Here is a 72,089-nt window from a genome sequence, read left to right as displayed (position 1 = left end):
CTTTGAAAATTGTTAATTCCCTATCATGCACGATAATCTAGCAGATTACATTACCACTATCTATATCTTACTTATTTTGAGCTCCAATATCTAGTGATATGAAGTTATTTAAGCAGAGGATACAGAATTTGTTTGGCCATATTGCACAGAAGTATTTACATCCACAAGTATGCTTCAATGCAAACAGCAGCAAAATAAGCTAAAAGGTATTGCAACAGATTGTTCTGCTGGAAAACAAAATGATCCAAAGTGCCCCAAAATGAACCCTTCACCAACCTTTCAGAAAACAACTATCAGTATCTACCAGAGACAATTGCTAGGTGTGTTGACTCTAACACCAATTTACTTGATTTTACACTAAAGACGAGAGCAGAAGAACGTTGTTGTGAGTATCTGTACATCCTTCTCCAAGGTTGGCTAATTACTCCTACTAGACTGATTAATATTTTTACATTTGTCCTGGACAATACTTTTTTTTTCCCCCCACAGTGGATGGTAAAATACTGCAACAGGTTGTCCATAGAGGTTGAGGAGTCCTTGGATATGCTCGATGCTCCAATGGAAGAGTCCCCGAGCAACCTAACCTCAGTGGATGTGCTTGGAGGCTGGAGTAGATGACCTCTAGGTACCCTCCAACCCACATTATTCTATGATTTTAACAGCAAAATAAACATAAAAACTCCCCAAGTGTCAGAGGCTGGAAGTGGGAATGAACAGGAGAAAAAGTGGATGCACACAGGCACGCTTCTGTATTAAAAAAACCCCACAGAACGCTGAGACTTATTGTGAGCAGTTCATTCTAACAACTCGAGTTATTTATTAAATCTATTATTTTGATATAAAATAATTTGATTTGTTACTAAGACTAAGAGATATATTTCAAAAGAAAATTGTTTGTTAACACTAACAGGAGTCAATGATGTTCAGCGCATGGAAATATTCAGCACCCTGGGGCACTTCCCCAAACTTGAACCAAGCTTTTAAATTAAATCCTGACACTGTATTTGGCCAATAAGCGACTGATCCGATCATGCTGGAGGGCAACTACAGAGAGGTGGTGGTTAGTGTTAATTTACCACAATTCAGTTTTTAAATCAGTTCCGTTTACGTTAATTCCTGAGGAATCTGAAACCTTGTTTTTGTCTCCTGGAAAGGCTCAAAGTGCAATATAATTGGAGAGCCATCACAGCTAATAGAGAAAAATGGCAGGAGATACCTCCGAGAGGTATTACATCGTTTTGTAAAGCAGAATCATCACAGAAAAACCTCTTATGAGAAATAGTGACCTTATCCTCAAAGAATCTAATTCAAGGTGAAATTAGATGCAGAATTTTATCAAAGACTACTTCTTTTCACTAACAATTTTGTTTATGTCTTGCTGGTTTTCTTCCCTACAGATTTAATAACATCCACTCCTCAATGTGAGCTGTATCTAGCATGTGCAGAGGGCAGCCTCGCTTCTCAGTTAACACGTACCAATAATTAGAAGCTTTACAATTGTACTTAGCTCCACTTACTGTGATGAAAGATGCAGATGTCTGTTTTAAGAGCCTCTGATAAGCATTCAATTTGATCAGCCTGTACAAACACCCTGCAACTTGTACTGCACACAATTTCTTAACCCGCTATTCACGCAGAAGTACACGCTCCGAGCGTTTAGACTACTAAAGATGAGATTTCTGGGCCAGACAGAAGATTTGGGCGTACACCGTAAATATTTCAATAGCTAAGACCACATTTTCCAAAGCCGTTTAGGGCCCCAGCGAGCTTCCAAGAAGCACTCGAGCAGCCCCACAATCACTGACAGTACCCTACGCTGTGCTGAAGAACCTCTGAATATCTCTGCTATTATCTATCTATTTATTTAAATTTATCCCGAAGTCCTAAAAGCCAGCACTAGAAATGAGTTGGGCTCTCAGCATGAAAAAGTACATCCTAAATATACATATACCATGTATGTGAGCTAGTCACCTAAAATAAGGTAGTTAGCTTAAAGGTATTGCCACCAATTACACCACCATTACCACTGCAGCTTAAAATGCTATTAGAAACTTCTGGAAATTAAACTTTGTAGTTTCTGGAAGCGTTATGACAAATTTCTGATTATTTTAATAAGAATGACTATTTAAGCTTCCTTACGTTATTGAAAATCCTACACTAACAATAGAATTGTCTTTTGCATTGGCTAAATAGATCAGCACAGTGAACAAGGGCAATAATACTTATTTTCAGTTAGAAGGTGAAAGCAAAGTCAAAATGGAGAACATAGAAAATAATCACAGACTTACATTTTAAAACACAGCTAGCGTTCCCAAAATCAATTCAAGATGTTTTTTGTCTTTTCCCTCAGTTTTAAACTGCTGCCATAGCTTTTTAGCTATGAACCCATCATTGCGCAGGAAGCACTGGGTGAAGACAGAAGGAAACCCACGCGGCCCATTAACCTCGACACACACCGAGTTTATACAAGTGCACAACAGGAATAAGTTACCACCATCTCTAGTATCCGTGTACTCATAACGCTGGGAAACTCATAACGTACTCATAACACTGGGAAACTCATAACATGTGTACTCAGAACACTGGGAAAATCGCTTTCCACCACAAAGGGGAAGGACTGAGTCCATATGGGACCAGGCGAGCGCACACGGGGTGCAGGAAATCAAGCATGCTGTCTTCTAATACATCTTAATTTAGCCTAACACGTTCATTGTGTGGAAATGCTGAAGGATGCTCAGAGTATGTAAGTGTTCATTCATAACTTTCCACTGATGCGTAAGTAAAATTTGACAGTAAAAGAATAAATGAAGAAAATCTCAAGCTCAAGTAAAATTTACTTATTTTAGGTGAAGGATGTGCAAGGGGTACGTCCACTAAAGCTTTAGGGCAGGTCAGAGGTACAGCTGTACTGTTTTACCTTTTCTTCCTAAACTCAGATTTTTGCATGGGTAAAAATTGTTTAAAATTGCTGCTGACTTCCAATCTTTTTCTTGATACAAGTCTAAAAAGTAGACTATGGTAACATCTCCAGTATTAACTCTAAAAATCTAGGCAGAGCTGTCCGTCAGCTGACCCTAATATTGCTAAGAGAGCATTAGGCAGACTGGCAAAAAGCCACATCCCGTTTGAAACCTGTACTGAAAATTTCCCCTGTCAGATGAATCTTTAATCTATTTATAATCTACAATGTTTCCTCTAAACAGCACTCCGTATCTTACCTTGTATCATTTTTCCACATAAATGCCATGCCACAGAGCTAAAACATATGTCCAAATAGAAAAGTGGATTTTTATTTATTTATTTTTAAAAGTGAAATGTTCAAGAGATTGACCTTGTTATAATTCAATCTACAGTCATTATTACCAGAACAACTCAAAGGCAATTCCTGTCATCTTCCCCGCTGCAGTGTTTTGGAAACCAGGGCCCCTGCTGCAAAAAGCTATTCTTTCCTTATTGCCCATCTTTTAGTTAGAAAACCAACATACTGACAAAAATTATTATGTATCTTCTGACACTTCTTTCCAGGGGTGAGTGTCTTCCACCCACATTGTTGTGAAATTTATTTAGGTAATTAACATACTCTTTTGTAAATTCTTCATACCTGAAGAATTTCCCTGAACCTAGATAAGCCAGCCTCCCCTTCCTTCCCCGAGCCTTTACAGAGCGCTCTAGTTCTGCCCCCAGATTTCCCCCTTCGCTGCAAGAGACAGGAGACCTGGAGTGTCGGGTAGAGAGATTTCAGGTGATATGGCAAGAACCCATCTGAAATGAGGTAAAGCTTTGTAACAGCAGGTAGAAGAAAAAAAGATGCTGCTGTGGATGCCGATGCAAACGTTAGGGCCATTCCCCCTCACATACCTTGCTAACAATTCACTAGGAGAGCAGACACACAGAAATTGGGTTTCCTCGCACATACCTTCATCGTGTCTGTCTGTATAGAACAGAAGTAAATTAGCAACAAACAAGTCAGCAACTACAAAGTGCCTTTCAACAGCTATTTTACTCTTGCACTACAGTCTACACAGTACTTACTTTCTTTCAGAAGGTACAGAAACTAACAAAGAAGATACATGCTGAGGTTTCATTATGATTATTTATGACATGGTTGGACTTGATGATCTTACAGGTCTTTTCGAACCTTAGTGATTCTGTGACCTATTTTACATATCTGATTATGCACCATTCACAGTAGCCAGCTTTAAGTCAAGCTTCTTACGCCGCATGCTCATTGAGCAAAGAGGTATGGTCTCAGCTCTCATCTCTCTAAGCTGCACGTGATGGTAGCTGGCTTCTGGAGTTGAGTTTGAGCTGTTGGCAGTGCTGACAAGCCTCACCAGAGACCACAGACCGCCCGTCCACAGCGCTGCATGAACCACGGCAGACGGTCCTTGACCAAGAGCTTAGGACATAAGTGAAGAGGAATGAGAAACGAAGTCCAGCTGTGGCAGAGTCCTCACAAGATGTGCATTATAAGTTAAAAAGGTGGGCCTTGTCAACAGCTATCAACGTACTATTTGCTCATTGGATAAAGTTTTAATCTCACCCCCTCCCCCCCCAAAAAAAAAAATCTATTTTCCCACATGAAAATATGTTTTTATTTGATGCAATTCACATGCACACTAAACTAACCCAACCCTAATCCTGCTTTCTCTTATAAAACCATCAGACGAGGGGTGAACATGAGCAGCAAGGGCACCAGCCTGACCTTTCCCAGACTCACACCACCCATCTGAGGAGGAAAACCACGTGAGGAAGGCCACCGCAACGCATGGGTGAAACGGAGACAGAGCGCAGCCGAGACGAGCAGGCACTGCTCAGCATCCCATTAGCGTCCTCTGCATTACAGCACAACCTGGTATTTACGTCCGCGATGCTCAGATAGCGAGGTACCCAATCCATTTGGTGCCTATCAGATAGCAGGGCTATCGGGGGAAATCTTTATCTGCTTCATCTAACACCGCTGGATAGAGTGTATCTGGAATTTAAGCGTGACGGTGGTACTTCTGCTATTTCGGTTCCTTCAGTGATGCGCCGGCCCTCTATCTACATCTCACACGGATGAAACGCAGAACGAAGGCAACAGCAATGTAGGACAACAGCAGAGCGAGACATCTCGCCATGCTGAGAACAGCCTGGAAATCAGCAGTCCTGGCAACAACCCTGTATGCAGCCTCACTGCAACAGGGAAAAGCCTTGAGAGGGTTGGGGTTTTTTCATTGTAAATACTTGAAAATACTTATGTCTGAGACAACATGATGCTGTGTATTTCCATTCACACCTGTGATAATTACGTCTGACTTTGATATAGTAATTATTTTTTATGATGCTGCTAAAACGTTACATTTTACCATGCGTATTTAAGCAAGAACATCTTCACTTCTTTTCTTATGATTGACAAGATTACACTCTCCTAGGAAAAGAAACCTCTCTCTCTATAGTGCTCTGGTTCAACCAGGTTCCAAAACAGTCCTTTGAGTTCTTCCAATCTTCTGGAGTCAGATGTCAGTAAGGGCTGTATCCTTTCCTCTGTTCCTTAGTTTCTGTTTTATTCCAAACTTCAAGACTACCTTTTTTCTTGATATTCATAATTTGTTTTCTTCTCTGCTACTGATAGGCGGATATTTTTTTAATATCTTCCTTTTTGTAGGCCATATTCTCATTACATTAGAGATGTTCTCTAAAAGATACCGAATGAGAGCTCATTACCATGCAGTTATTCAGATGTTTTGGGATCAGTGTTCCATGACCCACGAACTGGCTGGTGGAGAAAACCGGCAACGTATTGCGAGAGGAAAATTCTGGCTACGTAGGATGAACTTCAACAGAACTACAAGCTAGACGAACATCTGATGCAAACCCAAAGTATTTAGTATGTCCAAGGAACTCGGTTACCCAAAAGAGTTTTTTCTTCTGTTTTACAACGTGTCATCTTATTTTATGACTTTACAGAATTCAGGTAACAACATAGAATTTCTACAGTTTCACATTAGGAAAACAGCATTAAAGACTACTAGAAAGAAAAATCAAGACAAGAGAAAGCCCTGCTGCCAGCAGTGGTAAGTTTTGGTTCAGAGAGAAGTCCCTCTGCTTGGAAGGGCCAGACACTGTTCCTGGAGCTTCTGGTTCACTCCTCAACAGGAATGCTTTGGACTTGGCTCTAGGCTTTCTGGTAACAAGACAGCCATTAAAAAGGAAGCAGGCAGTGGAACAATACTAATTACACCTTCTCTGTCTCCTCCCCTCAATTTAGTATCTTTTGAAGGTGATAAAGCTTAGGACAGTAAGGACTGTAAGGTCTAAACTTCCCTCAGTTGTGCCAAGTTTGGGGCAGCAGGCTTCTCTGAAGGAGACACAAGGGCAGCAGGCAGAACTACTCAAACATGAAAAGAAACTAAAAGAAAGACTGATTTACTTCTCACTTTGATATTCTTATGGAGACGCACAAATAGATCTCAATTTTTATGGCCTTTAAGGGCAAGTCATGAAATTTAGTCTTTCCAACTGAATTTAAATGCACCCTTAAATTATAGAAAAAAGGCTTTTGTTCCCAATAAGATGGCAATCAAAACCAGATGCACTAAATAACGTGGCTGTTATGAGTCTCGGCATTTTTATTTCCAATACAAAAGAATCCTTCTTATGCAAAAACGTTGATTAATTATTTTGCATCAAGAAGAATGAATCTTTTTTTAATTGTAGTGAAAAAATTCATTATTGATTAAAATGTCATTTTAAGTAAGACATTATGGAACCAAAAGATCATTTCTGCTCTTTCCAAATTAAGCATACAAAACTAAAATTTAAACTGTAAGTAAAATGCCATAAATTGCACTGGAATGATTTTCCAATAATAGTAACTACTTTATAGTGGTACAAACAAACTTTGTCTTAATTAGATTGACCTTTAAAAAGCTTCTCAGGCATTTGAGAAATGTAAATACTTAAAGTATGATTCATTCACATTCCTGTTTTCTCAGACAGCTCTGAAAGCTTTGGAACGCGGCGCTGGGGCCAGTTCCATCCGTCCTGCAACTCTGCTGGGGTCGGTCCAGCCCGGCTTGGGGTGAGTTTGGTCCCTTCTGACTGCACGGTGGCCTGGGGGTGATTTGGACCATGCGTACACGTCGGCACGGCTGTGAAATACAGTAGGAGCTACAGCAAACAGTTACTTGTGGGATGAGCAAATGGTTGATGGGGTTGAAGATGGAGTGGCATCGCTGTGTCAGAAGAGGTACAGTTCACGTTGTTTGCCACAGACCATGAAATTAAGAAGTCTTAAATTAAATAGAAATCTCAAGAAGATTTCTAGTATTTAGCGTGAGCATACAGACTCTGGTGTGTCTCTTCCCATACAGACAGTCCATATAGATTATTCCTCATAGCTTGTGCGTGTTGACTTGTGAAACGTCCCATATGGAAGACTTGCACATCCACACAAGTAACTTGCAGGTTCTGTCTCAGAGCAATTTTCTTTTATTGATGCTGAGCTTATCCTTGCAAGAATGAGGAAGTGAATTTGCTATAAGGGAATTTATTTCGCCAGTTTATGATGCTGTTTCACAGTGTGTGGACCTCACACATCAGAGGATAACAGAGCTCATGTTCAAGTGCTCAGACTTATCTCTCTCTCCACCTCTTCTTCCACATGACCACTGCACAAACCTTGCGACCAGCATAATAAGTAAGAGATGATCTTATTCAGCAAGTGACTGTGTACAGAAGGGCTGTAGAATTTGGAATAAACCCAACAAATATACTAACAAACCCAAACTTTGCCCGAAACTGAGAACAACAACAGAGATGGATGTATATTTTACCAAGGTCTAGGGAAACTGGAGTCAGATCCTTAAAAATATTACTTGCATACACAACTTCACCATTATGAAACCAACACGAACCTGCCCAGGCTGCTTACTACGTGTAGGTACGCGCAACCTTCCCTTCACGGGTAATCCGTGTCCTCGGGATTAGCCGTGCCAGCAGAGCTCACCAGCAGCGCAAGCATCGCTGCGTCAGCCGCTACCTGCCTCCACGGAAAGCCTATTCCGCCTCATCACTGCGTGCGCTCCCGATTGCTCGTTTCAAACCGTCAATTTAAAACATCTCTCTTATGAACTGTAGCTCTAACTAGACTACAGAGACTGTGAGTGTTCCTGGCAATAAAGGAAGATTAAGGCTGGAAGGACAAGCAAGTATCATAAAAATAACAGTGTGTAATTGGGTAGCCTACCATAGCTGGTGAAGAGGAATGAGCAGGTCAAGCAATCGAGAACCAGGAGAAATGACCTTAAAAAGTTCTGCCTAGGGACAGACTGCTGATGGTCTCATCAGCATTCAGCTCCACCGCCACAGTCTGGAGGAGGAAACGTAATGCAGAAAATGGAAAGGAAGGAGATAGAGGGGCAGTGGGGAGAAAAACATCTTTCTTAATTCAGCCAGGGAGGAGAGGGAAACCAGCCGCCTACAGCCTTTTGTTTTCTTTTTTAAATGAGTCCTCTGGTCTGTGACCCACCCACTAATGTATTTTCAGTATCACATATAACCTTTAAGAAGCAAGATTAGTGGCTTACAAAGAAAACAGTTGGTAGAAAGGTGCTGTCGAACCTTTTACTGCCTATTCCTATTGTTTCACGTGCACTGAGAGGGGCTTTGGGTGGGATTTTCAACAATGCTCAGCAGATTGAGGTGCTCAGTGATTTTCAGCAAGAGGCAGACACCAATTTGCCTTTTACGTCTTTGAAAATCTCCTGTTACTTGTAAGCTTTTCAAGACAGATTGTGGTTTCCTAGGTGTTTATATAGCTCCTTCGGCATTTGGGTGTTACGGCAACATAAAGTGATATTGAGAATTGGTTATTTTCTGTCATCTACCTTTTCCATGAGGTTTTTTTGTAAGGAAAAAAGATTTTTGGGGGAAAAAGAACAATTTTGTTAATGCATACATATACACAATTTTTACATGTGTTTACAGGTTATCGGTGAGAAACTGAAAACCTCCAGAATATTTTCGTTATGTTTTCTTCAGGTTTCCATTTTTCAACCATGATACTTGTGCCTGAATATTTGCAACAAAAAGTGATCTTTCTAAATTTTACTTCTAAGCTTTTCCAGCAGGAGAGAAAATAAATTGTTGGTTTAATAAAACAAGAAAATCCCACTCAACTAACAGTCCCAGCGGATGGGGAGGGCAGACGCTCTGCATTCGTGGGCTATGCAGGAGCAGCTTTTTGGCCATGAGCTGAAGTCCTCGTAATTCCCATTCCAGCTCTCCCCAGAGCCGCTGAGGCAGGAGCATCCCAGTAGAAGAGCCTGGGAAACAGTCTGAAAAGGTTTCCTACCAAAACTTCTGGGACAACTTAAGCAAACCGAGCACACGTCTATGAGACGCGGCTATAGGAAAGGGGGGCACTTATAGCACGACCCACACACAGCAGCATACGTTACCCAGCAGAGACTCAGGTGTAATTACTCCTTCTAAGGTAGCACCTTGGAGATTCAGCACAGCAGCCACAGAGATTCCGTTCCTAATTTCCATTACCTCATTGCAATGAGTTCATAATTCGGCAATAATAATAATAATAATATGACTAAAGATACAAGATGAGAACATCCTCATAACTTCTGTCTCTTATTGTACAAGGCATGAATCGCAGTGGAAACACTGGCAGTGCTGCTTGCGTTCAAACCCATTTCATTTTTTCATGCTCTGGCATGAGTTTTGATTCAAACCTTCAGGTAAGGAATGGTGCAGAGTCCCTGCACACATGTAGAGTTATTCATACATTAAGGTTTTTTCCCCACACTGTTGCTTCAATGACAAAAAAAAATTATTAGGTTTCAGCAGGGAGAAGCACTCTCTTAAGAAAATGCCATCCCCAGATGAAATAAAGATGCAAAAACCCAGAATCAAATATTCTCACCGTGCAGGTTCCCTTCTACTCCGCTCAGGTCAAACCTGAAGACAAGCTGTGGAAGGTAAACCCATATCAGCTTTGCCATATGTCACCCTATTGTGCTTATCCTCAGACCAGTTAGCTCTTTGAAACGTCATTAAAACCAACTATATTGAAAAATGCCTTAAGATCACAGCATCTGTGGTGCTCCTAACCCATGGTATTTAGACCTAAAAAAAAAGATTTTCACTAATATGCTATAAAAGAGCAGGCACACGCTCCACTCGTAGATACACAAGGCTTGGTCCTGCGAGGTGATGACAGCCCTCAGCTCTCATCAACCTTAAAGTGATGAAGATACTCAGCAACTCGTAAGATCTGCCTTGCACCAAATAAAATAAAAAAATTACACGTTTCAGCTCCAGATGCTGCACAAGTCTCTCCCACACAACTTATTTAACTTCTCAACAGAAATGTAAGAGTTATGTTATTACCCCTGTACTCTTTTCTTATTAATAAACAACAATTAAGTGAAGCATTCACTCACAGCACACCGTCTATTACTGCATTTATTTTTTTGTAAGGCTTTTAAACAAGTGTAAGGGCTGAAAACTGTGCAAAACGTCAAGAAACACTGCTGGGCTATCTCTCCTATGGAAAGCTGCATGAAATCGATGCTGGACTCGCTGCGTCCCAAGTCATCTGGAACCCCCCTGTCCCCGCTCTAGGTGACATACCTGTCACGGCGGGCACTCCAGCTCTCAGGTCCCACACTCCAGGAGCCCAGCATTTTCACTGCAAGTCCAAACCTCATTCTGACTCTTTTTTTTTTTTTCCCTTCCACCCACAGCACGCTGTTTTTCTGGAAATTTGGCTGAGATTTAAGAGGTATGAGATCTCAGGGGCTTTAGAAAATGCGAGGAAATCCATGTGATTATTCTTATATAGATTCATTGATTCTTCGGTGCTCATTTTCACATAGTCCTTTCTGAAATAAACCCTAACAACCACATTAACAGACTAGCTCTGGCACTTCTGAAATATGCACTAGCACCTCGAGTTTTCAGCAAGTCTTATTTTGCAAATGGGAACCCATAAATACCCAGAAATGCTGGGTTTGGTGAAAGAATTGCTATATATTTTATATACTTAATTCATTTTAGATACTATCGACTAATTAATATGCACGATGGTGAAGGAGAGTCTGCCAACTTGACTGCATTAGGCTGCTGCAAATCGCTCATCCTACAACTTCATGGTGCTCTAAGAGCAGAGTTTACAACGCAGACCTATTTCGGCTGAGGCAACTGAGGAAAACGCTGAACGCTGGCACAAGAGCCGCCGGCAACAGAGCAGCACCATTAAAAGCAGAGATGTTGGAAAGCTTACGGTTCATTTTAAGCACGCCGTCCCCTGCTCCACATCGCCAGCGGTGCCTCTTGTGGAAGAAACACCATTCAGAGCGAGGCGCAGATGTTAAGTTTATGGCAGAGATTTGTTCTCAGGATTTCCAGGGATACCCAGGGGCTCAGTCAGATGGCACGAGCCAGAGCCCATCTCCTTTGGCTACCACTCTCCCCCACTGCAATGCCATCCATACGCAGCGATAAGCTGCCATCTTGGTGTTATACTGACAGATTTTGGAAATGAGTGGCTAACAAAACAAGTAACAAGATGGAGAGTTAGATTCCCAGGGGATTTGGCCATCCACATCAGAATTTAGGTGAAACGAAGCCGTTCAAAATCCAGCACAATATTGAAAATAGCTACATGGCCATCCAGGGATTGCTTCCTGTAAACTATAAAAAGCATCATAGCGCAGGTGCAGAATTTGGGTCTAGTTCCCTAGTTTAAAGTGGCTACGGTTTCATTTCACCTATTATCCAAACACATTTAATACATCTTTATAAAGCGCTTGCACCTGCCATCTCCAACCAAGGACTAGGTTTTCATTATGTTACAGACTGCTGGATATGCTTGCACCAAATTATATGAGACTTTACCTCTGTTTAGTAATGTGCAAGAGGCTCACTGCTGACAGAAATCTCCTTGAGCTAACATGGAATCAAAAAGATTGCTCCTATGCCCAAGTTCATACAGCCAAATTTAACATAGGTCTAAGCGTACTTCTGCAACAGACCTATTACAAAGCACAAAGTTCATTAATTCTCAAGTGCTAGAAAACAAATTACAGTCTTGGTGCAAATTGTTACACATTCCTCCTTAAATCCTTCTTTAAAAAAAATTAATTCATTCTGTAATGTTATATTTAAGAGATCTGAACCAAATTACACAGAAGGCACGGCACACAGATGTCCTCAGCTCCCCATCCCCAGCAGGCTTGGTTCTCATCTACCCCACGGAAATTTGGCTAGAGCAGCTGTGATTTTCATCCACTGGAAAACAGAGTTGCACTAAAAGTCTTTTTGCTTCTCTTGCGACTTACATACACAGCATTGTGTTGGGTATCTGCTTTGTCCTATACATTAGTGATGTGTACATCTCCATTATTTGTTTGCTCAAGAGACTTTCCCAAATAGAGGGTAAAGGCTGGCTGAACATTACCTCTAAGGGCCGTGTAACTCGTTCAAATAACACACGTGGGCTTTGCAACATGAGATGCACAAGTCATCAGCTACGCAAGAAGCATGGAGCGATGTACTTCGTTAACCACGTATCCTGCTGGATTATTACCGCTCCAATAAACAATAATTCCTGCACCTATTACTCACTTTAAAAAATCCCAGCTACAGAGAATTGTCCAAGGAGAATAAAGAGCGACCTTTGTTCCCCTCTGCAGCGTGGCACCTCGCTGGCCCTAACGACAGTCCAGTGATCAGCTTCTCGTTCTCCAGCTCTTTAACTCTTCGCTCTTCCACCCTCCCATTGTCAGAAATAATTACACTGCTCTTTTTCCTCAAACAGGCTCTCCCCAAGGTTTCTACCAGCACAACCACAGGGACCCACTGCTGAACAAATCCAGCTGGAAACAATCCAGCTACTTCATTCACATCCATCTCCTGGCCCCTCCGTAGTCCCAGTCCAGCAAACACTTACACATGTGATTTTCTTCGAGCATGTAGAGAGTAGTCTTGAGTCACATGGGACTACTCAGATACTTACCTGTGTTTTACAATAAGATGTAGGAGGGCAAAATTGTTTTATTCCAAGTTATTTGCAACATGGCAGTTCCTTTCATTTGAGGAACATGACTACAACACTATGGAATTGGAGCCGTTTCTTATTTTCTATACCATAGCCACTAGAACATTTTTATAAGCCATGAATACAAGAAAAATACCTTGCTTTTAGTGTTCTGGGAAATGTTTTCTCCGTACAGGTGATGGGTTATGTAGGTATTTCCAGGACTTCCCCATTTGCTCCTGAAGACCTCAAAATGCCCCATCATTTTTTGGAAGAGCCCTAAGCTCAAATGGTCAGGGAAGCAAAACACCGTTTAAATTTAAAAAATTATCAGGTTGCCAAGTATGAAAAAATCAATTGCTGAAGATCAAATAAAAAAACCATTATGATCTGAAAGGAGGTTTCTTAGTAATAAGTTCTGCTTCAGTTGCACCAAAATACTAATTCAGGCTGGATTTTCAGCCAGTGCAAACAAGTAGAGGGAAAAAGAAAACCCAAAAAACCCCACAAACCACAAAAAAGGCCAGATTCAGTTCTTCGTTGCCACAAAGTGAAGTCCACAGCTAAGATTCATATACGCTAAAGTGACAAGCGATAGGACAAGAGGAAATGGCCTCAAGTTGTGCCGGGAGAGGTTTAGAGTGGCTATTAGGAAAAACTTCACCGAAACGGCTGTCAGACACTGGAACCGGCTGCCCAGGGAGGTGGTGGAGTCACCATCCCTGGAGGGATTTAAAAGACGTGTGGATGAGGCGCTCAGGGACATGGTTTAGTGGTGGACTTAGTAGGGTTAGGTTTACAGTTGGACTTGATGATCTTGAAGGTCTTTTCCAACCTAAATGATTCTATGATTATTCAAAACATTTCACATCTATGTAGTAACTTCCTAGAGAGCTTAACAAGTAAGACATGAAATATAAAACCTACATTAATGTTAACTTCAGACTAGACTAATAAAAAGTCCATACTAAGTTTATTAGCATCCTCATCCCCACCAACACAGAGTAGACACTCGACTCCACAGTAGCAACAGTAAAATTATCACCAGTGACCTTCCTAAATTCAGACAGAAGAGACTAGATTTCATTAGGATTCCTGTGAAGACAACAAAGCCTCACTGTAAATTACTGGGTATTACCAAATTAAATGGCACAGAACAGATTGCTTCTGTGTGCAGCATCAGGCTCTACTCTGCCGCTCAACCTCACTTTCCGTCAGGACAGGCTGCAATGGAGTGATCACACGGTGCTGGAAATAATTAATATATTGTGGTGTTACTGAACTTGAAATCTCAAACACAGAAGTAAGTGCAAGTAAATTTGCTGGCTTCCAGAAGACGATGATCATCAGGATGTTCTCACCATCAGCTCTGCTACCTCGCCCTGGCACGTTGAGCAAGCAGCACATGGCTGCCGTCATCTATTGTTGCTAATTGTTCTGGTCATCTTCCTATCGGAGGAGCTGGAACAGCTCTGGAAGAACAAAGCTATGAGGTCAGGGGCATTGCTGCTCACTGCTCAGGATGCTGATACTCATCTAGGACACGTGAAGTTACAAACTAGAAGGAGGACCGTCAGACCAGGAAGCCATGATGAGCCCTGGTCACCAAGCCAGAAAAATTAGAAGCAAGCCGGATTTTTTGGACCTAGAAAGAAAGGAAAAAGACCCCACCATGGATTGCAAAGGTAACCGGCAAACTGCCGAGGTGGCTTTGGTGAAAGTTGAGAGCTATGAGAGAGCACCAAGCCAGGGGAACAACATTGTTAGGTTCCTTATCTCACTCAATACTTTATTTGGGCTCTGGACCTTCCAGTTTCATTTATGGAAATCCCCCCAGAATACCTTCATCATTTAATACAATTCGCCTATGTGATACTCCCACATCACACTGCCCAGCTTTTCAGGTTTGTTAACTCTCTACAAGTGGGTCGTGGCCATGTACAAGGACAAAGGGGAAAACCATCACATCTTGTTAAGGATTCCCTGGATTTCCTATTCATAAAATAAAAAAAACCAATCCTGGTAAGTAAAACCTTACTTTTCTCAAAGCAAATTTCAGAAGGGACCATAGTTGTTCGAACATTTTTATACAATAGCATTATTACCGTGGTTGACTTTTCCTTTCAGATACAGCTTTTCTTTTATCTTGGCTTGGTCATTTATCATACAATAAAAATTAATTTTGAATTTCTGCTGATTATATGATCCTGGACTTCATGAACAAAACCCTCTTTTATGGGAGACATTAATACTCACAGTGACAGCCCTGAACTTCCACTTTCAGAAAGGTTTAATAATTTTCTAAAACCTCGTGATTTTGTCACAATGAGTTGTATTCAGGCTAACTTTTCTACTTGTCTTGGGCTATGTCATTTACCTTGAGCCTTGTCTGGGTAATAAGCACTAGTCAAGTCCCTTATTCATTATGTCACTAATTGCGATTTCTTTTCCTATTATTTATAACAGATAACTTTCTGTGCAGAGCAGAAACTTGGGAGAGAATTGGTATGAAAGTACATTTCCTCTTCTCTTCAGGCACTGTCCAGGCAATCCCATGCCTTTAATCCAAAAAAAATGAACTTTGAAAGGTGAATTAGGATCCTGTCATTCCAGGCTTTTCCCAACTTGGGATTACACACACTCCAGAGATGGCCAGGTACTCCTCTGGGGCATCGGCAAGGGGGAAGAAAACTCAGCTCTGAACATAAACCAAGTAGCTGCCAAAAAGTATGGCTCCTTTTGCCAGACCAGGCAGCACTTCAGACAGAAGCTTCTTTCCCCAGAAACCTGGGGGCAGATAACCCCACTTCCAGAGTTGGCTCCTCACAGCAGGAACCCAAGGTTAAAAAAAATTTCAGTACCGAGTTTCTTAGATTAAAATGTCTCATTTAAGCAGGTCATAAGCTTTTGAAGGGAGATAAAAAGCAGATGGGAATACATATCACTGAGATACCTCCTCCAATGAAGTCAGAAAAAGATTTTTTTCTTGAGCTGGAATACTTTATTAGCGAAGATTAGAAAAAAATAATTTGGGCTTGGAGGAAAGACACTGGCACATACCAGTAGTGTCCTATGTTTAGTAAAGTTAGCTTAAAAACACGTATTTACTTGGCTGGCCTGAGCCTGCGGTGCATGATACAGAACTGGCATGAGGATCTCCCGCCTTCAGAGAAAGCCAGTGGTGCATCCAGCCGGGACAAACAGCGTGAGCTGCAGCGGGATGAGAGCACAGATCACCAGGATGCTGTGCATCATCCAGCTGCTCTTCCCCAACGGGTCATTCTGATGATGATATAATACTTCACAAGAGACTAAATCCAGTTTCTTCCCAAGTCATCTTTTTTCTGGCTGTCTATCACATGGAGTAGCGATAGAATTAAGCTCAGCTGCTCTCTAGATGACACACCATGCTCTGAACATCAAGTCTTTGATGATTTCGTGCTGATAAAAATGCTTTCAACCACAGTCTAAATATTTTGTTCCTTAAAATAGTTAATATTCCACTCATTTATTATTCTGTACTGATCCAGAGATTTCAGAGAATCACACAGTAAACTTCTGTAACAAAGTTGTTAGCACTGGGCACAGTTAACTTTCAGCAGTGCTGCTCTGGTGGCTTTGATCTCCTTTTTGTTTCATTGCCATTAGCAATCCTCATCTTTGCCCTGGGTGAGTATTGATGAGGTTAAGAGGATTATTCACTAGCTGCATCCTACCACCTGCTCTTCTGATCCTTGGCTTTCAGGGCTTTGAATACATTGTACACATACCATAGGCTCAGTTATTACAAACACTGATAATCTTCTAGTTCCTCAAGGCTTGTTTCCATCTTATTTGAAGATAGCTGTAATTACTAATCTCCTTTTAAGGTCTAATTTCTTTTTAGTTAAAGTCAACTTTCATCTCATTACTAATCTTCCTTTTATTTCAAAGGAGACTCTAAAGTTAGAGAGTGAGCAATGACATCTGTAGAAAATAGTGACATCTGTGAAAAATATTTAATTGCATTTTTTTTGTATAAAAAGTTTTAGTTTGACTTCCAAATAACTATAGATCTATTCTGATATTAGTGTTCAACAGACCCTTCATTCCTCCCCCAACATTTCTCTGTGCTTGCTGACAAAAAAGCCTCTATATCCTAGTGTTGAAAGATCTTTTCATATCTTTTTGCCGTTTTATTTCACTTGGCTTTTTTTCTACTTTCCCATACACAGTTCCAGATTGATGACAACTGTTTCTTTCAGTCTGCAATATTTATGGTATTGGAACAGGAAATTTTTTGGTTCTGGCTTTGGTTTGATCTACATATGGAAGACAGCATCAGGTGAAAATTAATCTTCTATATTTGCAGTAAAACCCCCAGTAAGATAGCATTCCTCAAGTCCATGCCTAAATAAGATGTATGAAAATGTATTTTAGTACATTTGATTGCATTCTTTTTAAACAAAGTTCTGCTTTCACAAGGCAAATCATCAACCCAATTTATGGCCAAAGGGCATCTCTTCTGATAATGGAAGAGCTTTTCTTTTCCTGTTTTTCCATCTAGTTAAATTCTCTAGAGGTGGAGTTGACATTTGCCAGCCGCTTTTTGTCCTCACATTCTCTTTAATGTCTCAAGATTATCTAGGTCCACCTTGGTGAAACAGGGAAATACCAAATTTGCTCTGTTTTTCATATGTAGACTATGTGCAGATTAACTACATCATATAAATCACAGAATCACAAAGGTTGGAAAAGACCTGTAAGATCATCAAGTCCAACCATCAACTAACAAACCCCACCATGCCCACTAAACCATGTCCCACAACGCCTCGTCCACACATTCCTTGAACAACTCCAAATGATGGTGACTCCACCACCTCCCTGGGCAGCTTATTCTAGTGTCTCACCACTCTCTCAGTAAAGAAATTTTTCCTAATATCCAGCCTGAAATCACGTATTTGTAGGTCATATAGATAATTTAGTACTTCTAAGTGAAGAAATGGATTGACTTCAAGAGAGAGACTTACTGTTGCAATGCGTGGCAGACGCTCAGTGTGTACACTGCCTAAAGACCATTTCCCATACCAAAAATGAATCTTTAGAAGCAAAGGTATGAAATAATAACATGTTAAAAGCAGTAAGAACACCATCTGATCCATATACAGAGCAAGACCATTTGATAAACGAGAATACAATATTTTGTATCGTTTTATTATTAAAGTCCTGGACAGAAATTCAAATCCCCCTTTCCCCTCTTCCACCACCTTAGTGAAGTTGTACGATATATAACCATGAAAGACTCAGCAACCCTCCCCCAAAAAATTACACATGTAATTTTTTACATTTCAATCTTCTGTAAGATTAAATGTGTCACATCAAAAATTGTCATTGACCTGAAGCTGACTGGTTATCTCCTACGAAGGTGGTATTTTAATTACCAAAGTTAATTACCATCTCCATGGAATGCAATTTCCTAACTTCATGCCGTTGTAAAATAGGAAATGGAAAGTACAAGCAGTGCAGAATCCACAGAAGGTCTACACAAAGGCTTCTGTATGACTAATTGGTCTGAAATTTAATCAGTTAAATTTCTGTTTCATGTTCCTTTGATAAGATTATCTTAATTACTTTTTACAGTATCTAAGTAGGAGAAATAAAGAAAAAACAATCTGCTGAAGGGGAAAACTAATTCATAAGTCTAAAGGGAGAAAGGAAAATAAGGGGAGGGGGAATACACATCTGTTGATTAGGCTACATAAAGCTCAAATCTTACGCTTCCAACACTGCACGTTTCCAAATAGTCATGAATATACTGAACTCTTCAGAAATTTGAATTTACACTCAATCAAATTGCACAATATTTTTTTAGTCCTCATCTTCTTTAAAAGGCTTCATGTGTGAACTGGTTATACACAAATACGCCAAAATAAGGGCAAGGATCATATATGCCATCAGCTCCAACACTGCCCTTGTGATGTACTAATACTGTTCTGTCATTTTACGCATTTTATACTATGGCTGTACAGTCTCTACCATCAAGAGAAAAAAAAGTACAAAATTTGAGACACCAAGATTTAAGATAAAAGAGAGATTTCATCTGCAATAACAAAGGTCCCAGAGGGACTTAATCTCACCAGTGGAGAACCCAGGGGCACTTTTATTTTTACCTTGTCTCGGACTAAAACATGAGTCATGCTAAGGATGCCTCTGCTACCAAAAGCCAAAGTCAAACCCGGAGCAATCTCAGGAAACTTGGATTATATATTCAAAACGCCACATCAATTTGCGCACTCTCGTAACATCTAGCCAACAAGCAGCAGGGAGAAGGCAGCGGCACAGACCAGGAGTGCCGAAAGCCCCCGCGGAGGCTGCAGTCAGGGCATTCGGAGGCTGCGTGCAAGGCGAGAGCAAGACCATCCCTCCGAAGCGCTGTGCCAGGAATAACTCAATCACACCGCCCCACAGGGAACAGCAAGGACGTGGATTTATTTTCACTTATCACTGCTAATCTCTCTTCCCTCCATCATTTCCCTGATAGATACTAAGGTGACAGATTTGGGCTCCTCTGTCTTCATAACGCTCTTCAGAAACAGGGCGAGCTCCTTACCCAATTCTCACGATGTTCAGCCCAAAAGCAAGCTGACATGGCGCAACGAACAGAGCTTTCATCACTCCCGACTCTGGAGAGCCTCTAAGCAGGGAAACGCTCTGAGAAGTCCAGGAAAAACAGCTATTTGTGAGCTCAATGAAAAAAAAATCCAACTCCACATGAGAGCAGTTCTGAGCTCTCACTTGCAGATTGTATTGTAAGCGTGTGCTTATCGACCCCACTGGATCAGGACTAAAGCACTCCCCTGGCAGACCATCACTGTCCTCCCACGGTACGGGTGCTTAGACGATACTCTGTGGGGGGACACCAACATACACGATCCCCTTGCATCAGTTTGGTACTATTTTAGAATTGATTTGAGATGGTTTCTCCAAACTCAGCTCAGCAAAGTGCAGATCTGATATTCAGACATGGACGAAGCCACCAGGCACCGGCTCACCCGGTGCTTTAGGAGACCCCTGCAGATTCATTCCCCTCTCCTTAAAAACCCCACTGCTCTACAAGCTTCTGATTTTAAAAATATGTTTTCTTCCCTATTCAGATACCAAGCCTTGTGTTGGAGCCAAATCAAGTTACTTAGTGGTATGTAAAAGCTGTTCATTTTTAATTTGATAGAAGAGGTTCCCAGTGTTTCCAAATGTAAGTTTTTGATAAATGCGATTTCTATGAAATTAAAACAGAGTAAAATTAATGTCTGTACTTATTTTGTTTCAATTATGTCAACATTTCATTTGCATAAAATATTGTTTTCATTCCTCTTTAGTGCAACACATAATAAAGCTTTGTATTTTTAATTTATCTAGATGAAAAAATATGAAGGTTCTGCAGCAGCATTATTGAGAATCTTGTTCAAGAGTAATTTCAGGTTTGGTTTCATTTAGCTGAAAAAACAAGATTTTGGACTGCCAGAACTTCTCTGACAGCAGAAGTCTGATTTTTCTCAGATAAAATAACATAAAATTAAGAGTTAAGTCTGTAGCTTTTTAGGGAAACTGTCACTCAAAGCCTGCCTGTTCAGTGTTACTGCAGCTCTCATCCTGTTATTGTTTGTCTTCCACAACAAATATAACACATTACATTATTAGCAGTGAAATATGTTTCTATTAAAAAAGATTAGACAAAAATAAAACCCAAAAGATGCCTTGTCCAAACCCTTTGAACTCAAAGGGCTGTTTTTGCCCATACTCATGGACACTGAACAGGGTCCTGTCTCTCTTTGAAATTAAATGAAGACTCTGAACCAACTGAAGTTTAATTCCACTGCAGATGTGGCCACAAGCACAAACTGGAAGTGGTAAGAGATACACTGCAATCCCAAACTTCTGCTCCTTCAGTCCTAGAAATTAAGGAGAGAGGAGGCCTTTGAAATGTTACATTATAATATTTATTCAAGAAAATAAATTGACTACTGGAGACATTTGAGCCTCCTCACCCTCACAGGATTTCTGGTCCCCGTGATAATTAACGAAGAGATGGACTTAAGTGGAAGACACCTTTCTTGTTACTGTCCACAAGCAATTTATGAATCGGATAAAATTGCTACAGCTGAATGCTTCAAATAAGCTGGCAATCCCACTGTTTTCTAGCACTGCTCTCAGCTATTTTGATTCTCCAGACACGTAAAAGACAGGAGTTATGCATTAATTATCATCCAATATTCTTAATCAACATCAACTACAAAATTCTTAGTCAGGCTCTTGATCACAAACTTAATCATGCCTAGCCCAAACTGATTCACCCTGTTAAGTGGGATTCATTAAAAAGGCTCTGCTATCAAATCATCAGACACTTTCCAAATAGAATCCTTTTTTAGTGACAAACAACATCCAGTTGAAGCAATCACTACAGGGGCAAAGATGGCATTTAATTAAATAGGATGGACATTTGGCTTCGCATGAGCTAAACAGCTGTACAAGAAACAAGAATCTAATGCTCCAGCTCTACCGTTTCTATATTATGAGCTATTTCTGAAGACCCTCATGATACCCACTGGCCTCGCAAAGAGAGTAGAAACCAAATGAAGAAAAGTAGTAGGGAAAACTTAAAATACATTTTTTTTGCAGTTGTAAAAGGTAACAAGTCATTTCCCAGGGTAAGCGATAATTGGAAGAGTAATTATAGCTCCCCCGGGGTGTTTATGCATGTCTCACTCCAGCTAGTTTAAATACCGAGCTTCATTTGTAAAGTGCTCTCTTCTCGTTTCAGCGTAGAACGGCTCTTGGCAAGGGTGGCTGGGAGCTCGCGGGGCCGAGGCAGCCCTTCACAACCTATGCATCTGTAATCGTGTTTTCCACCACTGGGAATAGTCGCTGGCCCCTCCATACATTGCAGCTGAACACCCTGGATCAAAATACCAGGCTCCCCATTACACAGATCAGTGGGACGTGCGTATTCCTCAAGAATTCACTACGAAATCAGTTTTTGTTTCCCCCGAGAGTTTTATGTAGGCACAGGGAAAAGGACAGGGAGGAAGCATTACTCTTGTTCACTTGATACCCGAAAGGATGAATTCAGTATTACTAACATAGGGTCAATCAAAACGCACAGCCAGATATTCAAAGTACATGTTGGGGTAGGAAGAAAATCAGGCATTTTTTCTTCTGTCAAATGCGAGTAGATAACTCTTTATGATGGACAGTTTGGAAATCCAGGCTGACTGTTCTGTAAATCACTACAGTCTATAAAACAACACTTGGATAAGGTATCCATTATAACAAATAAGTACTTAATAAAACTTTGAATTGTTTTTTTCTACATCTCAGGAAAAGACAAAAAAAAATAAATCACAATATCGTGACAAGTGAGAAATTTCCATTCATCCAACACATGATCTGTTCTAAACACAAGTGAATTCCTTGGACAATTATGAATGACTGGTTACTATCTGAGAAACAATCTTTTTAACATTCATTAAAAGATTTATGTCACTCAGAAGTCGTAGAACAAACGGAATTTGCAGTCTTCGAAAATTAAATGCAAGCTTGTATCTGATTTATTACAGAGATGTTGTAATCAATAATAGAATTGAAGCTTAAAAGCACAAGGTCTCATCTGACAGTATAGCATCTTCTTCGTCTGCCCTTCCTGCAACAGCTAACTTCTGATCCATGGCATCTTTGGTAATAAGAACCACTTTCTGCCAAAGAAGAGGCATCTCTTCCTATTGATTTTTTTTTTTTTTAACACCAAGTACCTAGGTAGATTTAACAGTGCTCTTTCACGCTGTTTTGTATGTGCACAGAATCTAACCTCACTTTCTAAGCTGTATCTTTTATCAAAAGAAAAATGGGTTTGAACTGGCACTCAGGAAGCATTATCCCCAAAGATCATCCATCAGTTACCCTGGTTAATTAACTAATGCACAACCTTCCTTTATCGATGGCAAAGCCTGGTGACTTTCATCTTTCAGGTCCCAATCAGAGGGATAGTCACTATTTTTGTCATTAAGGCTTCCTACTTGTTAGGGTCTCACAGAGCGAAAATTCAGTTTTCTTTGTACTGAGCCATTCGATTTGCCTAATTGCGCTTTACTTCCACACCTTCCAACACAGGCACAGGAGTTGCCTTTCAAACACTGCACAGATATGTTTGCCTGCTACATCCCGTAAGCTTGTTTTCCACCTCATGCTCTCCACCGTAGCTCCTGCAGTACAATGATGTTCTCTGGGACACAGGGTCTCCAAAGCAGCAAGTCCCCGTCCCTGCAGAAAGGTCCCCAGAGGAAGCAGATGACGTTTTTCTATCTGATAACTAGGCAGATTACGAGTACAACACTTCCCACTTGTGGGCTGACCTTCAACGAAGACTCAAGGGCCGGTTGCATATCACAGATCTACAACTCAGCAGGTAATAAGTTGCATTAATGAAAAGGTCTGATTAACCAAAAAAATGTTGCACGGAAGAGTTAACCTCTGTTTCCTGGGTATTGTGACAAAAGCTGGGGCTGCCTTTTTGTCTAGAGATCTGGACATCAAACCTCATATTAAAAGAAAAAAGACGACATTGAAATGATGATACTTAGGGGGAAATTTTGAAATCGTGCACGGAACACTTCTTATGGAATAAGAAAATTATTTTTAGAGTAATGAGTAAAATGAAATTACTGCTGCATTTTTCCCCTTCAAAGGAAGTTCTTTAACTGATGAGGACTGTGATTGAAATTTCATCATTTCAGAAGGTTGTATTGTTCAAATACATCTCATACATACTGTAGGTTAAACTTTGCGTTGCCTCTATGTGCTATATATAGATACACAGTGCACAGAACAGATATACAGAGGAACATCACATATCTAAACTTTCTGCACTACAACCTCACTAACAGACAATCCCGCCTAAAAATGAGCAGTATATTAGCATGCCATGCATTAGTCTGCAGCACTAGCATATTTATGGTTATTCAAGAGTATTCATAATTTATTGCATCAACACAGTGTACTTTCTGTACATTTCTATATATATGTACATACTTGTATGTACATTGCATTTTATTCTTAAGCAAGAAGCTTACTTCTATGAATTACTGCAGAAATTTCAGAACTTTTTTCGTATCTTTTTCTCTAAAAATAATTTTGACTTTCCTCCATATCTCCAAACTATCACCAAATTTTTTACACTGCTACCCACTGCATTCTTGTGTTTTGCCAAGCACCATGCATCCATGCTGCCGTGCAACAGCTGGGTTGGGGGCTGGTTCCCACAACGGGCAGCAAATCGGGCTCCTGCGCAACTCACCAGGAGCATGTTTGCTCCTCAGCTCCAAACTGAGACCCACCTCAACCACAGCCCCCTGGGAGCTCTGAGGTTGGACCAAAAATGGGGCAAGGTTTTATTTCAGTACAGCTTTCTCAGGTGATTGGCATCCCGTGCTGATCAACCTGATCATATTACCACTGTTTATATTCTGCAGTCTTTTTCTTCTAAAATGCATGTCTAATTCATGGAACCATAGAATCACAGAATCACTAAGGTTGGAAAAGACCTGTAAGATCATCAAGTCCAACCATCACCCCAACCCCACCATGCCCACTAAACCATGTCCCACAGTGCCACGTCCACACGTTCCTTGAACCCCTCCAGGGATGGTGACTTCGCCACCTCCCTGGGCAGCCTCTTCCAGTGCTTCACCACTCTCTCAGGAAAGACATTTTTCCTAATATCCAGCCTGAACCTCCCCTGGCGTAACCTCAGGCCATTTCCTCTTGTCCTGTCGCTTGTCACTTGGGAGAAGAGACCAACACCCACCTCCCCACAACCCCCTTTCAGGCAGTTGTAGAGAGCGATGAGGTCTCCCCTCAGCCTCCTCTTCTCCAGACTGAACAACCCCAGCTCCCTCAGCCGCTCCGCATCAGACTTGTGCTCCAGACCCCTCACCAGCTCCGTCGCCCTTCTCTGGACACGCTCCAGCACCTCAATGTCCTTCTTGGAGTGAGGGGCCCAAAACTGAACACAGGATTCGAGGTGCGGCCTCACCAGCGCTGAGTACAGGGGCACCATCACCTCCCTGCTCCTGCTGCCCACACTACTCACTCTTAAAAGCATTCACGGCTGCAGCTCCTACCATACCTCTGCCAATACACAGTAATTAGCTTAAGTATTTTCTGGTTTTTAGGGTACCACCTCTTCCTGGCTTCAACCGAGTTCTCCCCCAGAGTTATGTAAGGTATGAAATATCTAATCAAATTTAGGTCCATACAAGAAAAATCAAGTAATAGGGTAACAAAGCATACAATTGAAAATAGGGATAGGAAGCTGGGTTAAATTCTCATTCCCTATAAATTCAGTTCACACAAAAGCAGAATTTGAGCTCACGTAAGGGTGCGCCAGCAAATACAGTGCCTAGAAAAAGTATTCCTAAACAAATCTGAAATCTGCTTTCAAGGATTATTTTTTCTAAAGCTAAAAACCCAGTGGCGTTCATACTTAATTCATTAATCTTAAAAAAAATAGATATTGTTCACTATAGAGTAATTAAGAGACTGTCATTAGTCACAACCTTCTTAGTGATACCTAAATTTTCCTCAAAGATCTCTGGAAATGCAATTAGTTACTCAAGTACACAGTGGCACTTACCAGATCCTCAGCAACGCCAGACCTGCCGAATACCGTACAACAGCAGGATTAAGATGTGCATTCAAGATCTTTCTACATACTATTTTATAGAATCTGAACATGTGAACCGTTTTTTTCTACAGTTCTCAGAAGCCCCTAACTGGTATGATGCCCATGCAGCAGGTCAGAAGTCTAGGACACTGGAAAGATCTGCTTTGGGAGTACAGCGGTAGCAAAGACTAGAATGAATTTCTCTCTGCTTAACTCCAGGCCAGGAGATCATCTATTCCCAGTACATTTTGCTTACAAACATGCCAATATACTTAAAAATATCTGTTGTATTGAAAGCCAGTCTGTTAGCTTGGGTACCTTTATTGTTGTTAGAACACTGTATTGTCACCTTAAGTTCCAGGCAGCTTCAGAAAGTCCAGTGGTGCCACATAGGTGTCAATCTAAATTTTCTATAGGAAGGAAAGGTTGTTTGGATATGAAAAAGTCTGTGATTGTTTCTAGAATTCCTATTACCTTTGCCTGCTTAAGACTATCTGCACAATGGAAGCTATTGAAATACAGAGGAAGGAGAGGTCATTGAAATACATGCACTTTTCCTCAATACCTACTTTAATATGTTTTGGCTTTAATCTGGCTGCCTGCTACCAGCAAGCGAATGGTCACTTTATTCCTATCGTTACCACAATGAATAAAATCAACCTCAGAGACTAGAAATGCTTCCTCCACTGTAAGTAAACAACAAAGCTTAACAGGCTAGGGAGATATCAGGAGATAATCGCATCCTTGGGACATTTAACGGGCATGATAAGCACCACTGCCAGAATATGATTATCTTCTGATAACAAGAAACCCTGGAGTTTTCACACTGCTGCAGAAAACTCATTACCAGGATGAAAACCTGTATTTATTGTTCTTGAATATGGAGCTGGCAGCTGAGAGTTATGCCCAGCAGTTTCAGTGGAGGGGTTCGTTTCACGGCACGAGCTCTTGAGATGACTACCCAGATGCCAAGTTGACCCCCTTGGTTATCCTGAGCTAAAACTGCACAGGACACATAGAAATGAGCTCGCGGAACATCTAACCTCCTCCCATGAGCTCCACTGATTGATTGAGATGCAACTACTTCCAGGGAGAATAAAGTTGTATCTGACCATCAAAAAAAAAATCCACAAGAAAAAAATCCTTATAGGAATATAGGATGGCCTTATGGATAAGAAAAAAAAAAAATTCCCTTCACAAATTCGATCACTCTGTTTGCCCCAGGGGCCTTTGGAAGTGTGCAATTTCTCAACCCTCTTACAATAAGGTTATAAAAAATAAGCCTGTATGCGGAATGGTTTTCCTCTCCTGCCAACACAGCCTCAGTTCCAAAAGGAAACCCAACTCCTGCCAACGCACCCTCTGCTCCAAAAACAAAACCAGTCTGTTTTGGGAGAACCTCCTTCTCCAGGAAACTTTCTGCGAGTGAATGAAGGTCATCCGTTCCAGACTAGCCATTCCCTCAGATGCTTTAAACTACATTAATGCGGTTTTTACTATTGATTAACCCTAACAAAAACGTGGCACGGAGGGTATTTCTGTGATGTCTCATCGCCCACACCCCGTGCTGGGCTCCCCAGTACCAGAGAGAGAGGGACATAGTGGAGTTCAGCAAAAGGCGATTAAGATGGTTGGGCTCTTGGAGCATCTCTCACAGGAGGAGAGGCCGAGAGAGCTGGGGCTGCTCGGCCTGGAGAAAGGAAGGCTCAGGGAGATCTTATTTGGTGGTGGGGGGATGTAAAGACAGAGACAGACTCTTCTCATTGGTACATTTAAACATAATATCACCTTTAAACAGAATTATCACCTGTGAGGGTGACTGAACACTGGAACAGGTTGCCCAGGGAGGTTGCAGCTTCTCCATCCTTGGAGGTGCTCAAAACCCAACTGGACACAGGTCTTGGCAACCTGCTCTGGCTGCCCCAGCTCTGAGCAGAGTTGGACTAGATGGTCTCTGGTCCTTGCCAGCCTCAGGCGTTCCATGATACACTTCAAAAATATTTTTCCCAATGAAAACCAAAATGTTTGTTTCATGGAGGAAAAAGAAAAAAACCAACCTTCTTGTTCTGATGAATTCATATTTTTAAATTAAAAACACTGCCAAAAAATTCCCAATCACAGACATCTAAGCACAGCTTGGGGCATTCAGACAGGACTTATCCTTCCCCACCTGCTACCAGGCTCACCACCCATAGGTCATCTTTCTATTTCTGTCTAATTCAGCACCTTCAGTTTCTTGCCAGAACCAAAATCAAATCTAAGGACTGGATAACTTCCACACAGTCAGTGCTACTTTGTTCCACCAGCACTATTTCAGTCAGCAAAATGTCAAGTGTATGTATCTGGACAAGAGGTTTTCGCATCATAATCTTCTGTTGTAAGTACTTAAAAGCACTTGGACTCCTACCTCTCTGTGCACCAAAGGCATGAATTTACCTGCAGGGAAATGCCCTCTGTCCTCTTCTCTTTGAGGATGTTATTCCTTCCCTAGAGCCCCAGTCTGCTGAATTGGTATGACTAAAGTGGTTTTATTTTTAGTTGTAAGTGCTTTGTTTTATTTGTATTTGGTTTTTCCAATAGTAAACCCAGCAACCAAAAAGACATCCCCCCTTTGCAGCTGCGGGGAAACAGCTTTTCTCCTAAAACAAGGGAGGAAAGAAGAGCAAACCAGGGTTTGTTCACCAGCAGTGCAGAATGCCTCTGGTAACAATCTGTCAATCCACATCCTATTTCCTCCCACACCTCTGTGTCACTCCACTGCTAATTAAGGTGTCACTTCACACAATATTAAGAGAATGTAAATTGGGAACACGATAATTCTGTAGGTATCTACCCTGCCCTCTCACGTAACAAAGACCTAGCTTGATTTTTTTTCCACAGGTAGCAAGTAAATTTAGGTAAAGCCCAAACCGCTCACAAGGACCACCAGCCAGATTATCATTCTGAATAAGATCATTCAATACTCCGTTATTATAGATTACTTTTCTTACTCAAACTCAGGCTTGCACAGATTAAGTCCTAAAAACAAAAACCAAACAGATTTGGTAAACAAGTCTAATAAAACTTTTGTTGTTTTTTTTTTCCTGTTCCTAATACAAGAGCTGTCTTTTTCTAATCATAGAGCTTTACCCCCAGCACTTTTTTTTTTCCCCAAAAAAATGTAAATAGCATTATGTTTCAGAATTGGGACATCATTTATACTTCAGGCATGATTAGCCAAAAACATTTCTACAAATTCATGTATGATATACAAAATGGGCCTGATGCTGTTTATGCAGAAGGTACACAGTCTACTATAGCTTCCTTCCTGACAGGAGAATGAATAAGCAGCCTAATTTTTATCATCCTACATATTATATTCAAGACATTACTCTAAGTATTACAGTCTAGTCCATGTTGAAAACGCGCGCACCACGCGAGGACCTTGGCAGTCCAATTAGGAGAACACAAAATACTCTTCAGAAAAAGGAAGTCATATAAAGGTCTGGTTGCATGTCAAAGATCCGAGATACACCCATGCGGGACAGCGATTTCAAAAGTGGAAGAAGTTGGTTTGTTCCCTATTCCTGTAAAATGTTTTTCTGATTCCAAGTGAATTACTGCTAATTACTGCCATGAAGAACACAGACAGGCAGATCTCTCTGCCTGTGTTTACGGAAAGCTCACTGCAATAATCCAAATGACAAATGAAAGTTTTCCACAATATTTTAGAAAGATAATTGTGCCATCTGGGAAGCTATGTCACAGCTGTATAAGAGTGAGCAGGCCCCAAGATGTGTAACAACTCCTTCTGTGCTGAATTAATTTCAGCTAATATATTAATCTTGGAATTTTTTTTTTTTTTTTTTGTTTGAGAACATCCTGGAACTTGTAGCATCTTAACAGGTCTGTCTGAATATGCATCAAATGAGTTCTCTCACACAGTAAGATACAAGCATGATTTATATAGGCACAAAAGTCCATACATGTGTTTGCATATACTTTTTGGTGAATCAAGAAAAGAATCAAGTAGGCAACATGGTTGCCAAAAGAAATACAGCAGGGAAGGGTCTCCTCCATACTGTAGTCAAGCTTTCTGCAACTCTAGCGATAGATTTTTTTGGAGCTTTTATTATACGTATTATACCAGAAGTATATCTGTATGTCTTCACAAGATCATTATCAGGGAACTACAAACAAAAACTCATTTCATCAGTACCAGTTTCTTTATTCCTGCAGCCCCATGCTGTTGCTTCTGTCCTTTATAAAAAGGAGATAAAAGAAGAACTTAAGAGCATAGAATATTTCTCAAAGTATATGGACCACTATGTAGGGACAGCTATATTATCAAATGAAATATGGAATTTCTCATTGATACTACATTTGGCTAGACCTCAATAAAAACGCCCACAAACATCCATGTGTTTTCTCAAGTTTATTCAAGTATATGGTAGCCACCAGAGGCCCCAAGTAGATTCTACACTGAGCTTACTTTTATTTTTTTCTTCCTTTTTTGGCAATTCCCCTACTTTAATATCTTTACCATTGACTACAACTATTACCTCACCTCAAAATACTCCCTTTAACGCCTGCTCATTCAGCCCCAACACCAGTAGACAACCTGCCTCCTCTCAGAGCCATTATTAGGGTCCAAACACCTGAACTTCTTTCTAACTGGATGTTAATAGCTTCAACAGCAACCAATGTGATTTTCTTCAAATTTTCAAATAGCAGTAGATCTCCTCCAAAGTTAAAACTACTAACAAAAGAAATAAGAAGAGATACTGGGAGATAGTGACCTTGTATGGCCAGGGGAGGTTCAGGCTGGATATTAGGAAAAATGTCTTTCCTGAGAGAGTGGTGAAGCACTGGCAGAGGCTGCCCAGGGAGGTGGTGGAGTCACCATCACTGGAGCTGTTCAAGGAACGTGTGGACGTGGCACTGCGGGACATGGTTTAGTGGGCATGGTGGGGTTGGGGTGATGGTTGGATTTGATGGTCTTACAGGTCTTTTTCAACCTTTGTGATTCTGTGATTCTCTCCCCGAATCTGAAAGTCAGCTCCAAAAATAGTAAAAATGGAGAAAGAGAAAGAAAGTTTGTCAGAATGCACTGCTTGATCGACCAACAAACCTAGTGCCATATTGAAAGGGTGCAATAAGCCTCACGTAGCCAATGTTTTTCATCTAAAAAAAATCCGACCGTTTTGATTCATATAGTTCTTCACAGAGATACCTTCAAAATTAGGAAGGACTCCAAGGCAGAGCCAAGTGTATAGTATGCATACAGCTATCTTTAGGATACCTTTGAGCAAATTCAAATTCAGACACTTGCAACACAGTCAGAAGCGTTAGACCTACCAGAACCACCACTCTCTGAAAGCTGTATGACAGACTGTAGCAGCAGATTGTTTTTATGAAAAGAAATATACAAAGATTATTGAAGTTAATTACTTTTCCACTTACACAGGCAGTTTCAGCTTATGTTCTAGAAAGTAAAGTTCTTATTTGCAAGCCATATTAATCTAAAATTCTCGTAACAGATTATAAGCCACAATTTATTTCTGAAAGACTCCAAGCATTAGCACAAGATTAAGTAGCGAACATTATCCCCAGACAATGGTGAGGTACAGAGAGCGACACCAACTTCAAAAAGGCTTTTGCAAAAATCAGTGGAGCCATAAATAGTGCTCTTGGCACAACCTGCACCTGGGTTTTCTCCCGTAGAAAACATGTTGAGAAGATTTCTCTATCTGTGGCACTGGAGCAGCTTAAATCTAAGCAGACCAGCCTTGGGGAAAAAAAAAAAAAAAAATCTTTTTACCAGAGTCCAAAATCAGGGAATTACATCTAGCCAGGCACACCCAGCTATTTAGAATTTGGCAGAAAGTTGTAGTGAAAATGCCAAAAGGGACTTTCTCCCAAGGGCTGGGGCTCATCTTCATTATTTCCTATTGAAACAGAAGGAAAGCCCCATAGCTATTAAATATTTTGTCAAGAAAGTAATAGTGCATTAGAAGCTACAATGCACGGAAAGCTCCAATGATCCAAGGATATGATCAGCAGCATTCTGTGCAGGAGCCCGTATGAAACTGGGGACATTATGGTAAAAACAGCATAAACTGCTATGAAGAACTTCGCATTTACATTGGTTCTTATGAAGACAAACCCACAGCAGCTGGGATGAATCAGTACACGACAACAATTTAATACATATGAGAGTAGGAGGATTACGTGTCACACTGGGACTGTGAAATTTCCATATTGGGACCTTTAAACTTCCCTTTCAACAGCTGCAGCTCATATCGCAACGCTCATTTTAATCCGTTATTCTCCATGCTGTGCAACGTAAAGACACAATGAAGTACCAGAGCTACACTTCCAAGAGGGGACCTTATAAACCTCAAACCGTTTGGTCCCAGTGGGCCAAGCCATAGAAGCACAGTGATCCCTGGAGCCAGCCTTGCATCATCCTCCCTGACCACCCATGGAAAAACCCTCATGGGTTTTGAGGGAAATGCTTAAAGGGAACACTGGACAGGAGCAACAGAGCCGCAGCCCTTCACATCTCCTTAGTTACGCTGAGTAACTCTTCAGTGTAATGAGACATCACAAGCAGCCTGATTCAGACAGACTTTATTTGCTTCTCTGCTCGTTTTTCTTCTTCATATCCAGGTTTGGGGCCAAGCTAGTGCTCTTGGGCTTAGTTTCACAGCAGGCTTTTTCAACACCAGACCCTAAGTAGGAATAATCAGAATCCGATACGCACTCACGAAATCAAAATGGAAAGACCGATTTCCCTGGTGCACGCCTGCCTTTTTTTTTGACAAGCACTCAAGCTTCTCGCAAGAGCTGCTCGACCAGCGATAATACCTCTGCTCATCCACCCCAGGCTCCCGCGCTCGGTGCAGCCGTGTCGCAGCTCCTGACCCACGCAGCAGCGATGGGAGCTGAACCACAGCAAGATCCAGCAACCTGACACGCTGCCCAGACTTCAGCCTTACCGTTTCTTTTAGTTTTAGGGCACTTCTTTTTTCCCCTCCGCTCTTTAAAACAGGTGCAAATAGAACATGTTGAGATGTGACAGCAGCAGAATAATGAAATGCAAGGGTTTAGAGACTTCCAGCACAGCTGGGAGAGAAGGGCTCGTGGGTGACCCTTGCAGGAACCTGCTGAAGACCACCAGAGCCCTGCACAGGAGAAATACCCGAAATGACAGGTCTATAGAAAATATGTGATTAAAGACTATTATTTTGCAAAAATATACTGTAACTGAAATACAGTCATATAGGTAAAATTTCTAACTTTTTTCCGCTTTGCAAATCCTTCAAAGTTATTTCAATGTTTCTTTGTGCATGCACAATACTTTAACAGGGGAAAAAAAACCGTAATTCCCGCAGAACAAGTAGGTAGATAATGTTCTTATCTAGTCAGTAGGAATGTGTAGTGCCTTTTTTATAAAAAGACACTCAGAAAATCCTACAAAAAAGGACCAATTAACCACAGATTTGTGCATTCGTTCTGAGCAGTAGCATTAATAATTTGAAAACACAGTGGTATGCGCAGAGCTGAATTCATACTGATAATTGCTTCAGTGTAATTTATGTCAGTAGGTGCTATAGGAGGAGTATGGTATACTGGCGGATAATAATACAGTAAATTAAAAATAGAATTTGCATAAAATTAACGTACCATTAAACCTAGTAATATCGATAGAAGTACATTGTGAAGGTCAGCAGCGAGACCTGAAGTCCCTGGATGCACACCAGTATACTGACACATGAACAGTCATCTGAAAACCGCAATACGGAAGTTTCAGAGAGAAGACAAGAAAGAGGTCATGGAGAGAGACCAGAAGAAGTCAGACTCGGCCCTGGTGTAATTCCATTAACTTCAGGGAAATTGCATCAGGCTGCACCAGAGATGCTGAATTTGGCACCAGTTCTGCAAAACGTACGCTGAATAAATACACAGAAGTTACAGCTTCTTGCTGGCTTGTTCAAGTTGCCTTGTTTTTACTGAGTTGTTGCAAAAGTCATCATTACTTGGATTTGGAAGCATTAGAAAATGATAATACTGATTTAAGATAAAGCATGTGTATTCATTAATCTAAAATGCAACCAAGTACTTCCTACAACATAAAACATTATATATAGTTATTCCTCTATTTTTCCATCATTTAATTTATTTTTTTTTAAATACGCAAGTGTATTGAAATACCATCTGAAAGGTGTATTTCTTCTGTGGACAGAAGAAGGAGAGACAGATCAACTACTATATTCCCTACAGGGCTTCTAAATCACGATGGCTCCAGGAGAAATGGTGAGCTTTCAATCAAGGCTGGAGCCCACGACCACAAAGTGAGGGGGCTCAGGATTTTATACCAAAAAGAGAGTGAATATTCTGACCTTCATTTATAACACTTGCATCAATATATTTCAGTCTATACCTGAATACCCCTATAGAAAGCCTGATGTAATTACTAGGAGAAGACTAAAAACAGTCTTTAGAATATATCCAGAACAGAGACTATTATAAGAAAAGGCTTTACCAAAAATAATTGAGGTGGTTGCAAAAACCGATTAAAAGAAAAGATTAGGGTGAAGTTTTATACTAACCTTTCCCTAAAGAAGGATACTTCAACTTAGAAAAATAAAGTTTAAATTCACGATTTCTTATTACAAAAGCTACCGTTAGAAATAAAGGATGCTTTTGAAGTGTACACAGTTTCCTTGTGAGTTAAAGCAAGAAATGTGAAATTTTCACAGAATCACTAAGGTTGGAAAAGCCCTGTAAGATCATCAAGTCCAACCATCACCCCAACCCCACCATGCCCACTAAACCATGTCCCACAGTGCCACGTCTACACCTTCCTTGAACACCTCCAGGGATGGTGACTCCACCACCTCCCTGGGCAGCCTCTGCCAGTGCTTCACCGCTCTCTCAGGAAAGACATTTTTCCTAATATCCAGCCTGAACCTCCCCTGGTGCAACTTGAGGCCATTTCCTCTTGTCCTGTCACTTGGGAGAAGAGACCAACACCCACCTCCCCACAACCCCCTTTCAGGCAGTTGTAGAGAGCGATGAGGTCTCCCCTCAGCCTCCTCTTCTCCAGACTGAACAACCCCAGCTCACTCAGCCGCTCCTCATCAGACTTGTGCTCCAGACCCCTCACCAGCTCCGTCGCCCTTCTCTGGACATGCTCCAGCACCTCAATGTCCTTCTTGGAGTGAGGGGCCCAACACTGAACTGAAAATTTTCACCCTGTTCTTTCAAAACATTGCAGAGGCAAATGAGACTAATAGAAGCTAACTAAACAAACTTAATTATTACACATGACCATTTTCAAGCACACGTTCAGCCAAATAGCACTGAAAATACCGTGCACCTCAGTTTCCCACATTTCACAATTTCAGCTGCCTGGGTATCAGGTCTGAGAGTCAGAAGAGATGCTACACTCTACCAGTTAGGAAAATAATAAAAGAAACTTATTTTGTTCAAAGCAGCATTGCTATAATACTAAAGCCTCCACACAAGTCCATTTTGGGAACAGTTTTAGGAAAGTGGTGTAACATTTTCTAGCTGACAGATGTTGACTTGGGAATACCCTGGCATTTTATCGGGTTTTCCGTACCACAGTGGTCGATTCAGCATATTGCTAAATTCTAACAAGAACTTCCATTTTCTATATTTGTGAAATGCAAAATGCAAACAGAGGCAACCACGTCCAATACATTATATTTAATAATTACAGAGACTGAGAGGTTTTCTTTACAGTAACCGAGAAGTTTAGAATGACTTTACAGGCAGCTTTACATGCAACCCTTTTACCTCCGTGGATGGGGACAGCCTCTGCCCGCTGCTGTTTGGCCACCAATATTACCACCATAAATCAGAAATCCTCACTGCTAATCTGTGTTATGAAATCCCTTCAGGACTGTGGAACAAGGCAGCTTCTTCCCACAGAAAGAGCATTCGCTAATACTCATAAATATTGTAAGGGCTAGATCTGAACATGAAGAATATTTCAAAGACCAATTAACGTAGTCGCAGTTGAAGCTATGCGTTCAGCATTCACACGGAGGAGTTTGACTTGTGTTATCACAGACAAATCAGACCAGGCAGAGAACAGAGTGATTAGAAACAAGAAACTAGGTGAAAGCTTCCGAGCACTGTGGAGCATATTTAATAGGCACCACCAAAACATCGAAACAAATGAAAATGAAGCATTTAAACAATGCAATCCTCTTCCACGAGGCACGATGACAGCTCCCTAGGATAGAGAATCGCAACGCTGGAACATTGGTGATTTTAAAGAAATTACTGGCATGCTGTGTTCCGTTTACTGTCTCCCTCCTTGCATTTTACAAACTGTATCAAAGCACCTAGTATAACAGCTCCAATTTCTTTCACAGCAGCTACACTATGTGAGAAAAATTGACAGATTAAATAGAATGTAACTGCCAAAGCAACTGCGAACTATGGCTGCCCAAGAGAAGAAAATGATCTTCCTGAATATCATGTTAAGAAGCACTTTTGTGAGCAAATGCAACAAGAGTCCGTTTCATTATAATACCCTTAAAAAAAAAGAAGAAAGTGACTCTTCCTTCACCCTCCTCCATAGGCACAAAACATTATTGCCGCTCACGTAACTCTCCCGTCCTCTCATCTGAAGAGGCTGTCAGTAGAAGTGTCACATACAGAAAAAGCACGTGTATTGAGTTTTTTTGGCTATGTGCACTTTTATTTTGATTAATTCTCAAGCCTGACCTGCTTCAAGTAGGGGAAAAAAAAAAATAAATATCTGGTCCTAACAGAAATTGATGATGCTGTGTTAAATGAACCCCCCATTGCTTCACTGAAGAGATGAGCGCTAATCTAGCCAAAACGCTGGAAGTTCACTACTTTATCAACGCTGACATGCACATGCCTAAGTACCAGTGACATACGCATACATGCATTATTTATCTTGCTCTGCATTCATTAAATGGACAAATTGACATCTCAAACATTTTAATCTCATGCTGTCTTCTCAAAGTATTACGGGCTCCGCAGAACAGGCCACCACTGCTTCGGAGGCCAGATGTGTTGTTAGCCTTTTTGGATAGACAAGATACAAAAAGATAAAGGCATTTTATGATACCGTTTATGAAACAAACACCAGATAACACCCCACACCAGGGCACCACCCAACAGGGTCACTTCATCCGGCATGATACTGAAGACAACAAAAAAGGGGTTTTTTAATAGCTCATAATTTAGTCATTGGGATAAAACTTGCAATAATCCATTTATAGGCTACATTCCTGTTAAATCTACTAGTTAGTGTGATTTCTTCAGCCCTTACTTTATTTAAAAAAAAAGCAGTAAATAAACCAGTGGTCTTTTGGGAGCTCTGTCAGAGGCGGGCAAGAGAAAGTTTTAGTGTTTTCCAGAGATGGGCGAGATGAGCCGAGCCCTAGAGCCATTTGACAAGCCTGACTGGGCAGCACAGCTATTCTCTGGCATGCCAGTCTCTAAAGGAAGGAACAATGAGGTATTTTAATGAACCATCTGCATTTCTACAACTTCAAACTGAGCCCAAGCTAGTCTTCATGACTCACGGATTTCCAGGTGGACTATGGTCCTTCATTAGCAAAGTAAAATGCTAAAGAGTCAAACCACAGCATCTTTAGGGGAAATAGATGCTCCAAATCCCTTGGTGATTTGCCATTCAGTTGACTCCTACTAGACTGCAGACGGGAGTGAAACCGTCCAAACTTCAGCCACCCAAGCTAGCAGCCAACCTCATCTTCAGATCAGATGTTCCCCCCCAACGCTGCCTCCTGAATTGCTCGATGAGCTCTATACCCACGCGACAGGATCTGAATTTCAAACTGAAATGTAAACATTAATCCAACAATTGACACCCAAGGTTCTCTGTTTTGCCAGGATTTTTCAGATTATTTCTAGCTAATGAGATTTCTTCATTGTAAATAAGAGGCAACTGGCCAGGTTATTAAGCAAAACAGCATTAAGAGGTTAACTAGCATGTTAAAATGGACAGCAACTAGCGCTATGTTAAAATACTTGAATTATGCATTAAATAGAGCACACTAGTCAGTACAAACCAAATACTGAAAATAATATTAAGCAGCTTATTTTAGATGAAAAAAGCAAGAGTTTTTCAAATCAAAACAGACAATTCACTGTTAAGAAAACCCTCTGTATCTCTGTCTTCAAGCAGCTCATAACTCCTTCAAGCTACAACAGGGTGTGTTGGGAACAGCGTGAAAGCTAGGAGAAATGCCTTGCTTTCATCAGTTCCAGTCAGACTTTAATGTTATTATAAGGGAGGCTGCTTCTTGTTTTCACTCTTAAAATCCAGTATCTTCTCCCATCTTCAGTTCTCACCACGTCACTGTTCTGCATCCCTTCAGTGCAAACCCTTACGCCAGAAGCTGGCCACCCTGCCACGGCACCACCCAGTCCCTAATCCCAAGGGCAGGGAGACAATTCAGCAACTCCAGTTGCCTGGATGGTCTTTTAAGATGTCCTTTGGAAGACAGTTGCAATTCTGCAATGTCTTTATGGGTATTGCCAGCTCCACCTGAAACCACCTCGTTTCTGGCTTGTTAGCCACAACCCAAGTGATTTACAAAAAGGATTATTAACTGTACCTGCATATATATTAAATCAAGTAAAGTCAGCTGTAAAGCATTCAAATCGCCTGCGTACTAGTCAATAATTTCTGAAAACCCTATTAAGTGAATGCTGGAATCTCTATTTGTCATCATTTCCTGCTGCTTTCAGCTACAGTGCTAACAAACAAACAAACGGAAGATCAACCAGTTTGCACTGGGCCCAGCACGCACACCAACAGCACTGCTAATTAGGTTGCAGCTCAATAAATGTTCTATGGATTTAAGGACTAATGTAACAGCTGTATGTTTGTACTCGTCTTGGTACAAATTTTCGGTTTCAAAACATAAATAATTATAGACCGGGGGAGTGAGAAAGAAGATAGAATAAGAACATGATGAATATTCCAAAAAAATACCAGGAAAGCCATTATTTCTAACCAAAGTACTTTGGATTAGTCCAAAACATTTTTGCTTTTAAGTATCTGATGGAAGCTGAAGTTCAAGTATTTTATGAACTCGGCTAGTCTGCACAGCAGGATAATGTACCGAGGACTTCTGTACACAGGTATGCTGGGATCTCTGCCCTCACTAGAGAGATGGGTATGCTACTGAATTCCTCCCCATAGTCTGTCTTCCAGTAGCCAGTAGTCCAAGCGAGCAGCCCGTTTTACAGAAGGGAAATGATTTAGCTTAACAGTGATCAATGATAGAAAACTGTGACCCAGGGATACAAAGCTACAGTTCATAAAATACCATCATAGATTATCAGACTCAAAGTACTTCCATTTCAGTTGTTTTGACCTTCAAGTTATATTTGACCTTCAAGATATTTTTTTCCTTAAGCCCTTTACATCTCGTATTGAAAAATATCATGGTGTTGAATGACGGCCTGCAGCAGCATTTGGCGGATTTTACTCCTGCATGGCTTTGGTGCAAGTTAGGTGGGGGGATTTCTCCTACTGCACGTGGGTATTTGGTTCAGAGTCAAAAAGACTATTTAAAAATCTCCAGAGCAATCTAATTTCAAGACTAGCGTATGCATACATAAAGCAAACTTTACTCACACTGGCTCTGCTTTGTTTTCCCTTTGAATAAGTACTGGAATATGTAAATGCTCTGAAGAAACACTGCTATTCAGCAAAGTGAGGCCAGGGAGCATTATCACATCGGGAGAAAGACAAAAGGAACGGAAAATGTTAGGTAGGTCTTGCTAGTCATTACTCTGAAAAATAAAACAATAAAAATGAGAGTATGACAAGAAAATTCAGCTGGTGTTTGGGTTCTTGGGCAATGCAGTAAGCAAGTGGTCAATGCCGGCTCTTTTTTTAAGATAAATGCCCACATAAAAGCATTTTAAATCATAGAGGGCATTACTCACAGTAATACTGAATGATGGACATTTCATGTTATGCCAGAAATGAAGGTTATTTTCTTTGCTGAACTAGCCTACTGAGAAGCATAAGAGCTTAAAAAAAGAAAATAAGCTTATTGCACCTACAACACTTTCAAGAAGAAACTAAGTAAGACAAGATAAAACATATTTTAGGCCAAGAAGTTCACGTGTGCTCACCAGAAACCAAGATGACATATGTCTGCCTCCAGCCAACCTCCTCTTCACCCAGAAATGTTTCAGAAATAAAACATACATAACACACCAGTGTTGTTTTCCTGTCGTTCCTTACTGATTACATCTTCACGAAAACAATCCAGGTTCTTAGGCCAAATGAAATAGTCCTAAGACTGACCTGTAGCTGACACGCCTATACGAAATGGGCTGCAAAGAGCTTTGACAATGTTTTTCCACCTGGATTCTGACATCTCTCCAGGTGAGTTACAGCCCTAAAATGAAGGGGAGAGTTTCTGCTGCTTATTTCTGTAACTTTAGTCCACCACCGCCCAGGAAGGAATGACAATCTACAGTCCCATTACTATCTATACACAGTGCAATGAAGCGTAAATATTATTTGATCACACATCTCTGATCACCCCAAAACCCATACTTTCTGTTATCACCTTTTCGTATCCATGCGTAAATAACATAAGTCTCTTCTGCATCCACTCATCTACACAAGGGGGCTGGAGCACAAGTCTAATGCGGAGCGGCTGAGGGAGCTGGGGTTGTTCAGTCTGGAGAAGAGGAGGCTGAGGGGAGACCTCATCACTCTCTACAATTACCTGAAAGGGGGTTGTGGGGAGGTGGGTGGTGGTCTCTTCTCCCAAGTGACGAGTGATAGGACAAGAGGGAATGGCCTCAAGTTGCGCCAGGGGAGGTTCAGGCTGGATATCAGGAAAAATGTCTTTCCTGAGAGAGCGGTGAAGCACTGGAAGAGGCTGCCCAGGGAGGTGGTGGAGTCACCATCCCTGGAGGTGTTCAAGGAACATGTGGACGTGGCACTGTGGGACATGGTTTAGTGGGCATGGTGGGGTTGGGGTGATGGTTGGACTTGGTGATCTTACAGGTCTTTTCCAACCCTAATGATTTTGTGATACTAATACATGGGTGATTCCTGAAATTTTATCAGATAACAGGTACCTATATAATGTGAAACTTCTTAATGTGCGTTTTTAGAAACTATCGACACAAGACACTGAATGTACTTGACGCCTCCTGCTAAAAAAACCCTATCAGGAGCGGTGGCAACGTTATCTCCAACAGCTGACACTGCGGCAGCCCCCGTGATCCTTTGGGCCCTCATGAGACATGGGCCAGTCCTGGCTCTGCTCAGCCTCCAGCACCAGTCCCTTTGCTGTAATAACCACAAAGTAACCTGACACATGTATTTCTGGCAGCTACAGAGAGACTTTACATTTGCTGGTTTACCACATAGATGTCCTAAATAAGTGGGAAACATTCCTTAGAGAAAGGGACCCGTATTAAGAGCTCTGGACACGCCTAAGCATGGTCTTTATTCAAAACTGAACTGCAAACACAAACCCTCTCAAGCAGTACTCTGCTACAGATTTCTATGCAATATACATCAAGATGTCATATGACAACATACCATTTTATGGGTCAGATCATACAACATGCCTGGCTTCACCATCTCATTTTTCCTGATTGCTAGGACCACCCATGCAAGATTTAAATCATGCTGTAATCTGAAACAATAAGAAGTTATTTCCACCCCTTGTCCCATCTTCCATTTCAATTAAATAGCAAATAGTTAAACTATTTCATGCAAGGTAAATGCTATTGCCAAACAACAACACAATAGCCTGGTGGAACCTCTTCCAGGATGGAAGATGCTCATTGCCATTGATATCGCCTTTAAGTGCGTTGTTTCCTTCCAATCCGTGGGTACACATGTAATAGATAAGAACGCATTTATAAATGAACGAGGTGGTCAGTGGCTCCTCAAATAAGGCCCCGAAGTCAGTATAAGCAAATGATATGGCCCTTCCCTGATTATGCACTCAAGAGACAAAGTAAAAAAAACAAAAAAAACCCAACCCAACCCCCCCCCCCCCCATATATATATATATATAAAGATAGAGATTTTTGTTCTGAGACCTTGACTCTCACGTCCTTCTGCCTGCAGTTTACGCTCTTATGAATACTTTTAAATCAATGGAGTTGTCCTGGTTTATACCAATGGAGCTGCTGCTCCTCGTACTGCTCCGTTCACTAGAGATCCCTGTTCTACCCTGGGGTCTAGGTTCATTTTTATAGCCCACCAACAGGAATGCATTTTACACTAATAACCCCTTAAAGTGTTTCCACTCTCCTGGATCATGAATTCACCTAAACACTGCGTTTCAGCCTTATACCTTTCGGCAGATGCTTGAAGCTAACCCCGTGCTTCAGCAGTACCCTGGTCTCGACGCATCCCGCCGCTTTCACCTGTAACTAGCAGGAGCAGCACAAGTTTGCTAACTAAACCTGAACTGCTGCCGCTGGAGAGCACGTTGATAACATGCAGCCAAGTTTCTACTCTCAGCTACACAGAGCTCCTCAACTTTACCAACCTAACAAAGGAAGAAGGTGTTTTGCCCATGTAGCCAGTCCCAAGGAATGGTCACGGAACTAAAAAAATATTAATCCAGATTTAGTTAAATCAATGTCTTTACCCAGAAAGATGCTCCACCAATTTTAACTTCAACTCAGGCACTGAAACGAAAAAGGGGCTTTCTGAAATAATGAGGTCATCACACTTCATTAACTGAGAAAAAAATTAATTGGGTTCACAAGGAAAACCACGCTGTGTTAAGTCCAGCTCTTCCTTTCTCACAGACACATATTGAAAAAAAAACCACACTCACATATGGAAGAGAACATTATCACTAGGAGCCAAAAGCATGTAGGACACAAACAAGTAGTACAAGCTCAACATTGCACAGAAGAAAGGATAAGTAGGAGGGGGTGAACTATATAAGCATCTTCAGAAACCAAGAAGTAAGCCAGAAAAACTGAACTTAGAAAAATTTGTTTTGGTGCATCCACTACAGATAGCCCAAGTTATGTACTTTATTCTGCAAATGAAGAGGAAAGTTTCATCTGGAAGAAACCATTTGGAATCAGATTTTTTTTTTCATGTTTTGGGGAGACCTAGCACCTATTTTGAGGTTCTGATTGCAACAACTGAAAGAATAGCAGGAAAAACTTGTGTATGCATTTTGCAAGGGGTGTTGGTGGAATCAGGGCAGTTACAACTTTGCCCAGCATCCCCCAAGCTCTCCACCTTGCAGTATTGGAAGGTATTTTGTACCATTCCCTATACAGCTTCCCCTCTCTTGCTGAGACTATGACTACTGCTCAAGGCAGATAATCAAATTTCTACAGAATCAAAAAGAATAAGACATAGGTGAAGCTGTTAAAAACCAGCCATCAACAAAAAGGTCAGGGCCTCTGGCAACGAAGGAAAAAAAATTACTCGCGTAGTCTTCAAACAGATTTATTCTTGATATAAAGCAGGACCATTTACAGCTCAGCAAAATTTTAAAACTGGTAGTAAAGCACATTACAAGCTTTCTTAATTCAATTTTCTCTGGCATTTATTTGGGTTAATAAAACACCTAAATGTCATCGAGATTTATAAAAATGTATTTATAGGTTAATAAATGCATAAACTGGATTATTCACAAAAACAGCTTAGAGAAAGCCTAGCATCCTAAATTGATACAGATTTTGGTTTTGTTCCCTGTCAGAGGGGTAATTAGTGCTTATTTACAAAGATTTCACTTTACAGCACTGTAAAAATGCATCTGCTTACTTCCACTATTTTCAGAGTCCCTGCTCAGCTTCACAGGATCTACATTACCTTAACCGTGAACTTTTATTCACCTAGATAAAAGAATAAAGGCTCCTCAAAATATCCTTTGTAGCCGATTCTTTCAGGAATACAACCCTACTACTCACCACCATAAGAGGGACCATAAATACCTAAATAAAGGATGAAGATTTGCCTAGTCTGGAGTGGCGACAAACAGCTGCTTATTAGGGGAAAGGGTCTTTGTTTTGAATTAAAGAAAATAACTTTAAACAAGAAAAAACACGCTTAAGGGTGCTGGAACAAAAATGGATGTAATCTTTGCTTCCACATTACTATAAAGTATTTACAGCAAGCTACTAAGGATTTCTTGCGAAATAGACACAAAACTTAAACCGCTTATTGGCTTGTTACAGCTGCGTCAAGCCCAAACTACTTGGGAGAGTTCAGTGTTTAGTCTGGGTGCATAATACACGCAGAAAATCCTAGTTATTTCCTTTCATCACCTCTGTAATGGAAATGAAGGCAAATACACTAGATTACAAACATTCTGCACTATTCAGGCAAAATTGTACTGGAAGATTCTACGTATTCCACGTATATAGAGAAAAAAACCCCTGCAAACCTACATATACTATACTCATCCGAGAAAAGGATTTTTTCCTTATGTCCCATTTTCTAACTGACAAACCCTCCTGAAAAAGTTCCACCAGACATTTAGACTTTGGTTTTTTCCTTCTCTTCATCCTGAGGATTTTCAGTTCAGCCGTTTCATTTCTGTTTTCAGATATCTGTCTTACCCTGAGTCAGAGCTTACTTGAAATAAACTTTAATGTTCTTTAATAATATCCATGCTAATGATGATTGGGAATGGTCTTTTTTTTAACAAGTACTTGAACATTTAGCGTAACCAAAGCTTTTATATGTAATTAGTGCTCTGAGCTGAATTCTGGTACAATACCATTTATATCCAAATTATTTTTAATGAACATTTGGATGCACCAGACTAGAGGACTACAGGTTTAAAAGAAAATATATTAATATTTTATTTTAAAACCACTTAAAATGCATTTCTGTAACTAATAAAAACAAAAAATAAAGCAATTACTAAGATAATTGACTAAAGAGTATTTTCTAACTTACGAAGCACTGCACGAAGTTTCTCCTTGGTTAGTGCAAAAATGTAGGAGTGTTTTATGAATGCAAATAGACATACTTTCAGGAAAAGAACAGAGACCAGGGATGCGTATATATATAAATACCATAAAACACACCACTAACTTATGGGTGCATGCTGAGCCTTTTAAGCACTGAAAGGACAAACGTTTCCAACACACTCATCCTTTCTAAAAGGTATTTAGTATAATGTAAAAGCATCACGTTTCCCAGAAAGCTTTTATATACAGGTCCTCTTTTACTATACCAATGCTTCCTCAGCCCTCACAAATACAGTAAGGTATAAAAATTCTTGGTAATGTAGTTCTTGTTCCAGAAGCTGCCATTTTTAAATTGACACTTCTGCATTACAGAAATAAAGGACAGCGCATTTGCCTTTTTTTTTTTTTTCTTTTTTAAATACCTTGCATTTCCCTTGAAGCCTATCAGGGAATTACAGACATTTCCAGGCATTAGTGTTAAAAGACGTTAGCAAAGAAACATTTCAGTCCCTTAATGCCACAAGTTTTAGCAGATATCGAGCTCTCCAAAGCAAAACTCAAAATGGCTAAAAATGTCCAATTTTAACATTAAAACCAACGCAAACAGTCAAACTAGGCCTGGTGGAAATTTTGCTTGGTTCAGCAAAGACTCTAGTCCATTAACACAGCCCAAAATGATCAGTCAAGGAAAATAGTCACAGTCCTGTGGAGCCGAGCACCATTCCCCAGTAGATAAAAAACACCTCACATAAGAATTTTTTTAATGATGCAAGAAGTTGCAGTAAGGATCTTCCAATGTTTAAGAAATCTTGACTGTTATTCCAGGGAATTTAATAGTGTTTCATCAATATGAAACTACATTTATTTAATTCATGAGATCTCTAGAGAATTAAATAAATATTGAAAAATGTCAGACCTTGGTTTTTCCATAAAACAAAGGGTAATATGACTTCTGAATAGTTTTTAAGAAATGATGAATGCATAATGACTGAAAGAACTGATAAAAAATTCTTATCAAGAACTTCGAAAACAGTTCAAATCAAGACTTAGAGTTTTGTTATACTACCAATGGTAAAAAAAATATGCAAAAATATACTTGTCTTCCCCAATTTACACCTTTAGTGTTGTTGTATTAGAAACAACACTTCAGGATTTGTCATGCTATGAAGTACCTAAACAAAGATATATGGTACAAATCCCACTGCCTTTTCATTGACTTTGCTGGGGCTTGGAACAATCCTAAAGTGACTTGGTTTCACCAATCCTAAGCAATTTTAAGGAATGCATCATTGTTGGATGAAGAGTTAACCAAACAGTACGAATGTTGAACTGTCAAAAGGAAATAAAGATATCAACTACTCAAACCTGTTTTTTTGCAATTAGGTACAAGTATCATACTCCGAATGCTTCTATATCCTTGCGAAGCCAATAAACACCTAGAGTTCATTAATTTTCTATCATCTAGCATCAACTTCATTATGTGTTTTTGTTTATGTTTAGCCAATAGTCTGCCAAAGCAAGTGCCTGTACTCAACTTGCGCAATCCTTCCTTTGGAGAAAACTTATTAACAACCGGTTATTAGCAACACCCTTTGCTATCTGAGCTCAATATTTCAGGTTCTCATTCACTGATCTTTTGTACTGTGACACAGTTCTTTAATGAATTTGTGTCAAGCTAATTAAGGTCTGCCACCATTCACAAACCAGTTAGGATAAACGCAAAGCCTACTGCAAATTCCACCACTTAAATCCAGCAAATTTCAGTCTTGCAGGACTGATGGCCCATTCATTGGGATAAGCAGCACCTGACAACTTAAAAATCAGGAAGTTTCTTGTCTTACTGGTCTCATCAGGTTAAGAAAAGGTACTTTGTGATTTTCTGTTCCATTTAATCTTAAAATCATGCAGGTCCATGAGACAGTGTTGCTTCTCCTACTCAACTTGATGGTGAAAGTGTTTTGCAAAATTTTATTATTACATAAACATTTGTTCAGGACTGCAAAAAGCGCCACTTCATTTAAAAACCTTGCACATCTCTGCAGCGTCAAGTTTTCCCTTTCCAAGCTAAGAGAGAGAGTGCAGTTACGGACAACTACCACTATTACCATACTTCCCATCACAAACAGCAGAATTTTATTTTGTTATTATTATTTTTAGTACCACTCTCCACCCCTGTGCCCCAGAGATGTGTGTTTGAGAGCCCCAGAGGTCACTCCTGCCTTTTACCAGCCCTTAAACTTTGTTGGGGTGGTGAACTATACAAAACCCAAATTTTTAGCTTCCCTGGTTTCCTCCATCTGTATTCCCAATCTCTAATTAGCTTTAATTATAATTTGTATCATTAGCATTTTGTATCTTTTCTCTGGGTGTTCGCCCTTCCATTGAGGAATACATTGCTATAGTGATGACTAGCAAAACAGTGACGATGGGTAGATTCACTGCAGAAGAGCTCCCCGAAAATTTACAGATCTGTCCAAAAAAGTAAAGGTTTATTCAAAGCTTTTTTGTTACAAAAAAATGAGACTGGAGATTCCACAAACTTTTCTGGGCAGTTTCTGGGCCTTTTAAGTGACAGCCTTTCTAAAAGGAGTCAAGCAATAAAGTGTTCACTGCAGTCTCCCTTCCTCTGTGTACCATTTTGTCTCCAGGCTGAATGAGGAACAACTAAGCATTCTACAAACTGTGCTTTTTTTGAAGGGCTTTCAAGAATAGGTGTGAGTCTTTAGATTAGCTAATTAACTCAATCATACCATGGCTATCCCAATTAACCCCGCATGATTCAAAGACAGCTTGTACATCTGATGTGTAGTACAGCTGCATACATACAAAAAAATACATTTATCCTAAGAAACCTTTGTTTTCCAAGTTTCACATCTTGATCCAAAGTCCATTTGACCCAGTGGAAAAATACCACCATTTCTGAATGAGTGTCTAAGAACAATTTGCATTATTTTTAGGAAAGATTATCTTAGAGCAAAGATTCTGAAAAGACTCTTAAGAAGTCTGAAGTACCACTCCAGACCCAGTCACAAAAGCTTTATGCAGACAAAATTCTCATTACAATCAGCAGGGGTTTGCTTTCATAATGAATATTTGAGTCAACTGATTGGAGTGCTCAACTTCCGAGATGGTTGGTGCCCAAGATATTCTTGACTGTATGATTTCTCTGTAATGCTCCATAATACACAGCACTGATTTAGAAACAAGCAGTTCTGACAAGGCTGAAAGGGGTGCAAATGGGTAAAGTTATATCCAAAGTAGCTCGCTTAGCTGTTCAGCGTCACTTGTCAAAGTTCAAATTGTTCATTCATAAACGATACCGTTCAAAGTTCCCATCTAACGAATGTTCCACCTGTTGTAAACTCTTTGAAACAGTACAGTTGGGTCGGAATTCTTATCCGCTCGTGTGAATAAACTTGGAGAAAAAGAATTTAAGGAGTTCTCGTCCTCTTAAAATCTAACTTAATTCATAGGCTGATAAAGACATGAACTCTGTCACATACACAGCAGCAATAAAAGGAAATTGAGTTACAGTTTGTAATAACCAAATCCCATACCGAAAGTTCTTAACGGTTCATGTCATTCTCAATGGATCATAACATCCATCTACTGATTTTAATGAACTAAGAGCAAATTGCAACTGTCCAATAAAAGCGCTTCTAAAAACATGGCTGCACACGTTCGTATTTGGCCACCTAAAATTCTCAGCATATAAACCAGTTGCACAGAACATCATTGCAATTAATTTTATTGGTTGCAATAAACCACTGAACTGGTTTAGGATGATTTTAGAAGCCGATTATGCTCGCACACAAACGCCCTCCAAAGCTTTCAGGCATGTGCACTTTACCAGTTTGACTCCATGTAAGGCCATTTACTCCTGTGGAGTTAGAGCAGCGTGAAAAAATCGGGATTAGACTCCAGAGGTTCTTAACATATTTTAACACAACACAGTTGCCAGTCTGGACTTGCGAGGGATGCTCTGTGCGTACCATCGCCTTCCCCCAAAACGCTGCTTAAGCATTTCCAGCCCTGACACACTCTGGAATTGGCCACCTCTCAATACAAGCTTGACAACGAGCTGGAGAAACTCCTCCGTGGGATATTGCAAGTGGTACAGGGTCGCTTAGCAGCTCTGCATGGCGGGGGGATTAGCACACGGAGGGCAGGACCCTGCTTTTTGGACCAAGCCTCTCACATGCCTGTCCTGGGGGCACCGCAGCTGCGGTACTGTGCGGTCACAACTCTGCCAACGCAGAGCGTATCTGCAGGTGAAACTACTTATGGTAACAAAGCCAGAGACGAGATTTGTAAAAAAAACAAACAAACCCAAAACATTCACAGTCTGCTCAACTAGCGCAGAGAAGACTCATCAGCAGTAGGATCAACCAGCTTCCTTCTCCCTTTAAAAGTCAGAGTCCTTTCAAGTCCACCCTTCTTTACCCCAGAGTTTCACAATAAACCAGTTTTGCCACCAAAGCCAATGTAAAACATTTCTGCCTCCTCTCCCCCATTTCCTTCTTCCTCCCCATGCTCCAATTTATATCCTGTTCTCCTGCAGCTGCTTGCTGGGCTGTCTTGTCAACCAGATCACTGAAAACATTTCTGCAATTACTTTTAGTTTAGTTTTACTTATTTAAATAGGTTGCTTCACTAGAAAGCTTCCATACCCTTTTTTTCCTCCTGAAACAGAAAAATATTCCTAGTATATTCTTATATTTAAACAAGCACAGTAGATTAATTAATGTATTTAGTCTCTGGAAATCTTGTAAGTTCTGCCTGGCCATGAAATTTTCGATTTTTTCCATAATCAGGCATAATAATTACCACAATAATGCCCTTGTTAACAACTCCTAATTATATGCAACTAGCACATCGATACCTCCTAGAACAAAGCCGGTTACCTTTCCCATCTCATCTGGGACGGTCTGTGTCCCCACCGGCACAAGAAGCCAGCATCCTACTTGCCAAGCAAGGACAGACTGTGGGAGCCAGTCCGACATGCAAATCAAAGAGAAAAGATCTTTACCCTAAAATAGCCCTAACATAAAAACTACTCACATAAAAAGTAATAAAATAGCTCCCAGCCAGGCCAAAAACATTCAATAAACCCAACGCATCAAAAGCACCACCAGGTTCCCTCAGTACTGAAGTTTTGCCGCTTGTTCTTTCGGACTAGACCTACTCATTAATCAGCTCCAGCACTGGCTGTGGGTTTTGCCTTGGGTCTGACAACACGAACTCAGGGACCACTTACATTTTTACTGCATATTGCCATGTCACCAAGCTGTTCAGATGAGCTCTGCTGGGAGGCTGTCTCATTCCAGGAATAGAAATTAATTAATCAGTGTATTTTTCCACCCCCGTGCCAGGAAAAACATCTCTGATTAAAACGGTGTACTGAAGTTTTTTTGCAATCACTGCCGACATGACTATTGATTAAATGAAAACCTTGTGAGCACTTACTCATTTTATAGGTGTATTTATTTCATTCCTCTCAAGCTCCTTTGTTTTAATTAAAGGGTATATTCTAGACACACTATGATTATTAGATATTGAAAACAGCTTTGTAAATCTCCTTTTTGAAAGGACAGTGCTCTATATATGATGGAAGCACTTAACTCCCCAATTCAGAGTCTTAAAACTTCAGTCTAGTGAAAAGCTTGCCTAGGAGGTAAAACTTAGCGTTGAAGCTCCAAATACATCTACGACATTGCTTTCGGGCAGGAAAAGTGCTTCGCACATCGCCATGCTGAAGAGTTGGTGCATCCATAACTAAATCCCACCGAAGCTACAAACTTGGCAGTCTTTGCATCTCGCTTGGACCGAGCTCCCGATTCTCAGAACGTTTCTACCCGGTCAAGCTGCGTTGAAGCAAACAACAGTCGCTATTGTCCCCCTTCAAAAACGCTGGCAGGAGACCCGCATTAGCTAAGACTTCACGTAAGGTTGAGATGGTAACTCATCCAACGAGCAGGCAACCACGAGCCCTTCCCCTCCAAAGGCATTACTGCCCCTATTACCACATTACAGAGGAATGTCCAATATCAAATTATTTCATTCCTTCCTGCTGCTGTGACCCAGAGGGGCTTCCAGAAATTAGAAGTTAACTGGGCTGGATTACATACTACTGCCAGGCTACAGCATTTTCTGCCACTGCAACGTAGTCATCAGACCACTCTCCCAAGAACTGGAAAGCTTGAGTTTCCAGTTTGGCTATGTTTATATATTTTAACTAATACCTTAATGCATATGAAACAGCATATAGAGCTGAGATTAGACATCTAGCTCCCAAGAAGGGACCACAGCGTGCTTTAAAGGAGCCAGCCACCTCTCAAGAGTGAAAAAATTAAAACAGAGATCTAAAGGCAACCTCTCATACCACTTAAACAGAAATAAAGAAAGGGACTATCCCTCAGCCCCAGTCTCCATTAACAGAATCCTCCGCATGCACACAGTACGCTTAAATTCCACATCATCATTTCTGTACTCCAAAGCGTTGCCGATTGAAACCCAGTCAAGTTGCAAGCGCTTCTCAGCCAGTTTCTCCATACAGCCTGCTGCCACTCCTTCAGGACACGGTCTGGCTCTCATGCAGTATTGCAGGGGCCATAAGGCGGCAGGACCTTAATGGACCTTAAATCTTCATTACAAATGCCTGTAACGAAGGCATTCCTGACAGTGACTATCCACCCCGTGCTCCATCCGAAGACAGAGACCCATATTCCAAACTCAGTTCCAATGTTTTTCCTCTTGCTAAGACTTTTTTTCCTAATATCTAACATAAATCTATCCTGATGCTACTAAAGCCCTATCTTGCATACATTTGCTCCCACAAGCTAAACCCCAAGGCTTTCCGCATTTCCTAATGGATCAGAGGTCTAGAAAACACCAATTTTCTCTGCTAGATGCACCAATTGGTCCATATATTTATTAAAAAACAGCATACTAAGCTTGCAATATCAGAACTTAGCTTTTGATATTCACGTAATATTTGATGCAACTTTGGTGTGTTTCAGTTTGCAGGGAAATTGGGAAGTGTCCTGTTTGTACCATCCCAGGAACCTGGGAGCTGCCTGGGCACGTGCTCCCACAGTCATGCTGCAGGATGCAGAGCATATTTCTCCATGTTATTTTCCTGTGTTCTTTAGAGAAAAGCCATTCACTTTGCCACATCTCTGCTTCTTCTTACTCATGAAAGCATTGACTGGGGTTCCTTATCCTGGCTTGTTGCAGAAATGAGGTACTGACCTTCCACCTCTTCTCATGTTTCAGGATTCCAGGAGCATTGGCCACTCAGCTAGTTTCAGTGAGGACAAAAGGCTGCTGTGTAATTCAGGGAGACTGTTTCTCCAGTTCTTAGCATGGGAAAAGAACTGTGACATCACACTTGCCCGTACTTTTTCATGTCTCAGTGCTTTCCTCTGTATCTTTATGGAGACAAATGTTCACTGATTCATTTTGAAAATATAAGATAAGATATTAATCATCGCTCATTGCGTTACAAGGAAATCATGCTAAATTAGCCCAATAATTACAAGTTGTGAATTATCTGGTCAGGTCTGATAAATGGAGAAGAGCAGGGAGCTTTAAACGCTCTTTACCCTATATACCTCATACATTGCCTAGTATTTTACCTATTACACAATTGCACGTGTATGCTTTGGGAAGAAGATCCATATACATGTACATCCTTTAGTAATTTTGCCATTTTTTAACTTACCAAAACTGCACATCTCTTCTAAAGATGCCTAGAACATCCTCAAACCTCAATGTGCATAAATTAGTGGTGCTGCATAAGACAACCCTAATTTATGCACTCACTACAGACCCAATTAGTTCTTCTGTAACAGAATGCCAAACAGATTTTCTTACTAAAGCAGAACATATCACATCTAATATTTATATAAAATGCAGAGTTTTTACTCCGTCGCTTTGTGTTACTAAACCTGGACTTTGAGAAGGGAATTCCGAAATTGGCTTTTTTCCCCCCATGAGCACCGCTGGCAGAGCATGGGACAGATGATCCGTTTGGACAGACCAACGCCACTCCAGCGCAGCTAATCGAGTGGCACGCACTTACATCATGCAGACCGTGTCTGGATGCGGCACAACAGCTCAGGGAGGTCCTACAAGACCCATGGGACAGGAGCAGGCAGAGCACACGGTGGGGGCCCTGCAAGCTTACCCTCCTCCTGCATGGAGCAACCCCCTTCACCTCCGCGGGCATATACCTTGGTGAGCAGCAGACAGCTGTCAGGGACCCTGTATCTTGATTATACTCTTGTTCATATTTTAATCTCTTCCAGCCCAGATGGCTTCATTCCTTGGTTAAGGCTGAGACATGCCTGAGCGCGCGCAAGCCGAGAGAAGCGACATGGTGAACCAGGAGAAAAAAAAACCCTGAGACAAGCGGTGATCACATTTGCGCCTCCTATATTTCTCACTCAGGTTGGGAACCAGAAATCCTGCCAGATGTCTGTGCGCTGTGGTGATTGCATATCAACACCTCCATCCGCATTCGTAACCTACTTCAGGTACCTCCCGTGTATTTTGTCACTTCAAGTTTCGGCTGCCCCCGGCGCAGAGGACGTCAGAGTGCAGAAGGTACCACATCACGCTGGCCAAATCCTGGGCCGAAGTATTAGAAGCGGGCTCAGGTTTGCACAGTTAAAACTAAACAAAAATATTTATGGGATAAAAACCAACGCTATGTAGATAACCTAGAAGATCAGTGTTAAACGGTTGTTGTCTATGAACTGGACCACAAGCTGATCCCAGAAAAAGAAAAAAGACGGGGGGACTGCTTCCCTACGTCCTCTCCGCTGGCAGCAATTCAAGATACTGCTGTCCCACATGAAATATGCTTAGAGTGGCTACAAGCAAAACCAACATGCCTGATGTACAGTGGCAGAACCAAGTGCACTAAGTCACTTCAGATGACAAGTAAATAATTTTTCATCTTTTTGGTATTTATTTCAAGCAGATTAATCAAAATGAGCCATTTTGAATTTCATGCATACGTATGTTAGCTACATTCTTTTGCCTAACAGCCTCTAGTCAAGACTCTTATAATAAACTAAAATCATTACATAAACATTTTAGAGCAGAATCACAAAAAACTTCACATTATTTTTGTAGCCATAAGGAGAATCCCACAACACCAGATGGGTAACAGGATCTGCTTGCAATACAGTTGATCCAGTCAGTGCTCACATTTTGCACCCCACAAATACCAGCGATCTAGCCTTCCAGACCTGTACGCGATCCAAAATCCTGGATAAAAATACACATATTTTTTTGCTCAGGTATGTTTTGTTTTAAGTGTACAACTATGCAATGAAGTTTGGCATTCCTTAAGCAGAGGGCAGTATTACATCAGTAAATAGTTATTAAAGTTACCCAATATACAGCATGTGAAGTTACATTTCTGCAACCTAAGAATATATATTCCAGGTAACTGACTTTACATTGATATTATATATATCTTTAAAGTTTCAGAAACTACAACTATATTCAGTTACGCAGAAAATTATAAATAGGAAAGCATTCCAGCCTCCTCCTCCCCCCCATACTTTGCTAAGAAAAAAAAATAAATCTTCTTGTATCGCCTTACTTTGCCCAAGTCCTTTTCCTAACTCCTTTCTCACACTTAATCCCAGAGGTTTACTCTTCTCTCCTCATTGTATGTCACAATTACCAGTTCATTAAATATAAATGTAAAAGCTACTCTGTCCACTATTATTCTCTAAACCCGCACATTCTCCTGCTCCTCACGGACCTGGCGCCGCAATCCACTAACAAGAATAACTGCTCTGAATTTCCCTTTGATTCCATGATGCTTTGGTCCTTCCGGCTCCCGTAATCCCTAAGCACTCTGCTGACACTGCCTCTCTTAATGGAAAAGTTGGAGCAGAAAAACCTGCCGAGAGATAACATTCACTGGCAAAGTCTCAGCCCTAAAAACTTTTGCTAGTGCTTTGACATTTGTGTAACATTCAGAAGCCGCTTGCTCACACAGAGACGTTATTCTCTACCAGTGAAGCACTTCAGATGGAAAGTATTATCTATTCCTAACCGACATCTTCCACTAAATGGAACATTTAATTAATTTGGTCCTAGGCCAGCCTGATCTCTTTTGCTCGCATGAGGACGAACACGACTTGTAACTCCTTGGCACTGTTTCTTCTCCTCCTCCTCCCCTTAAAAGGAACTTTAGTTGTTTACAGAATAGAGACAAGAAAATCCAAGCTGTTACGGTGACACATCATTAGTTAAAAATACACCACAGCATAAAGAGCTTTAGTACAGTGAGAGCATTGGAACGCAGAATTACACAAAAATGCTTTAGGAAGGAAAATGAAAGTCATCTGGAAACCGATGATTTTTTTCTGCTACCGGCTGTAGCAGAAGAACAAAGACTGGAACCACTTTGTGCATTACTACAGAAAGTGAGCTTGGTACAATTAACCGAGTTGAAAATACAGTATAAGGGGTTATAAAAAAATACTTGAAACGTATCTCTAAAATGCAGGTGGTAAACACAAGGTATAAGGCAGGAGGAAAAGGTCTCAAAAGATAAAACACAAACCCAAAAGCCTACAAGAGTGTAAAAACTGCAGGTCACCGACCAGAGCCAGGCTCGTGTAACAGGTGAAGACAATGCCATTTGTGACTTACTCTAAGTTGCAGAAGGCACTAAAGACAAAGAAATGGAAATCCAGCGAAGATGACAGCATCTCCTTGGGAGATTCACTGTGCAAAAACCCACGCAGCTACTTAGCCCGCATGTCACACGTAGGGTCTGGCAGATGTACGTGATGAGTTCTGACAGTAACAAAGAGACAGCATAAAACAGGGAAGCCCAGATTTAATCCAGATCTACGGTTCTGTCTGAAAACCGAAGGGACTTCCAGATCTGAGCAACACTCCACCGGAGAGAGAAGTAGCACATCTCCTGTCTGAAGTCATTTGTAACGCTGCGTAACGACTTCGAGCTGCTGCCGACTCTCTTGGCAGCTGGAAGAGCAAGCTGAGGTCCACCTTTCTGAGAGAAGTCAGCACGGCCAGAGGCTCCCAAAACAACCGCTTACACCTTGCTCAGAAGCACAAAGTTCATGCTAATGCCATTAATTGTGAAAACCCGCAGATGAATTTTAGTAAGGTTAACACCCACCCGTACCACACGTGCCATAGCCACAAGCCCTTCTGCGTTAGCGCATGTCACACATGGGAGCAGCGGAGACTTCAGGGCCTGCATATAACCACGTCCATCCCCAACTCGCGTGTAGCTTAATTAAATGGCAACTGTAATTAGTACAGAACACGGAAGTCTCAAACAGACGCTGAAGAAAAAGAAGCGTATTACTAAGTGCCAGAAAGTAAGGGGGCTCGTACTTCCACGGCAGGTCAGTCATCCCCTTCCAATATCCTCCTAGTTTAAAAAGAAGCCTAGCCAAGCTAATCAATATAACCCCCATCACAAATTGATACGAAAGACTGTAGCTGGCTATAAAATGGTATACAATAAAGTACAACAGAAGGCAACGATAAGGCAAAAAACAGTAACAGAGAAACTAGGGTGGGTTTTCACACATGTTGAGGGGAACAAGGAGCACATCAACTGATCTCGGAGCAAGGTTGCGCTGAGTCAGAAGAGACATGAGCTGGTCCCAAGAGCGCGCAAGCTGTTTAGGATGTTTGAATGCTAAAGATCGGAAAGTTTAAGATCAGGATGCATTAGAAGAAATTATGAGAATTATGAGATGGTCAATGATGAAGGCTGAAGTTCATGTTCAAGTGGCATAACTTAATGCACAGCCCACTGCAGCTACAGTACTGCGTACCTTTTGAAAAAAGTCATCAAGTGAAAGAGGTGCTATAGGGACATTTTACAGGGGGGAAACGAGAGGTACCTCTAATCATCAGCCTCTGAAGAGCTATTTTAATTCCAGAATAACAGACTGTGGCAAAACCTAAACAAAAACAAAGAAAATCGGGACGCATCTGTTCAGCATGAAAACAGTTTTCTTCTGTTTCCTGTGGAAGAAAAAAGACTTCAAGGACTGTGCTGAAGATAACATCTTGCATATCAAAGCAGGTGATACAGTAGAATTGTGATAATTCTCGTGGAATGAGAAGAACGAAGATTAAGAGGAAAATGAGGAAATAAGAGATCTTTGAACTACTTTGAAGTAGGGCACCACAAAGCTGGACCAAATTCCCATTAACTTCAGTAGTGCATGAAATACAGTTTGCTAGCTGGATGACTCCATATTCAGGAAATACTAATACTGAGTAGTTAAGCTATTCAAATAAGTACATTACAGCAAGCGACAGCTAGTATACATGCTCATAACTGGTAATGAGTCAGAAGTACAAAGGAAAACACAGACCTAATAGTAAGAGTGCTACAGGAAAGAATTGATGGAAGGGAGTAGTTTTACGTGAAGAGGAAAGAAAACAGTGGCTGTGAGACTTCTAAAAGATCTAAAAGGGGCAAGGGAGCTAAAGTGATGACAAAAGACCAGAAGGAATTACATATTGGAGGAAAAAAAAAAAAAGTCATGTTCTGATTCCTTCTTTATGCCACACGGTGCATTGAGGAGAGCTGCCACCTGGTAAATAATGCAATAACAACGTTTTACTAGAAAACTGAGCAGGGCAGTTGTACTACATCATCTCCACAGATCCCTTCCAGCCTCAACTATTTGATGAAAACAAAACTTGCAACATTTTATACAAGAAGTTTTATCATTTAAAAAAGTAAGATTGAGAGACATGTTTCCAAGTAAGAAGGCAAAGATGTTCTTCCTAAGATGGTATAAATAGATACAATGAATTAGGCAAAACAAAAAGATCTTGTTTTCCTTCTCAATAAAGACACTAACTTAAACTGTGCACCTGAGTAAAAGAAAATAAGAATCAAAGTTCAAAATAGACTTCAAAATTTGCCCTAAGGAATATTTCTCATCCCTAAAGTTGGCAGATTAATCCTTTGAAGCAATGCATCAGTTTGCCAAAGCACTTCTGTTGGGGCAAGAGATGCAAACACGGACCTAAGATCAACAGGAGAAGACAGACCAGGCAAACACTTCAAAGAGTAAATCATGCTGTAACACCTTTTTGCAGAATCATGTTTATAATATTTTGTATTGATAACAATAAAAGGGTGACAGAATTAGGTTCAGTAAAGATTAGACTGAAGATTTTAATCTGCAAAGCAAAGATGAATGTTAACCAATTATGGATTTCCTGAAGCACCTTAATTTCTGTTTAAGTTGTTTATTTCTTGGGAACCAAATCTTTAAAAAAAAAAAAAAGAGGAAAAGCATGAAATGTGCCCCAAGGAACCATGAGGGGTAGACAGGTTCTGGTGTTTCATGCAAACACGGTTTGGTTTTGGAATTGCTGCTTTCTAACCAGAGGTATCATTTTTTTCAGTTTCAAAGTGCTCCAGCACCATGAATCACAGCAAAGAACTTGAATACACCAGTGCAGTATCAAAAGCTGGCAGCAATCATTTCATATTTCATAATTTCCGCACCAAAACACACCCTCGTGTTTGCTGATTTGAGGATTTTTTGCCTTATGAATATTTGGGTTAAGGGGCATGCGAGATGCAAAGTTGGCACACCTCATTTACATTTCTAAAGTAAATGTTTAATATTCTAGTAGTCTGAAATTAATTTCCTAAATGTTAATTGATGCTATTGAAAATTGCTAAGGGCACATTCAAGGCATTTCAAATGATTAACACAAGATCTGATAGCAAAGAAGTCATTTTAGCAACGGTCAAAACCATTGCCATACCTCTTGTCCCACCTCTAGCAAGACATGCTTACTTTTTTGCTTACTGAAAAACCAAGTAAAACTGGTGCAATTTGATCTGACTAAAATTGATACTCATCTCAAACCTGATTGCTTCTCCTTCACTTGAGGACAGGGCTCCTTTTACGTGTGTTTCAGGCCTTTTTTGATCTGTACCAAGGATGTCACTGATGAAATCAGTGGAGGCTATTCAAATTCCCTTGCCACTCAGCCCCTCAAACACCATGAGCACATCTTAAAATAATTAAAAGAAAAATCTTAAGAACATTTGCTTTGCAGCTCCCAGTCCCTGCAGGTCCCCAGCTGTGGAAAACAGCCAGAGATGACCCCACCACCCAGGCTGGGGGTCTTGGGCTCTTGCGCTGAGCATCCCAGAAGTCCTGCTGTCCTCCCTTTGTGCAGTTGGACCCTGGAAGCATTTGCTTTTAATGCGAACTTGTTGGAATAAACTCATTGCTTTCAAACATTTGTTTGGAAGAAAGTCTCTGTAGTCAGCTCAGCAGCCAGTTGCACCAAAAGCTAAAGAAATCAACCACAAAAATCACAGAATCATTAAGGTTGGAAAAGACCTGCAAGATCATCAAGTCCAACCATCAACCCAACACCACCATGCCCACTAAACCATGTCCCACAGTGCCACATCCATAAGTAATCCTAAGTAATACCCAAGCACACCGAGACCAAGCACAGCTACGCAGAATTACAAACTCAACGCGAGGAAGATGCTCTGCCCAGACACAGCTGTACCGCAGAGAGCACAACCTACTTTCAATTCCCATCCTCCTCCCCTGCAAGCAGCCAGCAGCTTGCTGCCTCCCTGTTCATCCGAGCCTTCTCTCCAGTCTGACCCCACAGCCTGGGAAAGTTGGGTTAAGAAGAGAGAGATAAATTTCCTCTCTACAAACTTGTTCAATGCTTATTTTATTGCACATCTGTTGTCATTGTGCTACAGTTTGGGAAGGAAGGCTCACTACAGTGATCTTGCTAAAGCTGTGGTTTACCTTCTCAGCCTTTTGTTCTTTCGTGCTGCATACCTTCAAGTAGGCTGCCTCCCTAATACAAAAGCCCAAGAGAATAACTTTCCATATTTATAATTACAACAACCCAATGGTTGGGTTGCTTCAACCCAAGAAGGATTCTGCTTTTAACTTTGCCGCATCACACAGCACATTTGCATGGTTGTGTTCAGACTTCTGTATCTTCCACGCCCGAGAAAGCTCTTCCATGTTCATTTTGATGCTGGACACTGATCAAGATGCTTGAGCTGAAGAAATTCTTCTGAAAAGGGCTTTGTAGATTACAAACACTTTTTGCCCCGGCTAACAACAAAGGATGGAATATAGAGACATGGAGGGTCTGAAATTTACGTATCGAGTTAAGATTAGTAAATGAATTTATAGTTCTTCAATCCCAAGGAGGTAGATATGCTTTCTCAAAGAACTCGAATTGGCACAGGTCCTACAGGGAGCCTTTTAAAGCCATGTGTTCTAGCAAACTCAGGAACTGTTCTAGCTTAAGTTGCTTCCTAAAAAGAAGTTTTGAAAGGGTAAAAAATTGCTTTTGTTTTTAGAAGTCCAGCCTGTATCCACAATACTTGTAAGATACTAAATAAGCTAAATTCAATGAGCTTTATTAATCTTCAACGTTATCTTGTTAACAATTGATTATTTATCGGCAAGAAAGCATATGGTGTTCCTCTTCCAGTTTGTAGGATAAACTGCAACCCTCGATTCAGATTAACAATCCACTAAAAAGCGTCAAATGCATGAAGACCATGCAGCCGTCCAAACTCAATAGCTGTGCTGGGGAAAATGCATCTGTCTATGAGTAAATGGAGAATCATGTCATTCCAGACCTGTCACTCCCGCATTTTTCAGGAGCTCTACACTCAGTGAAGTATCCCTTGAGGCACCAGCCACTACAAGATACAGGATGATGGATGCACCATCTCAAACAGCAAATCCTACTGTGATTTTAATTGAATTACAGCAGCCATTTTATTTTGCGCAGAGCCTCTAGACTTTGTATTGCTTGCTTCCAGTGATTCCACAGTTTATTTCTCAATATACTAATCCCTCCATAAGACAGTTTCTCATTCCTTTTAAGTAGTGCTTCTGACAGCAGCTACCTATATCTTTGTTGTTTAAGGCTCTCCCTTTTTTATTAAATGGTAGTAGTTTATCTCAGACATACTTCTTCTGCTATCGGACTCTACCACTTTTACATCCGTGAGAAGGCTCTGTCTTTTAGCAGTTCAGGAGTTGTCCTCACAATATGCTGTTCCCTCTATACTTTCAAACTCACCTGTCCACCCTGTTGCAGAAATTAAAAAAGGAGACAAGAAAGGAAACCTGAAGCCCAGAGGATAAGCAGCAGACAGGGACACCCGCCTATAAGCATAAGCCAACTGTGAAACGTTCTTCACAGTATCTGGAAAATACAGGCTTGCTATTTACAGGGGACTCCAACAAAACTGCCAACTGGCTATTATAGCTGCTAACCTAAAGGGTGCAGAAACTTGAGTTAATAAGAAAAAAAAGGTAAAATTGGCAAAAGCAACTGCCAGGACCTGCCTCTGCCAGAGCAGGCGCTGGGGAAACGTCAGCAACTCTGTCGTTCAGTAACGCCTTTGAATCAAGGCTGATGCATCTTGACCTAGCTATTTAAGCAATGGCTTAAAACTTACGCGGTTTAGTGACTCTTTATTGTAGTAATGAACAGTTTTAAAACACCATAATAATTGCTTTTGACCATAATCACCCAACAGCCATTAGCTGTTTATCTCAAAAAATTAATCCTCAAAGGGTGACCCCTCATGTCCAAAATATGCTCTTAGTCATGAAGAATGATTGCTGAATTATTCCAGGCTACTCCACAGAGCCACTTTTCATGGCATTTTATCATCAAAGTTACTTTCCCCTTAATCAAAGGCTAATGCAACATGAAATCCTTAAATATGGGCTGCACCATAAGATAAAGTTAGCAAGCTTGAAAATGCTGGAAAATAGCAATTTGCACACACAAACACAAGATTTAGAATGACCATCATAACCTGCATCATCAATCACAAGCAACAGTGGTTTTAACAGGACTATTTTCAGAGTATATTAAACTTCATGATATCTTAACCTTCTTGTAAGGCCATGATAATCTCTTTGTAATATCAAAGAAGTGCAGAAGGGCAGATTTGCTTCATGCAGAAATATTCTTTGCATCACATTTCATAAATAATGACATTGCTGCCTTACCAGACATTCGTTGGCATTATTTTCAGCCCTATAGACAACACATATCTTCACACATATTCTGAAAGAAAGTTTTGCACAACTGCAAGAGACAGCTCTCAGTGAAGCGAGGCACATCTCTTTAGGTAATGGCTCATCTTCCAAAACCTGCTTGCAAGGGAGAGATCTGGGCAGGTGCCCCTGACTTTTAACATAAAACTTTATAAGTTTTGTTCAAGTATCTGATTGGTGCTTTTGTATTCATCATGTTCTTATGAAGAAAAGTCAAGTCATTTAGAAAAGTTAAGTCATTTAGAATGGAGGACTCGTATTACTGTTACATAAGAAAAAGGAAAAATCTCAAGCAAAATGCTGCCGCTGCAATAATTAATTATAACCCAAGTTATACGTATCAAAAAGTTGTCATTTCATTCTACTGTAAAATTAGCAAACTATCTCTGATGTGCAACTTCAAGGAGAGCAGAGAGTGTTCATCTTTTAAAAGACACCACTAAATCCCCTGTAAAATGGCAATTTTGCTAATTCAGTTTTTCAAATTACTTCAGAACAATTGATTCAGTTTTAATTGTTCAGGCTTTCCATGCAGAGGGGAGCACCGGTGGCATGAGAATCCCAACTAGTACGAGAGAAGAAAGCGTTTAAGGCGAGGGCTGGCAGAGAGGCACAGAAGGTGCAGGGAGGGAGAAAGGAACTGGGATGAAAGGAAACTGGGAGATAATAAAGGAGGAAAGGACATAGCAGATCTTCAGAGGAGAAGTAGGGAAAGGGTAAGAGGACGTGGTGGCAGATATCTGGCAATGAGGAGCCTCAGAAGGAGGACAGTTATTTTCTATGGATTTTGATAAGCAGAGGGATGCCTGGAGATCACAGACAACTCCTGTCTTTGAAGGAGCAATCTAAAAATTAAATACAGTAAGCCCATATCCAACTAATCCTCTTACACACTGACCCACAGCACTTCCAACTGAGCAAGTTTCCACCTGGAGTGAGTGGCAGTTCTCCAGATTCGAGTAGCCAACAGCTGCAAGACACAAACATTCACGCACCAAGCAAACGGGAAGGTACCGCTTCGGTGCTGGATGCCAGCGCAGGAAGAAAGACCCTACAGTCCCAAACCGTGCTGTAATTAACTGCTATTCAGGCTAGAAGGCAGAAAGCATATTCATTATAATTTTCTTTCCTAGAGCTATTACCCAGCACATTCAGTATTCCTAAGCGGGCAAGGACATTTCTCCAGCGCAACTGTACGCTGTGTCTGCTGGTAATATTTCTAATTAAAATTACACTGTAAGCCTGGTTGTTGAATACAATGCACAGATGCTACAGGCTTTCCAAGATGACTGTTAGCCTGTAGCTGCTTTAATTAGCTTGACAGGTAATCAAGTAGAATTTTACAATTATACTATTACAATGCACAAATGTTTCCTTTCAAATCTGTACTTTGAGTCACTTAGGTAAGCAGCAGCCAGTTTTGGTTCACCAGACAAGAAGCAAAACCCCAAACTTGGCTTCCTCTATCCCTTGCTCATGGCTTACCAAGGATCACATGCTGCTTAAGAGCATGGGTTATATATTATATATATAATTATATATTTTCCCTCCCTTAGAGCTGAAATATATAGAAAACCTCTATTTGCAGTCCCCGTAAATATACTTTTGTCAAGCATAACATGTGTGACCCCTCACTTTCCTAGAAAGTGTGCTATGCTTATTTCTTTGGAGGCACAATGCTGGATCTCAAGGTATGCTGCTGGCCAAGAGCCCCATCGGCAAGGGGCAGATTTTAGACACGCAAAGTTTGTATGAGTTCTCTGCTCAGGACATCGGAGGCTTCCCCCCCCCCCCCCCCCGACCACTATTCTGACCCCCCCTTTCCCATACACCACAAGAACACAATTCTGGCTTGCAGTCCCATTATCAGACCTAAATATTACACATCGCTTCATTGAACTTTTAAGCACTTGTATTCGCTAAGTACTTATCCACACTTAGCTTTTTTTAATACCATTTCACTACAAACGCCACACCGGTTATGTCGCAGAATTGACGCATTTAACACAAATTTCGATCACATTCTCACTAATGAGAAGTGTTTACCAAATAGTTACGTTGTTCTGTAAACAGAAAGCAATTTCCATTCTTCTGTCTATAGTGGTGTCAGCATTTGCAAGCCATTATGGGTATGCATATTGCTGTCTACTCCAGTCCTTCACACTTGCTATCAAACTGGCATCTGAGGATTTAGAATGCAGAACACAAGTCGGCAGCCTAAAAATAATATCCTGAGATTTGATCCTGCACTTCTTATTCAGGCTCAATTAATCAAGGTTGCCTAACTCTTCAGAAGTACTTTTCATCAGCAGATTGAAAACACTTTCCAAATGAAATGGGTATCAGTATCTCCTTTTTACTTTGGGGAACCTGAAAACGAGATTTCACCTGAGAAAGGGCTTTGAAGCTAATTTAGGCATACTGTCCAAAGGGATGAGGAGTCCATTATTCAAAGTTATCTCTTATATTAAGAAATAAGCTTTTCCTTTCAGATCTCTAGAATTGGATATATCAGAAAATTTATCATACTGTCTTTGAAAACCTCACATAAAGATAGCTTTGCAAATTTCAGAAGGCCCTAGCTGAATAAGAATAGTTTACTTGATCTACAGCACTAATTCAGTTTGCATTGTAAACACCATCCAGGACTGAGGAGAAACTTCTGAATTACTCCAAGGAAAAGAAGAATTAAGAAATTAAGTATTTTCTTCAGAAGGCATCTGTAACCTCTCTGAACAGATAGGGCAATAATGTCTAAAACCAAGAAGGAAGACCACATTTAATTTGTGAATATTTCATTGTAAGCTCTGAAAAGGTTTTGTTCTCCTTTGGAGGTAACGTAACATAACTCACACTTAAAAAGCACATTGTTCTTTGATAGCACTTTTACCCATGGAGATTTGCTACATGGAAGCCCAGCTTGGCGGGGCAGTTTTGGGACAGGGCAAAAGCAACATAGTAGGGATGCAGAGGAAAGCACAGCCAGAAAGGCACAGCCTTCTCCTCTTGACTGGATCAGAGCTGGACACTCCATAGGGCAAATTATTTCACACTTAAATCTACGTTTCATACTTGATGCTGTTCCAGAAGAAAACCCCACAAGATCATTTCAGGATATATAGGACAAAACCCACCTCTCAACTAACAATATTTATTCCTTTGGACATTCAAGCTGAAATACCATTAAGAAAATTTGAGTTTCAGAAGTGCCACAGGTTTCTTTGGTTCATTCAACTGTAGAGTCAATTATTCAATGATTAATTAAACCCCAATTTTTAAAAATCTCATGACAAGAAAAATAAAAGCCAAACCAGAAAAAACACTATTGATAATCAGATATTGATATCCTTTTGTAAAAGATTCATTCTTTAAGTTATACACGTTCTTTTAAACAATGATACATTTACAAAAAGATAGTTTTCTGCAGGCAAGCTGTTCCATGTTTTCTATAAACCTTCCACGTAGAATTGCCTAAATGCAATATATACACCCTAAGAACTTAAATGCAGATTTCTAAAATATTCTTTTAAAAAAGGTAAACAAAACCACTGTCAATGTACTGAGAAACTAAGGGGCAAATTCTTTAGTCTAAGGTACAAACAATGCAAAGATTGACATTCAATGCAATGACGTTAGGAAATAAGAGAAATTAATCACCAACAGATCAAAATTAGTATTAAAGAATTGTTACCTTCTCCAGTGCATGATATGTAGACTTCAGTCAAACTTCCAATACCTGAAAATAGAAATTCATATGGAAAGTCAGTTATACTGGTATTTTAAGTCATTGAATTCGTTCTTATCCATGTTAACTTCTTTTGCAGAGAAAGAGGCTGTCTTTGATTTAGTTTGCTATTTTCAAAGCAAAAGATCAAAGCAGTAAACCAGTCAGGTACTCCACAGAATTTTTCCTCCGCTTGATTCACAGTTTCCCCCTATTCCTCTGAGGTCTCCCTCTCAGAGGGCCCCCAGCCGTGACACACCGTTCACCAGCCCATTGCTCACTGCAGAGTCTGCACATTACACAGGAGTTCAGCCGTTCCACCTGGGACTACCTGAACCTTATTTTTTCAACTCTGACTTCACTAAGGGTTGAAACTCTTTCCGCTGCTAAAGCCTCTCACAGTGAATCTTCATCTTCCCCACCTGCTCAAATGCTCTTGGTCTCCCAAAGCTGGCATAAACCCCCAGCTTCCCCCCCAAACGCTGCTAACTCCATGCAGCTCTCAGTTGACAAACCAACCTAAATTCCAAAGAAAGGGCTGAAGCACAGCCATTTCCCAAGAAGTTCTAGTACAACCATTAGATCATTCAAACTACTCGCTAATCAAATTTTGAAAAGTAGAAAGACAGGGGGAAACTGGTTCAAAACGTGTTTTAAATCATGTAGCTTCACAGGTTCAGTAGCTGGCTATGGGAAACACAAAATACACGTGGCAGATGCAGAAGATCCATTTATGAAACTAGAACTGGGCGAGCACCATAATGTAGCAAACATACTAAGAAATACAAGCTTTTTTTGCACTACCAACACATCCCAGATAGGAGAGACACGAAAAAAGTCTGACATTTTGGCCTAAAGATAAGCGTTCATCATCCATTTTCTAACTGAAGGGTTGAGGTTGCATTATAACTCAAGATGAAGAAGTCACAACCAGAGGAACCCCCCTGCTTCTGTTCAAGTTTAATACAGTTGCTACTGAAGTCGTCGAGAATACACAAGGCTTCTACACCATCTGCTCTTCCCAGTTTTGCTGCGGGAGGTTTTGTGCTAAGGAATTACATTACTGGTAGTCTACAGGCATATTATGGCTTCATTTAACAAGTATCTACCACTCCCAAGCAATCAGCAGCTTTTAGTAAGGACTCAGTGTGACGTTTGTCCACGGGCGCTTCAGAGTCAGGCTCACAAAGTGCACGGAGTTTCAGACCTGTAACAGACCAGAGCTGTGGTTTTGCACAGCACTACTTTGCCACCCAGATTTGCTGGAGGGAAGAGCTCCCTTCCATTCCAAGCGACCTGATGGGCAACAGGTGGGATCCAGCACCGGTGCTGAGCACAGGCAAGCTCGTTCATAGAGGAACAGGCTTCAAGGAAGGCAGAGCCAGATGGAGCCCCACCGAAGCGAGCGCAACGCTGGGTAGAGCGGATAAATATTTGACATTCAGAGCTACGCTAATTAGACATCAAGAAGAAATGAAGGGTTTCATACCAATCAAAATATTACTTTATTTACTGTAACTGTTAAACTTATCACTTCAGTTATAGAAAGTTTTGGAGAACAACTTGCACAAGTTAAGAAATGCTCTAACACCAACATTGCTACATATTTTTAGACACCTACGAATCCATCCCTTGCTGCTGAAAACAAAGAAGAAAAAACCTTCAGTTTTTTTTACTTTGGAAATTCTGCTCTTCTCTATGCTTGCCTATCCATCTCTAAAGTAACCCTGAACTTACGTGGGCATGTAGGGCAGAGAGCCAACGCAGAAAAGAGGTTTCTTACAAAACACCTGTCACACAACCTTCAGAAATGCATTTGGTTGGGTTTGTGGTGGGTTTTTTTTTTTTTAAATCCCTGCCATGCTTGCGTGCATAACTGAGCTATGGTGGATTTTTTTGGTACTCACGTGGGAGACTCTGGATCGAATCTTCATTTTTCTCTTCCCCCACAATGCCAGCAAACACATTTACTCCTAAGCCTATTACTGCTTTCTTCTGTTGGAGCTGCTCACATTGGTCAGATATTCACTCAAGCAGGACATCTGATCTCCCACACGTCCACCAAGTGCTTTGGATACCGAGTAATTTTGGTGTAGAAGGAACAGGTAACTGGTTAAAAAACCTCTACATTACGACTTCTGTCCGCCTCACGGATCAAACCAGCAGCACGTAGCTACTCAAATTCTTCAGAAATGTCAGCTTCCAACAACAGAAACACTGTTGTGGACAATTTCTTAAAACAATTCGCCTTGGCAGAGAGGTTTTGACTTGAAAACCAGGGAACAGGCAAATTCAGAATGCTTTCCTTTCAGTACAGTATTTCATCCCACAGTAATTGCAAAAGGCTGAACATTGCTTTTCATAGTCACGTGCTTGAGATGGTGACTAAAGTAATTGTACATTACCCTCACGAGCAGCGCTGAATCTGGACTTGCAGGCTTGAAAACCTAAAGCATTTAAATTATATTACCCCCAAACATTCAGCAGTGCCCAAGCAATTTTGCTAAATAATAAAAAACCTCCCAGAGCCTGGAGGTTTTGGCCGTAGCTTCCAATCAATTCAAATGCACACCTTCATCCCAAGTGAAGAACAGACTGGAACGGGTACTGAGGGAAACAGCGCTCTCTCCCCTAGGTGAGACGATGGAAGACAGCACACTAAAAACTGAATTTAGCAGCTTCAGTATTTCCTTCATCCCTTGTCAATGGAAGGCTTTGAAAAAACTTCAGAACACAGATATGAAGTTGTCTCCAAAGGAAAAGGCAACAACTCTTTTTATGTGGCTCCCCAGTCACTACTCCAGTTGTTCTCAAAGCTACAACTTCCAAGAAACCTAAAAAGAAATTCAGTTTTGCCCAACCCTCATTTTATGTAAAGGAGCAGCACGTATTTCAAGGAAAAAAGAAAAAAAACACATAAGGATAGAAAATAAAAACAGAGAGGCACCGCTTCATTTCACAGAAGTACTGTATAATTACGCCAAAAAAAAAAAAACTACTTTTCAGGTGGAGGCAGTTCTTTGGGAGCTGGCAACTGGGAGTCGTGATGAGAGCCTGAAGAAATGCTAATCTCTCGTGTGCTGCCAGCAGAAATCTGTGCATTACACCAAGTTTATATTGACACACTAATGCAGACTGGGCTGAGAGAAGCTATCCCACAGAAAGCTGAGGTGCATTTCCCACCTGGAAGTTTTTTAGCATAATATGCAAATACTGACATTCCTAACTCCTCAAAGTACTTATGCGAGGTAAGACTGCAGAGTAAGGGTGATGGTATTTCTCAGTGGGAGGGAATCAAGCCTGGTTGATGGCAGCAATGTTACTGACGCATCAGGCTCTGAATCTCCAAAACAAAATTTTCCCTTGGTCACTTCAAACATGCAACGATTCATTCACTGATGTTTTTTCATCTTTTTGCTGTCCCTAGCTTTATTCTGGGCTTAGGTTTATTGAACTAGCCTCCTCTGGCATTGTTTTGTATTGCCTGCTAGACCAACAGACTACTCTTGTCCTAGCTTTCAAATTCACTGTTTTTAAGAAAGCTTAAATCAGGAAAATATGAGACTTTGCATCTCTCTGCTTCACTCCAATCTCAAATTAGGCACTCCAGAAGCCCTCAAACTGCAGATTTATCTTTATCTGAAATCCCCTGATACACTGTTTAAGAGCTTTCCCTGCTTCTGTTTTCTAATATGAACTTAATATCCTTCAAACCTTTCACTTTCTATAAATGCAATATTCTTCACTTAACAAGAAGCTCAAGAAATGGAAGAACCACAAGCCTGCTAGCTTACTGGCTTATTAACAGAGGTTATTAAATAATCAAGTGCTTCTGAAGCTGCTCTTGCTTATTTTCATTTCCAGCAGCCCTACCAGCCTTCGCGAAGAACAACGCTCCCTGCAACAGCTCCTATTGCTGTTCCTACTCCTGCTCTCGGAGGGCATTTCTCAGAGCAGAGCCCATGCCCACCCACCCACCTCCGCTGCCCTCTCCAAAACAACGCAAGAGGACACTAACTCTGAAGCATCACCCAGTTTTACTACTTATACCAACAGATGAACAGCAAGTGGTCCAGCAAAGAGGGTATCGAGCATCAGCCACGTCGCTTCCGTGCTGAGGCAGGCGTCTCGCGCAGCAGGAACCCACGCTTTACTCAGCATCATCTACCAGCTGCAGCTGAGACATGGTGCAGCCCTTCCTCGTAACATTTGAATCCTTGGCTTGCCTCCTGTTCATGAATTCAGACATTGCTATTAACACAATGGATTGATTAGGGGAGCTAAATGGAAAAGACAGAGTTTTCTGAAGCCGAAATATAAATCCAGTACGCATTTGTCACAGAAGCATTTCCTGCATTTAAACGTTGTTTAGTGAGTCAGCCAAAAGCGTTTTGCAAGTGTAATCTATCTCATGGAGGAAAAACTCAAAAAGCCTTATCACCATCATAGCTCTCCCAGGGTTTGATACGTTTAACTTCAAAGTAAAACGCTGTCAAAATAGAGATCCCATGTGGTTTATTATAACAGAAAGTGAAAATTAAATATTTTAAAGTGTTATTTTGAGGTAGCAAAATACCTTGGTCTCATCAAGCGGGGATGAGCATTACACATTGATATTGGATTTTTAGGCTTTACAATGCTGTTTGTTCGATGTCATTTGCACAAATGAAAAGAACATTGACCTGCATGACTGCATACTGATAATAAAATAATCTTGAGACACCAGGATTCATTGGAGAGATTGTCAAAGAAATCTCAAAATGATTCACCAGCTGGTTCGTAAATTGAACCTGTAAGCTACATAACCCTTTAAATTGTCTTCTATTACTTAAAACGGGCTTCCCTGCTCCATCAGAATAGGCTCAGAAGACACTGCTTACCACTACGCAGAGAAGAGGTGCCTGCTTGAAAGACACGTTCTTTCAAAGCTATTTCCCCACGTAGAGGTACAGGTGAAGAGTCCATGTATCAGTAAAAAGCCCAGAGTAACTACAAGAGACTGCATTCAGAGAGAATGAAGTGTTTAAATGCAAAGTAATGAAATGCATTAAATTGTTTTGCATTGTCCATGAGCGATACCCTAGTCTCTCCAAACTGCCGATTAAGAGATCCTTTGCATATAGTGCATCAACCCAGCCACTCAAAGGTTATTTTAACTGAACATGTCAGGCCTTGGTGATACAATGGGAAAATTCACTTCAGACACAGTCAGGTTTTTTGCACGTGTTTTTTCATTACCAAGATTTAACATCTTCGCAGTCCACTACAGCTTGTTTTCCAAGCAACAGAAGGGGATGGGTTGTACCAGCTCCTCACTAAGGAAACCACCACATTTTATTCACCATCACTGTCAGCTGCAGGTTTATAATCATCTTAATTTTTAATGAGATGTCAAGAGCCCACGTAGTAGCTCAAACCTGGGTCTTGTACAGCATTAAACTCCTCCCCAGGGACCAGAGGTTGCGTGAGCTCTCCAAACCATCACCAGCCCATGAACCACTCTGCTTGCTGGTGACGCTGAAGAGAGTCCACCACAGTTTTACAAAAAACAGATGGGATCTTCCAATACTTCTGTATTTCTGCACTTTCTTTTCAAGTCTCTACTCAGCCAAAAGCCCGCCTCAGCTGAAGGACACGGCGCAAAGGGTATTGTTCAATGTCACATCTGAGTGATTCTTTGCATGAAAGAGCAAGCAGAAGTTAACAGGCTATACCTACCAGGGAAGGGAGGGGACCATTAGTTCCCCTTCATTTCTTGTTCCTATCACTCTGTTATATTAAATCTTTTCTTACTGGGATTGAAGTGCCAGAAGCAAAAATTATAAGTGATCAGAAATATCTCTAATCACTGGTAACCAATTACAAAATGCCAAATAAGAAAGGTCAGTGATAAAAAAAAAATCAGGTACTGAGTAATTAACGTTTACACAACTTGTAATAATTAGCAGCCTTGACAGTTAATTTCACATGTTTTACCATTCAGTTTTTATTTGAGGTGACAATTTAGTGCTTATTTACAAGCTAAGGTATGTATTCACGTAGTCCCCTGATTGCTGTAAATGAAGGCCTTAAATATTTACTGCTAGTGAAACATTTTAAACTTTTAGCAAGATTATCTTCTAATACACAGCAGTGAGATTTTTATGACCTTCTGGGTTGAGGAATAACCTCCTGCAACAAGATAAAATGGATGTACGCCCACAGTCGATCCTTGCTAGAGCTACAGCTCCATCACCATTAAATTGTTTGTTTTTCTTTTTAATTTGTTCCTCGCCCTTGCAAACCAGAAGACATTTCAGATTGCCCACATACTCCCTCAACACCATGTTCTCCAAAACACAAGGTCTTCCGCTTTCTAAGTTGGTTTCTTTTAAAAACTGCTAAGTTACGTAACTAGGTCACGCAGTGCAGTCATACATGAAGTCTGCGGCGGGTTTTGAACACATCCACATCAACCACAAAATAGACACCTCCCAGTGCTTATCCCCATTCTTTTTATATAAAAAGCAACAGTATGAATAAGATATATAACTTAATGTTGTTCTA

The sequence above is a fragment of the Gavia stellata genome, chromosome 12, assembly GCF_030936135.1.
Source record: "Gavia stellata isolate bGavSte3 chromosome 12, bGavSte3.hap2, whole genome shotgun sequence".
In the NCBI taxonomy this organism is placed as follows: Eukaryota; Metazoa; Chordata; class Aves; order Gaviiformes; family Gaviidae; genus Gavia; species Gavia stellata.
The sequence above is the reverse complement of the archived record's forward strand: the minus strand, read 5'-3'. Positions refer to the sequence as shown.